The sequence below is a fragment of the Haliotis cracherodii genome, unplaced genomic scaffold (assembly GCF_022045235.1).
Source record: "Haliotis cracherodii isolate W230 unplaced genomic scaffold, xgHalCrac1.p SCAF_32, whole genome shotgun sequence".
NCBI classification, from domain to species: domain Eukaryota; kingdom Metazoa; phylum Mollusca; class Gastropoda; order Lepetellida; family Haliotidae; genus Haliotis; species Haliotis cracherodii.
Genome location: NW_027266289.1, coordinates 1,918,420 through 1,987,664, shown reverse-complemented (window position 1 = coordinate 1,987,664; position 69,245 = coordinate 1,918,420). Strand labels below are relative to the sequence as shown.

The 69,245-nt window shown below is 38.7% G+C and overlaps 2 protein-coding genes and 1 pseudogene across 2 annotated transcripts; all 3 read right to left on the bottom strand.

Annotated features, from left to right (window-relative positions):
- Nucleotides 1–14,926: 14,926 nt before the first annotated feature.
- LOC139477252 (multiple epidermal growth factor-like domains protein 10) lies at nucleotides 14,927–21,438 on the bottom strand. Its single transcript, XM_071259803.1, has 3 exons — nucleotides 21,387–21,438; nucleotides 18,510–19,543; nucleotides 14,927–15,238 (listed from the first exon to the last, which is right to left on the bottom strand). Exons 1-3 carry the CDS (start codon nucleotides 21,436–21,438, stop codon nucleotides 14,927–14,929), a joined length of 1,398 nt encoding a protein of 465 aa, XP_071115904.1.
- A 14,460-nt stretch (nucleotides 21,439–35,898) lies between these two features.
- Nucleotides 35,899–41,742, bottom strand: LOC139477251 (scavenger receptor class F member 2-like). Its single transcript, XM_071259802.1, has 4 exons — nucleotides 41,691–41,742; nucleotides 39,422–40,324; nucleotides 39,187–39,310; nucleotides 35,899–36,232 (listed from the first exon to the last, which is right to left on the bottom strand). Exons 1-4 carry the CDS (start codon nucleotides 41,740–41,742, stop codon nucleotides 35,899–35,901), a joined length of 1,413 nt encoding a protein of 470 aa, XP_071115903.1.
- Nucleotides 41,743–59,570: 17,828 nt separating this feature from the next.
- LOC139477250 (scavenger receptor class F member 2-like) lies at nucleotides 59,571–68,997 on the bottom strand (annotated as a pseudogene).
- Nucleotides 68,998–69,245: the final 248 nt, after the last annotated feature.

Sequence of the window (69,245 nt, the reverse complement as noted above, 5' to 3'; positions counted from 1 at the left end):
AAGAAGTTCATGATGAAAAATGTCATGTCCAGTCCAAAAATGACATCCATGACACAAATCACCAATAGTGGATAAACGTGCGACGTGCCTGGATCACAGCTACCAGCCTTCATACCATATCCCTCCAGTAAGTCGTCTGATCTGCATCAGTGTCGCCACAGCATTATTCTGGAGAAGAGCTGTTACTGTTCGAGAACGATGTGGCCTAGCATTGTCATTAATGTTCACAGGTCGGATGGCGAGTGTCAAAAAGCGCCACAACAACTGGTTGCAGGGATTTATAGATGTACCGATCAGCATTGAGGTTTCCTTGGATGGTGACAAGACCCAGCTAACAATCATGTGACAGGCAACCCAAAACCATTACCGAATCTCCAGCATATGGGCTGTAGGTCTTATTGGACTTATGGTTGCACATGGTTGATGACGTACAAGACGAAGCAGGGCCTTGTCCTTGACCGTGGCAGATCCTGTACAACATTGGTTTGCTCGTGTTTTCGTACTAGTCTGCTAGTTACCATATAATGGTACCCTAGTTGACGTCCTATACGTGTGTAGCTCATGCCTGTCGAATGCATACCCATAATTGTCGCGCCTCTGATTACGTTGAATACCCACAATTGCAGTGTACAGATACTGCATTTTAAAAGACAGACAGACAGACAGACAGACAGACAGACAGACAGACAGACAGACAGACAGACAGACAGACAGACAGGTTTTTTGGCATTTAAGGCCACGTAACCTAAACAAAACCATTTACATCATAATTTGAGTTACGACATGAAGATATACAGACTCAAATTAACAAAATTACTTATTAAGCGGAACCGTTCTTAAAAGATGTGACATTTTAAAAGAAATGCATGTGTGGCATATCATGCTACGTTGTGACGTCACAGTTGCCATTGTACTGTTCTATCATTTCGACGATACACCCTTCTTGACATATTTCATCACGTAATTTGCAGTTGTTGCGAACGGGGAGATTTCAGTATTACATATTTCCAGAAGTGCTTAACTGTTGTCTTTGTGTGTATGCTACGTGACTTCTGACTGGCCTTTTGGTCCTCTCTTTAAACTTCCTTTCTCACATGCCCTCAACATGCATACTGCATGAACTGTTTATGGCGAGAGGACTCTTCCCCACAGGGCAGATCTATTTCAATATTCTTATCTTTTTCCATCCCGTTAAATAAATAAATATACTTTTTATTTAAGTAAATATAATAGTTACATTATTATGTAATTTATTCTCTGGAATGCATTAAAGAAATAGGTCAATTGGGGTATATCCCCTACTTGCCGAATGTTATAGATCAGACGTAGACCTGCTATTGTATCATTTTACAGAAGAATTTGAATCTGGTACCTCCCTGGAAGGTAGTATCCCAATGTCTGTACTGATCATAATAATGTGACAGATGTAACTAGTGTACACATTTATTTAATTATTCTTCAGTGTCTACTTTTTGGTGTTCAACTTTTATGTATAATTAGTGGTTAGGATTTACCCAACGACTGCCTAACCCACCAATAACGTTGGGAAATACACAGGATATGGACTATCCAAGCCAGATGAACATATCGGGATCCCAGAGTCAGGTCCGTGTTGATTCGAATAATACTAGGCTAGACATTGTTTGATCAGATGCGTCACCTAACTGGAATGGTACACTATGTACCGCAGCAGGTGCAGCGAGTAGACAGCATTGATAAACAAACTCACAATGGTTGATGGTAAACTGACCCCGCTTGAAAAAAACCCTGAAGCAGACCATCACAAGGGTAGGTAAACTTGAGTCTTGTGTTCAGAATTGTGTCTCAGCATGCCTAGAACTTAAATCTGAAAGCACTAAAGAATGAAAGCGGCTGACAGAGCATATCGCATTTTCGTCGGAATGTGCTAGAAGATTGGTAGGGATGTGGATGATATATATTACGATATAGACTCCCTGTACCAACAACAGAGGGATATGAAAGAGGTTGTAGTGGATCTCAAAGTGAGATCAATGAGTGACAGCCTCCTGTTTCATGGCATACCGTAGATGATTGGCGAAGAGCCGAAAGGACTTCGTTAAGCGGGAGATGAAGTGTAACACAGAGATTAACCTTGTGAGAATTCATAGAATGGGATCACGAAATGAAAACAGACCCGTACGATAGTGGCTAAGTTCTCTACGTCTGATGAGTTATGGAACGTGTGGTCACTCAGACCTTCGTATGCCAATGTTCGTATGCCAACATTTCCAAGATAGACAACCACACAAAACACGACGAATCAAAGAGGATCGTGACATTACACATATCCAGGCATACAACGAACATAGGCCTAATACTGTCAATGCAAATGAAAATATAAATTTCTCGCTAAATGTTGTGCGTAGAGAACACTGTGATGTGTATGTTACACATAACAATAATGTGTCATCCAACAACAACAAAAGCATATGAATCTAATTGTGACGATATTCGTGTACATGCAGATATTGATATACCAACGGAGCAGCCTGCGTGTGAGCCCTCACCAACAGACGCTTCCATATCACGTAACAGTGATGGTTCTCATTTCAAACTGTGTGGTTGGAAATCTAGATTACTTTTATTCCTGAATTTACGAAGTTTATTACAAAGTATGAATTGTTTTGTGTGATTGTATTGACATTCCTGGATATGCAATGTTTTATAAACCCAGAATTACAAGGACTGGAAGAAAATCAGGCGGTATAGCATGCCATAAAGCATGAATACGTACAGCATTTCAATAGAATAGCCGAATCCTCGGAATATGCTGTATGGTTTCTAGGTACCCATGAAATGTTGAATGTATTTTGTAATGGAGATGTTTATATTGGATTCTCATATATCTCCCCAGAGGGGTTGCCATATTACTCTGACGAAATATTTCCAAAACTACACAATGAAATCATGTATAAGTTATCAGTGGATTGCTACAATAGTACTTTTATCGTTAGGAATTTCAATGCAAGTGTAGCCGGGTGGTGGTGCTAACTCTGAATGAGTTAGCTACATAAGTACCATCCACTTATAACCCCCTAGTATTCATTATATACATATATACATTTTCATCTATTATCACCACCACTTCATTCTGTGTTCATTATATGTTGTCCTTGTCTGCAGTTGAATGTCAGCAAACTAACATCATCCTTGATACTCTTTTGAAGCCTCTGTGGTTTCTCCAGCTTCACCTGGACTTCCCCCTATCTATTTTTAGATAGGTCCACCACGTCATGTCACTGTAAAGCATCTTGACTTCCTTTAATACCTGTCAGATGCTACCTTTCTTCTGATTGGCCCTTTGGTCAACTTCATTAAACTTCCTTTCTCACCTGCCCTCCTTATGCATTCTGCATGAACTCTTTATGCAGGGAGGACTCTTCTTTCCAGGTGAGAAACATTTCAATATTCTTATCTTTTTCCATCCTGCTTTGGAAACAAATATATTCATAGAAAAGGTATCACAGCTTTTCATTAAAGTAAAATATAATTAATTGCATTATTATTTAATTTGTTATATCTAAATATTTGCAAGTTCACACATTTTGTGCTTGTGCTTTGACCTTGTGCTTCCCCACTTATCCATATTGATTAATCTTTTTCCTTTTTAGCTTAAATTAAATTATAATATTCTGCATGAACTTTTTATGGAGGGAGGACTCTTCATTCCAGCTTTCCTCCAACCATCTGCTACACAGTTATAAACATCATCATCATCCAAGAACTGCCTCATGTTTTGACCAGCAGCCCAGTGGCTAGACAACAACATACCATGCTCGGCTACACAAGGACACACACTTTGTCAGATTGCATTACAAAAAAATCAATCTCTATTAACGACAATATCAATTTTGTTGATTATATGAATGATGTTGAAAGACTATCCAATCTCACATGGTTATAAGCTTGTTGATTTATGTAAAAACGATAATATATACATTGTCAATGGCTGAGTTTGACATGACAAAAGAGTTTGCAAAGTTTCATGTGAAGGAGTAAGGTTGGTTGACTATATCGAAGCGAACGCTAATGTTTAATTCGAAGTCCTTGATTTGAACCATGGTTCTCAGACATCCACTCACCTATCACTGTAACGCTAGCAAAAACATCGGTAAGCGTGTTTCACCCCAAGCGTTAAGGCCAGAGAACGACACAAGCCACCGCCTTAGACTATGGAATGGGACGCTTGCTTCCATTGACGAAGGGATTATACAATCCATTGAATCTGGGCTACTTTGTGCTGATTATTGTAATCAAATCGATGTTATAACAAACGTAAATGACAAAATAAGTGATGTGCTTCTTCTTGCTGCTGGCAAAGTGTTCGGATTTGTTAAAAAGAGTAAGAGAAAATCAACATCCAACAAGCGCTCTAAAATTTGGTTTGGTAAACACTGTAAAAATGCCCTTGGAATATACTTTGAGGCCAAGAGATATTTCAAAATTACTCAAATAATTTCAAAATTAACAACGATGAAGGTAAAAATTGTAAAAACTGCATCCATAAATTTTCAAATATGCATTTAAAAAGACTTCATGACAAATTATATAATGTTGAAAGAAATGATCTCACACGTTCATTTTGGAAATTTTGTAAGCAAAGGCAGTCTGGCGATGAAAACCTACGAGATAGTGAATCATTATTCAGCTTTTTAAACAACTTTAGATGAAGTTTCGGCAGATGACGACTTAGATATTGATTATCTACGTAAAATAAACATGGAAGAAAGCACAATACCTGATGCAGCAAAATCAAGAGGTGAAATTATAAACTGTGCGCAGAATTTAAACAATAACAAAGCTGCTTGTCTTGATAATATGATTGATGAATATATGTGCTATCAAACCCAGTTTTAAGGGAAAATTACAGACCTATGACACTGCTGAGCTGTTTTGTTAAACTGTTTAGAGTAGTTTTAAATAACTGTTTGCAAACATTCATCGAAACGAACTCCATACTGTCGGAAGCTCAGGCAGGTTTCAGAAAGGATTATTCTACCAGTGATCACATTTTTGCTCTATATGACATCAGAGAATTATTCAAAGCTGGGGAAAAGAAAATATTTTGTGCGTTTGTAGATTTAAAAAACAATTTGCTATAGTTTGGCGATCAGGACTTTGGCAAAAACTATTAACAAATAACATATCTGGAAACTGTTTTAACGTTATTTATAATATGTACAAGAATATCAAATCATGTGTGTCCTGCAATGATAATTTAACAAGTTTCTTTTCAAGTAAACCTGGATTTAGACAAGGAGAAAACCTGTCGCCTGTCATGCTTGCTATATATTTTTAAGTGACCTCGAAGCGGCACTTATACAGGATTTATGTAAGGGTGTCAAATTGAAACCAGATGAATTCTATAATCGAATCGAAAATATTATCACAATATTTGTATTACTGTACGCAGATGATCCAGGGTTATTGGTCACAAATACTAATGATCTGAAACATACTCTTCAAAAAAAGAAATGCACAGGTAGATTTTTAGTTAATTTATTGTACCTCATAAAGTCGATATATGTAATTCAATATCATAGATAGGATATGAAATTTTGGAGCTCGATAGTCACATGTGGTCGGTGTACAAAGACATTGAAAACTGTTCATTATCATTCATTGTCACATAAGGCCACAAGGTTACAACAAACTCAGTATCTCGTGTGACTGCCAGGGCGGCAATCATGGGTCTGCATCTCCTAGGAACTGACTGGATAAGTGTAGGAATTCTGTCCTGCGGAATTCTGCGCCATTCTGCTTGTAACGCATTGGCCAGTTGTTGGGTGTCTGAGGCGTGTTCTGACGTTGACCTACACGTCGATCGAGTTCATCCCAGAGGTGTTCGATTGGGTTGAGATCTGAAGATCTCGACAGTCAGGGCAGGATGTTGATGTTGGCATTATAAAGATGGTCTTCGGTGACACGAGCTGTGTGCAGTGGAGCGTTGTCCAGCTGAAACAGCTCCCTCTCGCGGTCAATGATGGGAAAAAGGTGACGTTGAAGAATTAGATTCATGTAGCGATTTGCTGTCAAATTTAACCACAACCAGGTCAAAAGGATATGGCCCCCCACACCATGACACTACAGCCACCGAAATTGTCGAATTCACGTACACAATGTGGGGCAAGACGCTCATTTCAACGACGATAAACACGTTGTCTTCCATCTCGCCGGTGAAGAAGAAATCGTGATTCATCTCTTAACCACACTCGTCTCCAGTCTCTCAAATTCCAATGCTGTAAGGTATGGCACCAACGCAAGTGTCGATGTCGATGGATCTGTTGCAAACAGGCACTATAACTGGTCTTCTAGGTCGGATTCCAGCCTCGCGAAGATTGTTTCTGACAGTCTGGTCCGATATCCTCCTCAAACCAGGGAAGCGTCCTGCAGTCTACGTAGCTGTGGCATTGCGATGACGTAGGTGGAACAGTCGAATGTAGCGATCCTGTGCAGGGGCGGTAACTCTTGGTCGGTCGGTTCTCGGACGGTCTGCAGTGAAATTGAACTGTGTGTATCAGCGGCGGCAAATGGTGCTGTAGTGGCCGTTTAAGTGGCGTGCAATAGAAGACTGCGATTCCCCTCTTTGGATACTTCCTATGGCGATGTTCCGATCGGCAGCGCTGAGTCTCTGCATTTTCGAACTTGAAAACTGTTGACAATTGAATGACAAATGGTTTATGCTTGCCTTATTATAGCTACTACCACGAGTTACGAATGCCATAACTTGCACGTGCATTTTGCTTTACTTTTTTCCTCCATGACATTTTTTGACAGATGGTAAATCAATGCCGTTTAAGACATTGCAAATCCACAATGGCTGCATTTTGTCGCACCGTTTGTCGAATATATAATACCACCAACATTATCCAATAACATACACTCAACAACAAAAGTTCCTGTGACACCAATATTTTACTGTATTTTTCAAACAAGTAAAGTTTGGTTTTCAATATTGTAGTTCATGTATGGAATGAAGTCACACAAACGCCACTGCTACAGAAAAGCATGCTGCTGACAACAACCATTCAGAAAAACAAAAAAACTACGCAATTATTCAACAATACGAAATGCCACGCCTGTCCGAAAATGAGCGTCTGCGAGCCATGGTATGCTTGAAGCAGGATTGAGTCAACGTGATGTTGCAAGACAATTTAACGTCAACAGAAACACCATTTGGTGTTTATGGCAACAGACGAATGCAGTCAAAGACCATCCTCGGAGTGGCAGGCCACGCATAATCAATAATCGACAAGACAAGTTTATGTAAAAGGGAAATTTCTGATAAAGTAAAAGTACGTTATCTTTTTTCAATGTATCGATAGCACCACCATGGTATTTTAGCACGCTTATTTCACGTTTTTTTACATGGACGTTTACCAAACTAGAACTTTTGCTAGAACTTTGTTCCAAACCCGACAATTTCAAACACAGATCTTACTTGGTATGTTCCAGGTACAAATCAAAATGTCTAAGAACAAGAGGGTGTGTTGTGAAATTCAGATTTGTAAATTTTCCTTCTTTGTATCACACTTCCTGGACGTTTTGCCTATTGATCATTATGACGTCATAATAGTGGCGGAAATGTTTGACTCACCGACACGAAACCCTGAATTATGGATGATCTAAAGGGCTATTCTTTCACATATTGCTATAAACATATATATTTCCCCAAAGCTCGCTGGTTATTTTCTAAATATTGAATACCCTGTATCGTTTGTCCAGTAAGGTTGGCGATTCTGTTTGAAATCTACATACGTTGCTACTTCATTCAACTCGTATTAAGATATTTCATATAAAATGCTGGTGATAGTCTCTATATAATTGCTACTGTATCTAACAAAGACAATAAATTCGTACTACAGTTAGCTACTGCTCTGTAATAAAAGAATATTTACGTTGCAATGTCCGATGTAATCATTAGCGAGGATACAGTGTTGTTATGCTGATTGAAATGAAATATTGTCCGCGATTTGCTATAAAGCCATACCATGTAACAAATTACCGTCTTGCTGGGTGTGTTATGGTTCACATTGCATTGATGGGTATCAAATAGAAATATAACACTCATAGTAAAAGCAATGCTTTATTAGAGAATGATGAAAATAAGCTCATTAAGAGGAACAGTAACATTTCATGGGGTGTAACAATACAACAATACAATTCACTACTCTGCATTAGGATGACATTCACTAGCCTGGAGTATGATGACATTCACTATCCTGTATTATGATGACATTCACTATCCTGGATTATGATAACAATCACTATCCCGGAGCATGATGACATTCACTAGCCTGGATTATGATAACATTCACCATCCTGTATTATGATAACATTCACTATCCCGAAACATGATGACATTCACTAACCTGCATTATGAGGACATTAGCAATCATGCATTATGATGACATTCACTAGGCTGTGATATGATGACATTCACTAGCCTGCATTATGATGACATTCACTAGCCTGAAGTATGATGACATCACTAGCTTTGAGAATAATGACATTCACTATCCTGGATTATGATGATATTCACTAGGCTGGAGTATGATGACATTCACTAGCCTCGATTATGATGACATTTTTTAGCCTGGAGTATGATAAAATCCAGTAGCCTGGAGTATGAGGACATTCAACAGCCTGGAGTATGATGACATTCACCAGCTTGGAGTATGATGACATTCACAATCCTGCATTTTGATGACATTCACTAGCCTGGAATATGATGATATTCTCTAGACTGGAGTATGATGACATTCACTACCCTGAATTTTGATGACATTCTTTAGCCTGGACTATGTGAAATCCAGTAGCCTGGAATATGATGACATTCACCAGCCTGGAGTCTGATGGCATTGACTAGGCTGGAGTATGATGACATTCACTAGACTGGAGTATAATGCCATGCGCTAGCCTTTATTATGATGACATTCATTAAACTGCATTATGATAACATTCACTATCCTGCATTATGATGACATTCACTAACCTGGATTATGATGACAGTCATAAGACTACGTTATCATGACACTCACCAGCCTGGACTATGATGACATTCACTAGGCTGGGGTATGATGACATTCACTAGACTTGAGTATAATGCCATTTGCTAGCCTTTATTATGATGACATTCACCAGACTGGAGTATAATGAAATTCACCATCCTGCATTTTGATGACATTCACTAATCTGGATTATGATTACAGTCATTAGACTACGTTATCATGACATTCACTAGGCTGGATTATGATGACATTCACTGGGCTGGATTATGATGACATTGACTAGTCTAGAGTATGATGACATTCAGTAGCCTGCATTAAGATGACATTATCTAGGCTGTAGTATGATGACATTCTCTATCCTGCATTATGATGGCATTCACTAGCCTGCATTATGATGACATGCTCCATCCTGCATTATGATGACATTCACTATCCTGGAGTATGATGACATTCACTATCCGGCATTATGATGACATTCTCTAGGCTGGAGTATGATGATTTTCACTATCCTGCATTAGGATGACATTCACTATCAGGCATTACGATGACATTCACTAACCTGGATTATGATGACAGTCATAAGACTACGTTATCATGACATTCACCAGCCTGGACTATGATGACATTCACTAGGCTGGGGTATGATGACATTCACTAGACTTGAGTATAATGCCATTCGCTAGCCTTTATTATGATGACATTCACCAGACTGGAGTATAATGAAATTCACCATCCTGCATTTTGATGACATTCACTAATCTGGATTATGATGACAGTCATTAGACTACGTTATCATGACATTCACTAGGCTGGATTATGATGACATTCACTGGGCTGGATTATGATGACATTGACTAGTCTAGAGTATGATGACATTCAGTAGCCTGCATTAAGATGACATTATCTAGGCTGGAGTATGATGACATTCTCTATCCTGCATTATGATGGCATTCACTAGCCTGCATTATGATGACATGCTCCATCCTGCATTATGATGACATTCACTATCCTGGAGTATGATGACATTCACTATCCGGCATCATGATGACATTCTCTAGGCTGGAGTATGATGATTTTCACTATCCTGCATTAGGATGACATTCACTATCCGGCATTACGATGACATTCACCAGCCTGGAGAATGATGACATTCACTAGCCTGGATTATGATGACATTCACCAGCCTGGATTATCATCACATTCACTAGCCTGGAGTATGATGAAATCCAGTAGCCTGGAGCATGATGACATTCACCAGCCTGGAGTATGAAGACATTCACTAAACTGGAGTAAAATGACATTCACTAGCCTTCCTTATGATGACATTCACTATCCTGCATTATGATGACATTCACTAGGCTGGAGTATGATGACATCCACTATCCTGGAGAATGATGATATTCACCTGCCTGGACTATGATGACATTCACTAGGCTGGGGTATGATGACATTCACTAGACTTGAGTATAATGCCATTCGCTAGCCTTTATTATGATGACATTCACCAGACCGGAGTATAATGAAATTCACCATCCTGCATTTTGATGACATTCACTAATCTGGATTATGATGACAGTCATTAGACTATGTTATCATGACATTCACTAGGCTGGATTATGATGACATTCACTGGGCTGGATTATGATGACATTGACTAGTCTAGAGTATGATGACATTCAGTAGCCTGCATTAAGATGACATTATCTAGGCTGGAGTATGATGACATTCAGTAGCCTGCATTATGATGGCATTCACTAGCCTGCATTATGATGACATGCTCCATCCTGCATTATGATGACATTCACTATCCTGGAGTATGATGACATTCTTTATCCGGCATTATGATGACATTCTCTATGCTGGAGTATGATGATTTTCACTATCCTGCATTAGGATGACATTCACTATCCGGCATTACGATGACATTCACCAGCCTGGAGAATGATGACATTCACTAGCCTGGATTATGATGACATTCACTAGCCTGGATTATCATCACATTCACTAGCCTGGAGTATGATGAAATCCAGTAGCCTGGAGTATGATGACATTCACCAGCCTGGAGTATGAAGACATTCACTAAACTGGAGTAAAATGACATTCACTAGCCTTCCTTATGATGACATTCACTATCCTGCATTATGATGACATTCACTAGGCTGGAGTATGATGACATCCACTATCCTGGAGAATGATGACATTCATCAGCCTGGAGAATGATGACATTCACTAGCCTTCATTATGATGACATTCACTAGGCTGGAGTATGATGAAATCCAGTAGCCTGGAGTATGATGACATTCAATAGGCTGGTGTATGATGATATTCACATCCTGCATTATGATGACATTCACTATTCTTGAGTATGATGACATTCACTAGACTGGAGTATGATGACATTCTCTATCCTGCATTATGATGGCATTCACTTGCCTGCATTATGATGACATGCTCCATCCTGCATTATGATGACATTCACTATCCTAGAGTATGATGACATTCACCAAGCTGGAGTATGATGACATTCGCTATCCTGGAGTATGATGGCATTCACTATCTTTCATTATGATGACATTCACCAGGCTGGAGTATGATGACATTCATTATCCTGACTTATGATGACATTCACTAGGCTGGAGTATGATGAAATGTACTATCCTGCATTATGAGGTCATTCACTAGCCTGCATTATAACGACATTCACTAACCTGCATTATGACGACATTCACTAAGCTGGAATATGATGACATTCACTATCTTGCATTATAATGACATTCGTTAGGTTGGAGTATGATGACAATTACTATCCTGGAGTATGATGACATTTATTAGGCTGGAGTATGATGACATACCTTAGTATGGATATGATAACATTAACTAGCCTGGAGTATGATGACATTCACTATCCTGCATTATGAAGACATTCAATATCCTGCATTATGAAGCCATTCTCTAACCTGCATTATGATGACATTCTCTATCCTGCATTATGAAGACATTCACTATCCTGTATTGTGAAGACATTCACTATCCTGCATTATGATGACATTCTCTATCCTGCATTATGAAGACATTCACTATCCTGGAGTATCATGACATTTATTAGGCTGGAATATGATGATATTCACTAGCCTGCATTATTATGACATTCACTATCCTGGAGTATGATGACATTTATTAGGCTGGAATTATGATGACATTCATTAGCCTGGAGTACGATGACATTCACTAGTCTGGAGTATGATGACATTCAATAGGCTTGAGTATGATGACATTCACTAGTCTGGAGTATGATGACATTCAATAGCCTTGAGTATGATGACATTCAATAGGCTTGAGTATGATGACATTCTCTAGCCTGCATTATGATGACATTCACTAGCCTGCATTATGATGACATTCACTAGCCTGCATTATGATGACATTCGCTATCCTGGAGTATGATGACATTTATTAAGCTGGAGTATGATGACATTCACTAGCCTGGAGTATGATGACATACCTTAGTATGGATATGATGACATTAACTAGGCTGGAGTATGATGACATTCACTAGGCTGGAGTATGATGACATTCTGTATCCTGCATTATGATGACATTCACTAGCCTGGAGTATGATGACATTCACTAGCCTGCATTATAATGACATTCACTAGCCTTGAGTATGTAGACATTCACCAAGCTGGAGTATGATGACATTCAATATCCTGACTGATGATGACATTCACTAGCCTGCATTATGACTACAGTCACTAGGCTGGAGTATAATGACATTCACTAACCTGCATTATAATCGCATTCACTATCCTGCATTATAATTACATTCACTAGCCTTGAGTATGATGACATTCACTATTCTTGAGCATTATGACATTCACTAGACTGGAGTATGATGACATTCTCTATCCTGCATTATGATGACATTTACTATCCTGGAGTATGATGACATTCACCAAGCTGGAGTATGATGACATTCGCTATCCTGGAGTATGATGACATTCACTATCTTTCATTATGATGACATTCACCAGGCTGGAGTATGATGACATTCATTATCCTGACTTATGATGACATTCACTAGGCTGGAGTATGATGACATTTACTATCCTGCAATATGATGTCATTCACTAGCCTGCATTATAACGACATTCACTAACCTGCATTATGACGATATTCACTAAGTTGGAATATGATGACATTCAGTATCTTGCATTATAATGACATTCATTAGGTTGGAGTATGATGACAATCAATAGCCTTGAGTATGATGACATTCAATAGGCTTAAGTATGATGACATTCACTAGCCTGGATTATGATGACATTCACTATCCTGGAGTATGATGACATTCACTAGCCTGGAGTATGATGGTATTCACTATCTTGCATTATGATGACATTCACTAGCCTGGAGTCCGATGATATTGACTATCTTTTATTATGATGGCTTTCACTATCTTGCATTATGATGACTTTTACTAGCCTGGAGTCCGATGATATTGACTATCCTTCATTATGATGACATTCACTAGCCTGGATTCCGATGATATTGACTATCCTTCATTATGATGACATACTCTAGGCTGGAGTATGATGACATTCACTAGCCTGGAGTATGATGATATTCACTATCCTGCATTATGATGACATTCAATAGGCTGGAGTATGATGACATTCACTATCCTGCATTATGATTATATTCCCTATCCTGCGTTAAGATGATATTTACTAGCCTCGATGATGATGATGATGATGATATTCACTAGATTATATCATGATGACATTCATTAGCATGGATAATGATGTTACTCGCTAGCTAACATCATGCTAACATTCACCACTATGGATTATGATGACATTCACCAGACTGCATTATGATTAAACTCACTAGCCATTAGTAGTCCATAGAAAAACAATAGTCACTCTTGTTGCTGTCTATGAATCGTCTGTTTAAAATAGAAAACTGTAAATCCTGTACAAGTCAAATGAGAGGTTAACTGTTGAGATGTTGTCATCCCTGGAACTTCAAAAATCAAAAAATCAAATCAAAGCACAAACACAAACACAGAAAGCAAAAACTAACAAACAAATGTAGCAATTAGAAAAATAAAACAAATAAATCCATTCTGTAACGTGTTTGGCACATCAGACGACAATCAGTGGTGTAAAAATGCAAAGGATAAAACATGTCACATAATTGTCGTGACAAATCATCAGTCAGCACCAGTAGACGAGGTACTCACGTGGTCATATCAATAGCGTTATACAACTACTCATACCCGGAAATAATTATTAATATCAACGGCGAGGCAAAGTATACACAAAAGGAAACTGTTTTTGAAAACGTTCATCCCGAGGCGGGGAGACTGTAGTCTATCAAGCAGGTTGCGACTGTAGCTATCACGTGACCTTTACAGTGTAAAGATCAATAGACAAAGTCATCTTTGTAGTCACAGGCCGGATTGACTCTTCTTGTCAGTGACAATCAGTAATTAGGACTACAGGGGCTTGTATAGGGCATAGGAGGGAGGGGTTTGATGAACAATACCCAAAACGTCTGTCTAATGTCAATATATATGTTGATAATTATTGCATTTTGCTCAAGAAATGAAACAGCAAAGTAAAATGAAAATCATGACACGTAATTTTTCAGATTTTTCAAAAGGATTGACAGTATGATAAAATCAAACATTTCTTACTTGAAACATGGAACGCCCTTCTATATTGAACTGCTTCAAATAATCATGAGGAATAAATTATGATTGAGAGTTGTTTCTATACATGTTTGTTTTTTTCTATGTTGGGTTTTGTCCAATTTTGATCAATTACTTCAGTTTTAAGTTGATACCAAAATGCAAATCCGTTGTAAACTGAGCATATAGTGGTTATATTGTATCACTCCTCGATTGGAGATACATAGTTCACTACTGTTTCCGGAACATCAACAACAACCGGTCGCACGAGATGAGTGTATGTGTTCTCGTCAACACCTGACTCCTCTGACGTAGCAGCATCACTGTCTGCACTATCGCAGTCTGGTGCAAAGCAATCAGCCAGAACAGGTATGGCAGGGGCAGTTCCAGCTACCGATTCGTCTCCTCTTATCCCTGGCAGCTCACACACGATGTCCATTTCTTCGTCTCTGATTTCACAGTAGTCGTGGGGTACCTGGACCTCATCACTTGGTGCTTCATGTGGAATTATTCCCTGTATTGTGTGCTGTCTGTGAAAGAGAACATATGCATAAGTTTGTTTGTTTGTTTGCTGTTTAACGCCATGGCCTTTCTCTGAAGAAATAAGGGATGATTTGAATTCACTGTGAACCTCAGTTATATCTACATTTGTATAAACTGTACAACATGTAAGTGCCCAAGATACGGAAACAGGAAGTATCACAACTATAAGAATTCTGTCTTCCTGGCTGTGGGTGGTGCTTGTTTGCAAGACATCCGGACAGTTAAGGGTATGGTGCTGACATATATAGTATAATAAACAGAAACAATCGGGGATTCGAACAAATTAATTCCGGATCCTGACTCAACAACTGTGATAGTCAGACTTATAACAATTTATGCAATGCAATATAGACTATATAATCAAAACGTAAATGCCAAAGATGATGCTGGTCATTAAGAAAACACCCAGATGATGCTGACAAACTAAGGCCAACCTGGGATTCGAACCCGAGTTGCGGCGCCTCGAACGACTTGGCTACACAATGTCATGCCTAGTGAGATGTTACCAGGAAGTTATAACGCCATGACCATAAGCAGTATCAATATCACTAAGAAATTATAACGTCATGAATATGTATAGTAGCTATAACACTAGAAAGAATTTATCCATCAATTTATACAGTTCCTACATCAACAGGAAGCTCTAACATCATGAATATTTACAGTAGCTACCATGATGCTATAACGTCGTGACCATATACAGTTCCTATATCACCAGGACGTAAATATATACAACAGCTATGACGCAATGACAATATACAGTACCTATATCACCAGGAAACGATAACGTCATGAATATATAATGTTATAAATATTTACAGCAGGTATATCATTAAGCAGCTATAACTTCGTAAATAAATACCGTAGCTATATCACCAGTAAGATTCTACATCATATATATATATACAGTTCCTATATCACCAGAAATCTATAACGTTATGAATATATACAGTAGCTATATCACTGAGAACATATAACGTCGTAAATATATACAGTTGCTATATCATCAGGAAGCTATTACGTCATGAATATTTACAGTAGCTATATCACAAGGAAGGTATAACGTCATGAATATATACAGTAGGTGTATCACCAGGAAGCTATAACGTCATGAATATATACAGTAGCTATATCACCAGGAAGCTATAACGTCATGAATATATACAGTAACTGTATTACCAGGAAGTTATAACGTCAAGAATATATGCAGTATGTATAGCACCAAGGAGCTATAACGTTATGAATATATACAGTAGCTATATCACCTGGAAGCTATTACGTCATGGATATTTACAGTAGCTATATCACCTGGAAGCTGTTACGCCATGAATATATACACTAACTGTATCACCAGGAAGCTATAACTTCATGAATATATACAGTAGCTATATCACCAGGAAGCTATTACGTCATGAATATTTACAGTAGCTATATCACAAGGAAGGTATAACGTCATGAATATATACAGTAGGTGTATCACCAGGAAGCTATAACGTCATGAATATATACAGTAGCTATATAACCAGGAAGCTATAACGTCATGAATATATACAGTAGGTGTATCACCAGGAAGCTATAACGTCATGAATATATACAGTAACTGTTTTACCAGGAAGCTATAACGTCATGAATATATGCAGTATGTATAGCACCAAGGAGCTATAACGTTATGAATATATACAGTAGCTATATCACCTGGAAGCTATTACGTCATGGATATTTACAGTAGCTATATCACCTGGAAGCTGTTACGCCATGAATATATACACTAACTGTATCACCAGGAAGCTATAACGTCATGAATATATACAGTAGCTATATCACCAGGAAGCTATTACGTCATGAATATTTACAGTAGCTATATCACAAGGAAGGTATAACGTCATGAATATATACAGAAGGTGTATCACCAGGAAGCTATAACGTCATGAAGATATACAGTAGCTATATCACCAGGAAGCTATAACGTCATGAATATATACAGTAGGTGTATCACCAGGAAGCTATAACGTCATGAATATATACAGTAACTGTTTTACCAGGAAGCTATAACGTCATGAATATATAGAGGGGCTGAATTGCCAGGTAGATACAACGTCGGCAATATGAAAAGTAGCTTTTTAATCGGGGGGCTATAACGTCATGAACATAGAACATAGCTATATCACCAGAAAAGGTATAACGTCTTGAAAATATTAAGTAAATGCATCACCAGGAACCTTTTACATTATGAATATATAGAGTAGCTCTGTCACCATGAAGATATAACGTCATGAATATAGTCAGAATATTTTGCATCGTGAAGATATAATGTCATGAATATAATCAGAAGATTTTGCATCGTGGAGATATAATGTCATGAATATATACAGTAGCTCTGTCACCATGAAGATATAACGTCATGAATATATACAGTAACCATTTCAAAAAGGATCTATAACGTCATGGATATATGCAGTAGCTGGTTCACCAGGAAACTATAACGTCATGAATATATACAGTACCTCTTTCACTAGAAAGCTATAACTCAAACAAAACATACAGTACATGTATCACTAAGAAGTCATAACGTCAGGAATATATAGCGTACCTGTATCACCAGGAAGCGTTAGCGTCATATATATTTACAGTAGCTGTATTACAAGGAATTTATAACGTCATGAATATATACAGTAGCAGTATCCCCAGGGAGCTCTAGCGTCTTGAACATATAAAGTAATTGCATCACCAAGAAACTAAAACGTCATAAATATATACAGCAGCTGTATCACAAGTAAGCTGTACCACCATTATTATACAGAAGCTCTATTACCATGAAGCAATATCATATTTGCTCATACAAAAGAAAACATCTAAGACGACTTTAGATGAATCCTTTAAAATCCATTCTCTTGTGTGGCCGTTACAAGGTGTGTTTACCGGCAACCATCATACAACTGTAACACTTACCCCTGTTGACGACCCATACATATCTACTAACACGACGTGTTACTGTCCCTGTGAGCTAGGATACAGAAAAGGTATACTGTGAATATCACTCACCTTGGCATCCTAACACGCCTGCGGCAACAAATCGTCACTGACACCACGCTGCCAACCACCAAAAACAACAGCGATGTCAGTAGGGTAGCTAGTTGTACGCCACTGTGTCTTCTACTGGTGTCCTCTGTAAGTTTTAAGAAAATGGTTGTATTTGAGTTTCATATAGCAAAATAACTGAACTGATTACAGATTTAGGCCACTGGTAAATCAGGAAGCATTGTAGTGTTATAGTTACCTTGGTTGCAATGTTCCACTCTCAGACATTCCGCTACAGAACAGTTGAACGTGCAGGTAGAATCACACTTCCGTCCAGTCAGGTGGCAGCCTTTGGTGCAGGAACCAGTCTTCTGATCACAGACACCATCAAGACACACTTCACACGTGTGCTGGCAGAGTCCACCATAGAAGCCACGTGTACATCCGTCTGTGCACTTTCCGCTGTCCGTGTGACACATGTTGTGAAGGCAGTTGACAGGGCAGGGTTTACAGTCTCTGCCGAAGTGTCCAGGGACACAACCATCTACACAGTCACCTGTAGACTTGCATCGTCTGTTTACACAGTTAAGGCTGCATGGGGAAGAGCACTGTGGACCAAACCATCCTTCTTGACATCCATGGATGCAATCTCCACTCGCCCTGAGACAGACACGTAAATCAGCCTTTGATGAAAGGAGATTGTTGTCAGTAGAACTGGCGGTGTTTGGTCCACACTTTTCACTGCACTTCTTGTCGCAGAAAGTGCCATACAATCCAGGAAGACAGCCCTCTGTGCATCCATGTGCACAGGATCGCAGGCAGTGATCACAGGAATGCACACAGTTGGGACCAAAATATTCAGGGCGGCACTCCTTGCACAATCCTGTCATCATGTTGCAAGACTTACATCTACTTGAACACGTCTTACAGTCAGTCCCGTAGTAGGAGTCTACACACCCAGACACACAGGATGAGCCCAGCTGACAATATCCTCCATCACACCCACCTGGACATGCTGTACAGTTACCTCCTGGACTGTCACATGGTATGATGCAGCTGGCGCCTTGATATCCGGGGACACAACCCTCAGTGCAAACACCAATGCCAGAGCCTGACAACTGACATGAGCGTTTTTTGCAGTTCTTGCTGCACAGTGAACTGCACATATCATCAAAATACCCAGTGTTACAGTCTGTGAGGCAACGTCCTGTACTTCTGTCACAGTCGGAACAGTGCTGGTTGTCCTTGCACTGGTCGCCTGGAAATGATCGTAAAATAATATTATTTCTATGTATTTGACATGTTAGCAAACATACTGTCATGTGAATCTTTAATGCACACATCATACATATTTTGAAGTGAAACATAACATACGACATGCCAACAGCTGAAATGATGCTTTAAGTTCTCATGTATCCTAGGTGGAGCATAAACATATAAAGAATACGGGTGTAGCAATACCATTCAAAGTGCGTAGGTGTAGAAATACCATTCACAGTGCACAGGTGTAGCAATACCATGCACTGTACACAGGTGTAACAATACCATTCACTGTTCACAGGTGTAGCAATGCAATTCACTGTACACAGGTGTAGAAATACCATTCACTGTACACAGGTGTAGCAATATCATTCACTGTACACAGGTATAGCAATACCATTCACTCTAAACAGGTGTAGCAATACCATTCACTGTACACAGGTGTAGAAATACCATTCACTGTACACAGGTGTAGCAATACCATTCACTGTAAACAGGTGTAGCAATACCATTCACTGTACACAGGTGTAACAATACCATTCACTGTTCACAGGTGTAGCAATACCATTCACTGTACACAGGTGTAGCAATACAATTCACTGTACACAGGTGTAGTAATACCATTCACTGTACACAGGTATAGCAATATCATTCACTGTACACAGGTATAGCAATACCATTCACTCTAAACAGGTGTAGCAATACCATTCACTGTACACAAGTGCAGAAATACCATTCACAGTACACAGGTGTAGCAATACCATTCACAGTACACAGGTGTAGCAATACCATTCACTGTACACAGGTGTAGCAATACCATTCACTCTAAACAGGTGTAGCAATACCATTCACTGTACACAGGTGTAGTAATACCATTCACTCTACATAGGTGTAGCAATACCATTCACTGTACACAGGTGTAGCAATACCATTCACTGTACACAGGTGTAGCAATACCATTCATTGTACACAGGTGTAGTAATACCATTCACTGTACACAGGTGTAGCAATACCATTCACTGTACACAGGTGTAGCAATACCATTCACTGTACACAGGTGTAGCAATACCATTCACTGTACACAGGTGTAGCAATACCATTCACTCTAAACAGGTGTAGCAATACAATTCACTGTACACAGGTGTAGCAATACCATTCACTGTACACAGGTGTAGCAATACCATTCACTGTACACAGGTGTAGCAATATCATTCATTGTACACAGGTGTAGTAATACCATTCACTGTACACAGGTGTAGCAATACCATTCACTGTACACATGTGTAGCAATACCATTCACTGTACACAGGTGTAGTTATACCATTCACTGTACACAGGTGTAGCAATACCATTCACTGTTCACAGGTGGTGCAATGCCATTCACTGAACATAGGTGTAACCATACCATTCACTGTACACATGTGTAGCAATACCATTCACTGTACACAGGTGTAGTTATACCATTCACTGTACATAGGTGCAGCAATACCATTCACTATACACAGGTGTAGCAATACCATTCACTGTTCACAGGTGGTGCAATACCATTCACTGAACATAGGTGTAACCATACCATTCACTGTACACAGGTGTATCAATACCATTCGCTGTACACAGGTGTAGCATTACCATTCACTGTATACAGGTGTAGCAATACCATTCACTGAACATAGATGTAACCATACCATTCACAGGATGTAGCGATACCATTCACTGTACACAAGTGTAGCAATACCATAAACTGTACACAGATGTAGCAATACCGTTCACTGTACATAGATGTTGCATATGGCATCAAGTGACACGTTGAAGGCAGAATACAAAATCTTTTCTTGTCTCACCTTGTGCAGAAATTATCAAAGAAGCAAGAGACAGAATCAGCCACACAGTCATCATTATCCTGAAATCAAATAGATAACAGTAAATGAGTGCCTCGTAAGTGTGTCACTTGTGCCCAATCCATTTGATTGTTTCACAGTATTTACTATCAATAGTGTATTGCAGAACTAGTACACAAGCTGTAAGGTCTAACTGCTAATTGCACTTAAGATGCCTAACTTGTAGTCTCTCGACAAGGAAAAAGACATCACATGGCTGCATGGGCATTGTTAAAATAACGAACAGTTATCCTGAAACAGATATAGCAAGACCTTACATGTAAAGATTTAAACAGTAGATGACACCCAAAATTATCTGGACCGCCTCAGTGGTCTGGTGGTAGAGAGTGGAAAGTCCGGGGTTCGATTCCCGGCTGCGTCATACTAAAATACTTTAAGAGATTGTACTTGTTGTTTCCCTGTCTGGCGCACGGGATTAAGGGGCTAAACAAGAGTCATAGCAACCTAGTGGCATCCAGCGTTGACTGTCGTCTGTCAATTGTTAAGTTTCAATACACTCCTCTGCAGTTGGCCTATGAAGTCGCACAGGAGCAGATAATGAGTTTCCTTAATTCTTGAAATTCCATTAACAATTCCTGTTGTTATTGAAAAGTCATAATGAGAGGTTGGTGCGATGTTTATGCCTCACCAGGAAACAACATAATTGTTTTGTGTTTGCCTGATCTTAAAGTACAAATCAGCCGATGTCATTTTATGTTGTCCGTCGCCATTTCATCCACCAATCGGAAAGTTTCATTTTCATAACCAAACACGCATTAGGCCTGTGATGGTGAAACTACATGGGTGGTTGGTTTCTTTGCAAATCCATCGACGAATTTCGATTTGACATTTTGAAATGTTATATATTGTAGGCCTTGGGTATGTGCAACATCATATAATGCGTTTTCGAGCGGGTGTTCTTTTATATCTCACGTTAATACCAGAGTTATTGCATTTGGGACAACAGCATGGTTCATGATACTGATACGCTCAATGCTCATCCCAGAAATGTCTGCTATACAATTTTGATTCATTTTGTAGAATGACCTTACGGTGGAGATATGGAAAATGCCATTTCTGACTAAATCTCTAAGAGTGATTATTAAAGCTGAATACTGAGATAAGCCCTCTAATTTAGGTTTGGGTTTGACAGACATGAAACCTAAATACATACCACTCGAGAAGAAATGTTCACACATTGCTGTGGAGGTCACGACGATGCGTTGCTGTTCATGTATCGCCAACAGATCAAACTGTTTGACTACAGACCACAGGGCAAGGGGCGAAACAGAAACCAGCCAACGAATTTCAAATATGTTTGAGGAAATCATTTTTTGTAAACATTGCCCTTAAAAGGCATTTTTGACTGGAGCAGGTTATGCTCTTACTGTTTTCATATTCCTGCTGATGTTGGTGAACTGTTAGAGTCATGCATGACACTGTGTCTATACATGGATCAGAAACTCCACCACACTGATCTGGCCATAATCCGCCATTGTGCGATTGTCATACACGAATCTGTGATGTGTATGTTAACCAACTGTTTTAATGTAAATATGAGGAATTTAAATAAATATGATAAATATAAAACTTGATGAGCAAAGTCTAATTTTTACAAGATAATACTCATAGTAGTAGAAGCAGTAGTAGTAGTAGTAGTAGTAGTAGTAGTAGTAGTAGTAGTAGTAGTAGTAGTAGTAGGAGTAGTAGTAACAGGAATAGAAGTAGTGACAGTATATTCGTGCATTAATCGCTGTCCATGCATGGAACAGAAAATCCACCACACTGATCTGGGCATAATCCGCCATTGTGCGATTGTCATACACGAATCAGTGACATGTATGTTAACCACTGTGTTAATGTAAATATGAGGAATTTAAATAAATACGATAATTATAAAACTTGAAGAGACTCATAGTAGTAGTAGTAGTAGTAGTAGTAGTAGAAGTAGTAGTAGTAGTAGCAGGGTGGTGGTAGTGACATTGGTAGCTGTGTGGTGTGTGTGTGTGATAGTGGTGTGTGTGTGTGTGTGTGTGTGTGTGTGTGTGTGTGTGTGTGTGTGTGTGTGTGTGTGTGTGTGTGTGTGTGTGTGTGTGGTGCAGTGGCCACAAAGGCATGTCCGCACACAGGAACGTAAGCATCCTCTTGTAGAAGCGATTGTAACACTCACTCACTCACAACTCTCTCCGCTAAGCTGCCCTACATAACATTGCCCTCGCCGTACTCTGCACCCGCACCTGGAGTGTTTGAATACAACTGGGTCACAGTGTTGGAGATTGTATTACGGGGGCATGTACGTGTTACACAAAACGCCTCCAACCCCGACGGTCTTGGTTCTGTTTTCTCGGCGTTGCTTGGATCAGAGACGGTTAAGGGAAGATGTGGGTGCCTGGTCGGCAAGCGGGGACAAACTAACGATCCGGTGATTTCCAATTTACAATCTGTAAATTTGATTGGTTATTTTAACACAGGGTGTCAAGACACGTCAATTGACAGTAAGGAAACTGTGTTCACCTGTCAACAGTTATATATCAGTAAACTATGTGTTTTACTAACTATGCCATTAAAATATGCAGGGTATTTCAGTTTAATATAGAACATAAAAGGACATAGGTGTATTCACGAGAAGACGTGAGCAGAGCCCTTCGTCTTGCAATACAAGGTATAAAGTATAGAGGTTGAACATGTAGAGGTCAAGAAGGCGGGGCACTGTTTACTGGAAGTGTTGTAAGGCTGGTTGTCCAACAACTATCAACACCTCATCAGCAGCTACAGAAACATCCATCATCTTCCTGCTGATAGTGATATCACCGTCGAAACATTCCTTGTCGCTATGAAGGCGCCAGTAAAAGTCAACCATCTCCTAATACCGACAATCTACCAAGGAGAACTAAACATTAAGTTCTTAAACTGAATGTATTCTATTTCACTATATAGCGCAAATGCGAATATATAGATAATACTTTTCTGTAATAAGTATATATTTTACTGTCCTTTGTACGCAGGTTGATAGTTACGATATGGCTGTGACTTTAAATTTTACCTCACTCACTCACTTACTTACTGTATGTCTAATGTATAATAATAATAATAATAATAATAATAATAATAAAGTTTTCAGTTTGACGATACAAAATGAGTGCATGTTATTGATTATCATCTTAATTGTAGAACTACATACCTCCAAGGCAGATGTCCAAACCGACCCTGTACAGCTTTCATGTCATTAAGAAACTGATTCAGAGCAAAGAATCTGCTACCAAGACCCCATCAAGGACATCTACAACAAAACAACAAACAGGAAAGACTTCCATCACCGTTTCGAAGACGAGAACAAACTGTTTATCTTTTCTGCTTTGATCTGGAGTGGTCGGGTACCTAGTGGTAAAAGTGTTCGCTCGTCATGCCAAATACCTGGGTTCGACTTACCTCGGGTACAATGTGTGAAGCTTATTTCTGGTGTTCCCTGTCGGGATATTGCTGGTATATTCCGAAAAAACGGCCTGAGACATTCTACTAAGATTTTGTTTTCACTGATTTTGAGACCGCAGCACAGAATTCTGTCAGAGCCGAGTTCCAGTGCCAGTTCAAGGGCTGTATGTTCCACTACAGACAGTCCATATAGAAAGGTGGCCACAGCAGGGGTCCCTCCACACTGCATTCCAAGACAACCCAAACATCAACCAGTCTATTGCCCATGTGCCTAATACAAGTCGGTAATATTGGAGACTTTTGGAGGAATGTGTGGGGATGTTAGCGGATCAGTGTGTACTTGATGGTGAGATGTTGAAAGGCCTTGAATGGAAGGTTGTCATTGATCCTTCAACTGGCCGCAGATGGTTTACTCCGACCCAAGAAGAAAAAGTACCGCAGCTGGACGAGCGACTGAAAGAGGGCATCCTACCGGGTCTTCAATACGTTGATGCTGTCCCCCAACTTGTTGCGTTAAAATGACAAACTAAAACCCTTTTCTGTGAACAGTTACTGTTATGTTTGTACCATTCATTCTGTTTATATTATGTGATGTTCTTTCTCTAACCTTATTGTACATATGCATTTGAATTAATGTGTCATTTCATAAAATGAATTAAGTGAATGTCAAAATATACCTTATTTGTGTTACAGTTACAGTTATTGTCACACGAGTGAGTTCAGAAATCTATTGTCTTGAATGAGGCACGTGTTCCATTCTTGAATCCAGGAAAAAGTTTTGGAAGCAGGCAGAAAAGTCGGTGAAAAGTATGAAAAATATACCGAATGCAAATATACAAATATTGCAAATCATGTAACTATTGAGGAACAGCAGAATCATTTTCTAAACTTGGCGACCCTGTTGATATAGATATTATGGATGAGTAATTGGATGACATTTCTAATTTGATGTTTCTTATTTCAGTAGAGGACATAATACTGGTTATGTCATCTCTGTGTGGTATACCGGGTGGTATTCTAACTCTGAGTGACTGAGTTAGCCACATAAGTGCCACCCTCTCATCAACCCTATAGTTTACATTTATACATAAAGAAAATAGTTAAGCACCCCTGTATATTTTACAATGACTGGTCCTACGAGCATTTGAATTGAAACCCTGATAACATAACACCAGAAACACGAATGAGTTTTGCAAGAAGGCACCTCTGACAATAAGAAAACGTATAAAGTTTATCCTGTTTGAGATTTTAATCATGATTCTAACAAAGCATCAGAGGCACGGTATTTGTGCAAAATCAGTCGCCAGAATAAGTAGGGAGGACCAGAGTCAGGAACACAATTCCACATCATGGTTCATGATAGAAATGTCATCGGGAACGATGTGGCCTAGCATTGTCATCCATTTTCACAGGTCGGGTGGCGAATGTCAAAAAGCGCCACAACAACTGGTTGCAGGGATTTATAGATGTGCCGATCAGCATTGAGGTTTCCTTGGATGGTGACAAGACCCAGCTAACAATCATGTGACAGGCAACCCAAAACCATTACCGAATCTCCAGCATATGGGTCTGTAGGTCTTATTGGACTTATTCGCCATGTCTTGGGCTAAACACCATGCTATACGAATTCTCCAATGATGATCGGCAAGGAAGGGACGTTTGGTTGTCCTTCTAGACTTCATTCCTGACAGTTGATTGTTGTGTTTCAGGACAGGAGATGTTGCAAATGGTTGATGACGTACAAGCCGAAGCAGTGCCTTGACTTTGACTGTGGCAGATCCTGTTTGCTCGTGTTTTCGTACTAGTCTGCTAGTTAGCATATAATGGTACCCTAGTTGACGTCCTATGCGAGTGTAGGTCATGCCTGTCGAATGCATGTCCATAATACCCAATTGTCGCGTCTCTGATTAGGTTAAATACCCACAATAACAGTGTACAGATACTGCATTTTAAAAGACAGACAGACAGACAGGCAGGTTTTGGGCATTAAAGGCCACGTGACATAAAGTACAAAACCTTTTACATCATAATTGGGGTTACCACATGAAGATATACAGACTCAAATTAACAAAATTACTTATTAAGCGGAACCGTTCGTAAAGATGTGACATTTTAACAGAAATGCATGTGTGGCATATCATGCTACACAGATGTCATTGTACTGTCCTATCATTTCGACGATACACCCTTCTTGACATATTTCATCACGTAATTTGCAGTTGTTGCGAACGGGGAGATTTCAGTATTACATATTTCCAGAAGTGCTTAACTGTTGTCTTTGTGTGCATGCTACATGTCTTCTGACTGGCCCTTTGGTCCTCTCTTTAAACTTCCTTTCTCACCTGCCCTCAACATGCATACTTCATGAACTGTTTATGGCGAGAGGACTCTTCCCCACAGGGCAGATCTATTTCAGTATTCTATTTTTCCATCCGGTTAAAGAAATAAATACACTTTTTTTTTAAGTAAATATAGTAGTTACATTATTATGTAATTTATTCTATGGAATGTATTAAAGAAATAGGTCAACTGGAGTATATCACCTACTTGCCGAATGTTATAGATCAGACGTAGACCGGTTATTGTATCATTTTACAGAAGAATTTGAATCTGGTACCTCCCTGGATATATGGTCTAAAGAAGGTAGTATCCCAGTGTCTGTACTGATCATAATAATGTGACAGATGTAACTAGTGTACACATTTATTTAATCATTCTTCAGTGTCTGCCTTTTAGTGTTCAACTTGTATGTATAATTAGTGGTTAGGATTTACCAAACAACTGCCTAACCCACCAATAACATTGGGAAATACACAGGATATGGACTATCCAAGCCAGATGAACATATCAGGATTTCAGAGTCATGGCAGTTTTGATTCCAATAATACTAGGCTAGACATTGTTTGATCAGATGCGTCACCTGACTGGCATGGTACACTATGTTCAGCAGAAGGTGCAGCGGGTAGACAACATTGATGAAAAACTCACAGTGATTGATGGTAAACTGACCTCGCTTGAAAATACCCTGAAGCAGACTTTCACAAGGGTAGGTAAACTTGAGTCTTGTGTCCAGAATTGTGACTCAGCATGCCTAGAACTTAAATCTGAAAGCACTAAAGAACGAAAGCGGCTGACAGCATACAGACTTCACTTCGTCAGAAGTGCTAGAATCAGTAGGGATGTGGATGATATATATTACGATGTAGACTTCCTGTACCAACAACAGAGGGATATGAAAGAGGTTGTAGTGGATTTCAAAGTGAGATCAATGAGAGACAATCTCCTGTTTCATGGCTCACCGTAGATGATTGGTGAAGAGCCGAAAGGACTTCGTTAAGCGGGAGATGAAGTCTAACACAGAGATTAACCTTGTGACAGTTCATAGAAGAGGCCACGAAATGAAAACCACCCCGTACGATAGTGGCTAAGTTCTCTACGTCTGATCAGAGATGGAACGTTTTAACCAGTGTGAAAAACCTCAAGGACACTAAGTTTGTTGTTAGTGAACAGTTCCCACGTGAAATTGTTGAACGGCGACGAGAGTTTCTCCCTATGCTGAAAGAGGCTAAACGCAGAGGACTTAAGGCAAGTCTAACTGTTGACAGACTGAATATTAACTATAGACGGTGTAACCCTGGTGATAATCCGTTTAAAGATTCGAGACAGTCGATGTGGTCACTCAGACCTTCGTATGCCAATGTTCTTGAACATTTCCTAAATAGACAACAACAAAAAACGCTACGAATCGAAGAGGATCATGACATTACACATCTCCAGGCATACAACGAACATAGGCCTAATACTGTCAATGCAAATGAAACTATAAATTTCTCGATAAATGTGCGTAGATAACACTGAGATGTGTATGTTCCACATAACAATAATGTGTCATCCAACAACAAAAAAGCAAACGAATCTAACTGTGACCATATTCGTGTACATGCAGATAATGATATACCAACAGAGCAACCTGCGTGTGAGCCCTCGCCAACAGACGCTTTCATATCACGTAACAGTGATGGTTCTCATTTTAAACTGTGTGGTTGGAAATCTAGATTACTTTTATTCCTGAATTTACGAATTTTATTACAAAGTATGAAATGTTTTGTTTTGTTGAAACAAAACTAGATAAATGTGATTGTATTGACATTCCTGGATATGCAATGTTTTATAAAACCCAGAATTACAAGGACTGGAAGAAAATCAGGCGGTATAGCTGGCCATAAAGCATGAATACATACAGCATTTCCATAGAATAGCCAAATCCTCGGAACGTGCTGTATGGTTTCTCGGTTCCCATGAAATGTTGAATGTATCTGGTAATGGAGATGTTTATATTGGAATCTCATATATCGCCCCAGAGGGGTTGCCATATTACTCTGGCGAAAAATTTCCAAAAATACACAATGAAATCGTGTGTAAGTTATCAGTAGATTGCTAAAATAGTATTTTTATCATTGGGAATTTCAATGCAAGCGTATGCGGGTGGTGGTGCTAACTCTGAATGAGTTAGCCACATAAGTACCATCCACTTATAACCCCCTGGTATTCATTATATACATATATACATGTTCATCTATTATCACCATCACTTCATTGTGTGTTCATTATATGTTGTCCTTGTCTGCAGTTGAATGTCAGCCAACTAACATCAACCTTGATACCCTTTTGCAGCCTCTGTGATTTCTCCAGCTTAACCTGGACTTCCTTCTATCTATTTTTAGATATGTCCACCACTTCATGTCACTGTGAAGCATCTTGACTGCCTTTAATACCTGTCAGATGCTACCTTTCTTCTGATTGGCCCTTTGGTCCACTTCTTTAAACTTCCCTTCTCACCTGCCCTCCTCCTGCATTCTGCATGAACTCTTTATGGAGGGAGGACTCTTCAGGTGAGAAACTTTTCAATACTCTTATCTCTTTCCATCCTGCTTTGGAAACAAATATATTCATAGAAAGGGTATCACAGCTTTTCATTAAAGTAAAATATAATTAATTGCACTACTATTTAATTTATAATTATATCTGAATATTTGCCAGTTCACACATTTTGTGTTACATTAATTGAGCACATGGTCTTCAACCATGTGCTTTAACCTTGTGCTTCCCCACTTATCCATATTAATTAATCTTTTTCCTTTTTGGCTTAAATTAAATTATAATATTCTTCATGAACTCTTTATGGAGGAAGGACTCTTCATTCCAGCTTCCCTCCCACCATCTGCTACACAGTAATAAACATCATCATCATCCAAGAACTGCCTCATACCAACATACCATGCCCGGCTACACAAGGACACGCACTTCATCAGATTTCATTACAACAAACTCATTCTCTGTCAACGAAAATATATTCCCTAACGATTTTGTTGATTATGTGAATGATGTTGAAAGACTATCCAACCTCACATGGTTATAAGCTAGTTGATTTATGTAAAAACGATAATATATACATTGTCAGTGGCCGAGTTGGACATGGCAAAGGAGTTGGCAAAGTTACATGTGAAGGAGTAAGGTTGGTTGACTATATTGAAGCGAGCGCTTATATTTAATTCGAAGTCCTTGATTTTGAGCCATTGTTCTCAGACATCCACTCACCTATCACTGTAACGCTAGCAAAAACATTGGTAAGCCTGTTTCACCCCAAGCGTTAAATCCAGAGAACGACACAAGCCACCGCCTTAGACTATGGAATGGGACGCTTGCTGCTGAATATGTCGATTCCATTGACGAAGAGGTTATACAATCCATTGAATCTGGGCTACTTTGTGCTGATTATTGTAATCAAATCGATGTTATAACAAACGTAAATGACAAAATAAGTGATGTGCTTCTTCTTGCTGCTGGCAAAGTGTTCGGATTTGTTAAAAAGAGTAAGAGAAAATCAACATCCAACAAGCGCTCTAAAATTTGGTTTGGTAAACACTGTAAAATCGCCCTTGGAAAAATACTTTGAGGCCAAGAGATATTTCAAAATTACTCAAACATTCATAAAAAAAACCCGACTAGTTAATCAAGGTAAAAATTATAAAAACTGCATTCATAAATTTTCAAATATGCATTTAAAAAGACTTCATGACAAATTTTGTAATGTTGAAAGAAATGATCACACACGTTCATTTTGGAAATTTCGTCAGCAAAGGCAGTCTGGCGATGAACACCTACCAGATAGTGAATCATTATTCAGCTTTTTTAAAACTTTAGATGAAGTTTCGGCAGATGACGACTTTGATATTGATTAACTACGTAAAGTAAACATGGAAGAAAGCACAATACTTGATGCAGCAAAAACAAGAGGTGAAATTATAAACTGTGTGCAGAATTTAACCAATAACAAAGCTGCTTGTCTTGATAATATGATTAATGAATATATTTGCTATCAAACCCAGTTTTAAGGGTTAAGTTAACCCACGAAACCCCGAAAATTACAGACCTAGGACCCTGCTGAGCTGTTTTGTTAAACTGTTTACAGTAGTTTTAAATAACTGTTTGCAAACATTCATCGAAACGAACTCCATACTATCGGAAGCTCAGGCAGGTTTCAGAAAGGATTATTCTACCAATGATCACATTTTTGCTCTATATGACCTCAGAGAATTATTAAAAGCTGGGGAAAAGAAAATATTTTGTGCGTTTGTAGATTTCAAAAACAATTTGCTATAGTTTGGCGATCAGGACTTTGGCAAAAACTATTACCAAATAACATATCTGGAAACTGTTTTAACGTTATTTATAATATGTACAAGAGTATCAAATCATGTGTTTCCTGCAATGATAATTCAACACGTTTCTTTTCATGTAAATCTGGAGTAAGACAAGGAGAAAACCTGTCGCCTGTCTTGTTTGCAATATTTTTAAATGACCTCGAAGCGGCACTTGTACAGTATTTATGTAAGGGTGTCAAATTGAAACCAGATGAATTCTATGATGAATCGAACATATTATCACACTATTTGTATTACTGTACGCAGATGATCCAGTGTTATTGTTCACAAATACTTATGATCTGAATCATACACTCTTCAAAAAAAGGAAACGCACAGGTAGATATTTAGTAAACTTATTGTACCTCATAAAGTCAATATATTTAATTCAATATCATAGATCGGATATGCAATTTGGGAGCTCGATAGTCACATGTGGTCGGTGTACAAACGCATTGAAAACTGTTCATTATCATGTCACATAAGGCCACAAGGTTGCAACAAAATCAGTATCTCGTGTGACCGCCAGGGCAGCAATCACGGCTCTGCATGTCTTCGGAACTGACTGGACAAGTATACGAATTCTGCGCCATTCAGCTTTTACTCAACTACTCCAGTGGAGATTTTGTCAGATATTGACTTAAAGCAAAAGTTTTAGTTTCGAATATTGAGGTGTAGAACTTTGGGGTTGGAAAATGTACTGCATTGGGCATGTGTATAACACACCGGAAGGGTTGTCATTAAGCTGGACTGAACGTGACTATGTGGTGATGTTAAATGTGAGGAGGTTGATCAAGAAACATTATATACACACAGAGAGAGAATCAATATGATATCAAACCTGGAAGCTAGTGAAATTCAGATTTGTAAAATGTCCTTCTTTGTATCACACTTCCTGGACGTTTTGCCTGTTGATCATTATGACGTCACAATAGCGGCGGAAATTTTTTACCCACCGACACGAAACCCTGAATTATAGATGATCTAAAGGGCCATTCTTTCACATATTGTTATAAACATATATATATTTCCCCAAAGCTCGCTGGTTATTTTTCTAAATATTGAATACCCTGTATCGTTTGTCCAGTAAAGTTGGCAATCGTGTTTGAAACCTACATATGTTGCTACTTCATTTAACTCGTATTAAGATATTTCATATAAAATGCTGGTGATAGTCTCTATATAATTGCTATCTGTATCTAACAAAGACAATAAATTCGTACTACAGTCAGCTACTGCTCTGTAATAAAAATAATATTTACGTTGCAATTTCCGATGTAATCATTAGCGAGGATCCAGTGTTGTTATGCTGATTGAAATGAAATATTGTCCGCGATTTGCTATAAAGCCATACCATGTAACAAATTAACGTCTTGCTGGTTGTGTTATGGTTTGACAGATTCACATTGCATTGATGGGTATCAAATAGAAATATAACACTCATAGTAAAAGCAATGCTTTATTAGGTAATGATGAAAATAAGCTCATTAAGAGGAACAGTAACATTTCATGGGGTGTAACAATACAACAATACAATTCAATACTCTGCATTAGGATGACATTCACTAGCCTGGAGTATGATGACATTTACTAGCCTGGAGTATGATGACATTCACTATCCTATATTATGATGACATTCACTAGCCTCCATTATCATAACAATCACTAGGCTGCAGTATGATGACATTCACTAGCCTGCATTGTGATGACGTTCACTAGCCTGGATTATGTTGACATTTACCATCCTCCATTATGATGACATTTACTATCCTGGAGTATGATGATATTCACTATCCTGGAGCATGATGACATTCACTAACCTGCATTATGAGGACTTTAGCAATCCTGCATTATGATGACATTCACTACGCTGGAGTATGATGATTTTCACTATCCTGCATTAGGATGACATTCACTAGCCTAGAGTATGATGACATTCATTATCCTGCATTATGATGACATTCACTATCCTGCATTATAATCGCATTCATTTTCCTGCATTATAATTACATTCACTAGCCTGGAGTATGATGACATTCACTATCCTGCATTATGATGACACTCAATAGACTGGATTATGATGACATTCACTATCCTGGAGTCTGATGACATTCATCAAGCTGGAGTATGATGACATTCGCTATCCCGGAGTATGATGACATTAACTAGCCTGGGGTATGGTGGCATTCACTATCTTGCATTATGATGACATTCACCAGGCAGGAGTATCATGACAATCATTATCCTGACTTATGATGACATTCACTAGGCTGGAGTATGATGACATTAACTATCCTGTATTTTGATGACATTCACTAGCCTGCATTATGACGACATTCACTAAGCTGGAGTATGATGACATTCACTATCTTGCATGATAATGGCATTCATTAGGTTGGAGTATGGTGGCATTCACTATCCTGTATTATGATAACATTAACTATCCTGGCGAATGATGACATTCACTAGCCTGGAGTATGATGACATTCAATAGGCTGGTGTATGATGACATTCACTATCCTGGAGTCTGATGACATTCATTTGCTTGAAGTATTTTTGACATTAACTATCCTGGCGAATGATGACATTCGCTATCCCGGAGTATGATGACATTAACTAGCCTGGGGTATGGTGGCATTCACTATCTTGCATTATGATGACATTTACCAGGCAGGAGTATCATTACATTCATTATCCCGACTTATGATGACATTCACTAGGCTGGAGTATGATGACATTAACTATCCTGTGTTTTGATGACATTCACTAGCCTGCATTATGACGACATGCACTAACCTGCATTATGACGACATTCACTAAGCTGGAGTATGATGACATTCACTATCTTGCATGATAATGACATTCATTAGGTTGGAGTATGGTGGCATTCACTATCCTGTATTATGATGACATTAACTATCCTGGCGAATGATGACATTCACTAGCCTGGATTATGATGACATTCATTTGCTTGAAGTATCATGACATTCACTATCCTGGAGTATGATGACATTCACTATCTTGCATTATGATGACATTCACTAGGCTGGCGTATGTTGACATTCACTAGGCTGGAGTATGATGATATTGACTATCCTTCATTATGATTACATTCACTATCCTGCATTATGATGACATACTCTAGGCTGGAGTATTATGGCATTTACTATCCTGCATTAAGATGATATTTACTAGCCTCGATGATGATGATGATATTCTCTAGATTAAATTATGTTGACATTCATTAGCATGTTTTATGATGTTATTCGCTAGCCAACATCATGCTGACATTCACCACTATGGATTATGATGACATTCACCAGACTGCATTATGAATAAACTCACTAGCCATTAGTAGTCCATAGAAAAACAATAGTCACTCTTGATGCTGTCTATAAATCGTCTGTTTAAAATAGAAAATTGTAAATCCTGTACAAGTCAAACGAGAGGTTAACTGTTGAGATGTTGTCATCCCTGGAACTTCAAAAACTAACAAACAAATGTAGCAATTAGAAAAATAAAACACATAAATCCATTCTGTAACGTGTTTGGCACATAGCGACGACAATCAGTGGTGTAAAAATGCAAAGGATAAAACATGTCACATAATTGTCGTGACAAATCATCAGTCCGCACCAGCAGACGAGGTACTCACGTGGTCATATCAATAGCGTTATACAACTACTCATACCCGGAAATATTTATTAATATCAACAGCGAGGCAAAGTATACACAAAAGGAAACTGTTTCGGAAAACGTTCATCCCGAGGTGTGGAGACTGTAGTATATCAAGCAGGTTGCGACTGTAGCTAGCACGTGACCTTTACAGTGTAAAGATCAATAGTCAGAAGCATCTTTGAAGCCACAGGCCGGATTGACTCTTCTTGTCAGTGACAATATGTAATTAGGACTACAGGGGCTTGTATAGGGTACAGGAAGGAGGGGTTTGATGAACAATACCCAAAACGTCTGTCTAATGTCGATATATATGTTGATAATTATTGCATTTTGCTCAAGAAATGAAATGTCAAATGACAGTTTTAACAAAGTAACTGAACCAGCAAAGTAAAATGAAAATCATGACACGTAATATTTCAGATTTTTCAAAAGGATTGACAGTATGATAAAATCAAACATTTCTTACTTGAAACATGGAACGCCCTTCTATATTGAACTGCTTCAAATAATCATGAGGAATAAATTATGATTGAGAGTTGTTTCTATACATGTTTTATTTTTTCTATGTTGGGTTTTGTTCAATTTTGATCAATTACTTCAGTTTTAACTTGATACCAAAATGCAAATCCGTTGTAAACTAAGCATGTAGTGGTTACATTGTATCACTCCTCGATTGGAGGTACAAAGTTCACTACTGTTTCCGGAACATCAACAACAACCGGTCGCACGAGGTGAGTGTACGTGTTCTCGTCAACACCTGACTCCTCGGAAGTAGCAGCATCACTGTCTGCACTATCGCAGTCTGCTACAAAGTTGTCTGCCAGAACAGGTATGGCAGGGGCAGCTCCAGCACCAGTTACCGATTCGTCTCCTCTTATACCTGGCAGCTCACACACGATGTCCACATCTTCGTCTCTGATTTCACAGTAGTCTGGGGGTACCTGGTCCTCATGACTTGGTGCTTCATGTGGAATGATTCCTTGTATTGTGTGCTGTCTGTGAAAAAGAACATATGTATAAGTTTGTTTGTTTGTTTCCTGTTTAACGCCATGGCCTTTCTCTGAAGAAACAACTGATGATTTGAGTTCACTATGCACCTCAGTTATATCTACATTTGTATAAACTGTACAACATGTAAGTGTCCAAGATACGGAAACAGGAAGTATCACAACTATAAGAATTCTGTCTTCCTGGCCGTGGGTGGTGCTTGTTTGCAAGACATCCGGACAGTTAAGGGTATGGTACTGACATATATAGGATCATAAACAGAAACAATCGGGGATTCGAACAAATTAATTCCCGATCCTGACTTATCAACTGTGATAGTCAGACTTATAACAATTTATGCATTGCAATATAGACTATATAATCAAAACGTAAATGCCAGTTTGTAATAGATACAAAGATGATGTTGGTCATTATGGAAACACCCAGATGCTGCTGACAAACTAAGGCCAACCTGGGATTCGAACCCGAGTTGCAGCGCCTCGAACGACTGGCGTACACAATGTCATGCCTAGTGAGATGTTACTAGGAAGTTATAACGCCATGACCATGAGCAGTATCAATATCACTAAGAAATTATAATGTTATGAATATGCACAGTAGCAATAACACTAGAAAGAATTTATCCATCAATATATACAGTTCCTATATCACCAGGAAGCTATAACATCATGAATATATACAGTACCTAAAATACCAGGATGCTTTAACGACGTGACCATATACGGTTCCTATATCACCAGGAAGCTATAACATCATGAATATGTACAGTAGCTATAATACCAGGATGCCATAACGTCGTGACCATATACGGTTCCTATATCACCAGGAAGATATAACATCATGAATATCTACAGTAGCTATAATACCAGGGTGCTATAACGTCGTGACCATATACGGTTCCTATATCACCAGGAAGCTCTAACATCGTGAATATGTACAGTAGCTATAATACCAGGGTGCTATAACATCATGAATATATACAGTAGCTGTATCACCAAGAAGCTATAACATCATGAATATATACAGTAACTGTATCACCAGGAAGCTATAACGTCATGGATATATACAGTAACTGTATCACCAAGAAGCTATAACGTCATGGATATATACAGTAACTGTATCACCAAGAAGCTATAACATCATGAATATATACAGTAACTGTATCAGCAGGAAGCTATAACGTCATGGATATATACAGTAACTGTATCAGCAGGAAGCTATAACATCATGAATATATACAGTAACTGTATCAGCAGGAAGCTATAACGTCATGAATATATACAGTAACTGTATTACCAGGAAGCTATAACATCATGAATATATACTGTAACTGTATCACCAAGAAGCTATAACATCATGAATATATACTGTAACTGTATCACCAGGAAGCTATAACTTCATGAATATATACAGTAACTGTATCACCAAGAAGATATAATATCATGAATATATATAGTAATTGTATAACCAAGAAGCTATAACATCATGAATATATACAGTAACTGTATCACCAGGAAGTTATAACGTCATGAATATATACAGTAACTGTATCACCAGGAAGCTATAACATCATGAATATATATAGTAACTGCATAACCAAGAAGCTATAACATCATGAATATATACAGTAACTGTATCACCAAGAAGCTATAACATCATGAATATATACAGTAACTGTATCACCAGGAAGTTGTAACTTTGTGAATAACAACAGTGACTGCATCACAAGAAAGCTATGACGTCATGAATATTTAACTGTAACTGTATCACAAGAAAGCTGTAACGTCATGAATATATACTGTAGCTATATCACCAGGAAGCTATGACGTCATGAATATATTCAGTAGCTATATCACCAGGAAGCTATGACGTCATGAATATATACAGTAATTGTATCACAATGAAAGCTATGACGTCATGAATATATAGAGCAGCCGTATCACCAGGACGTTGTTACGTCATGAATATATAGAGTAGAAGTATCACCAGGAAACTATAACGTCATGAATATATAGAGTAACTGTATCACCAGGAAGCTATAACTTCATGAATATATACAGTAACTGTATCACCAAGAAGCTATAACATCATGAATATATACAGTAAATGTATCACAAGGAAGCTATGACGTCATGAATATATACTATAGGTGTATCACCAGAAGCTATAACGTCATGAATATATACTGTAGCTATATCACAAGGAAGCTATAACGTCATGAATATATACTGTAGGTGTATCACCAGAAGCTATAACATCATGAATATATACAGTAACTGTATCACCAGGAAGCTATAACTTCATGAATATATACAGTAACTGTATCACCAAGAAGCTATAACATCATGAATATATACAGTAACTGTATCACAAGGAAGCTATGACATCATGAATATATATAATTTATGTATCACTAAGAAGCTATAACGTCATGCATATATACAATAGCTGTATCACCTGGAGGCTATAATGTCACGAATAAATACAGTAACTGTATCAGTAGGAAGCTCTGACGTTATGAATATATACAGAAACTGTATCACAAGGAAGCTATAACGTCATAAATATATGTAGCTGCTGTATCACCACGAAGCTATAACATCATGAATATAATCAGTAGCTTTTTCATCGCGGTGTATAACGTCATGAATATATATAATTTCTGTATCACGAAGACGCTATAACACCATTGTTATACAGTAGCTCTATTACAGGGAAGCTATATCATATTTGCTCATACAAAAGAAAACATCTAAGATAACATTAAATGAAATCATTCTTTTCAAAGGATCCCTTAACATCCAATCCGTTGTGTTTACCGGCAACAATTATATAACTGTAACGCTTACCCCTGTTGACGACCAATACATATATACTAACACCACGTGTTACTGTCCATGTGAGCTAGGATGCAGAAAAGGTATACTGTGAATATCACTCACCCTAGCATCCTAACACGCCTGCGGCAACAGATCGTCACTGACACCACGCTGCCAACCACCAAAAACAACAGCGATGTCAGTAGGGTAGCTAGTTGTATGCCACTGTGTCTTCTACTGGTGTCCTCTGTAAGTTTTAAGGAAATGGTTGTATTGGAGTTTGATATAGCTTAATAACTAAACTGATTACAGATTTAGGCCACGGGTAAATCAGGAAGCATTGTAGTACTATAGTTACCTTGGTTGCAATGTTCCACTCTCAGACATTCCACTATAGAACAGTTGAATGTACAAGTAGAATCACACGTTTTTCCAGTCAGGTGGCAGCCTTTGGTGCAGGTACCAGTCTTCTGATCACAGACACCATCAAGACACACTCCACACGTGTACTGGCAGAGTCCACCATAGAAGCCACGTGTACATCCGTCTGTACACTTCCCACGGTCCGAGTGGCACTTGTGTCCACAGTTAGGACTGCATGGAGAAGAGCACTGTGGACCAAACCATCCCTCCCGACATCGATGAATGCAGTCTCCACTCGTCCTGTCACAGGCACGAAAATCAGCCTTTGATAAAAGGAGAAGGTTGTCAGTTGAACTGGCGGGGTCTGGTCCACACTTTTCACTGCACCTCTGCTCACAGAAAGTGCCATAGAATCCAGGAAGACAGCCCTCTGCGCATCCATGTTCACACGATCCTAGGCAGTGATCACAGGAATGTGCACAGTTGGGACCAAAATATTCAGGGTGACATTCCTTGCATAATCCTTTCATCCTGTTGCAGGATTTACACCTACTTGAACAAGTCTTACAGTCAGTCCCGTAGTAGGAGTCCACACATCCAGACACACATGAGGAGGCCAGCTGACAATATCCTCCATCACACCCACCTGGACATGCTACACAGGTACCCCATGGACTGCCACAGCGTATGCTGCACCCAGGACCTTGATATCCAGGGACACAACCCTCAGTGCAAGCACCTGAGCCAGAGCCTGACAACTGACATAAGCGGTTTTTGCAGTTCTTGCTGCAAACAGAGCTGCAGGTCTCATCAAAATACCCAAGGTCACAATCTGTGAGGCAACGTCCTGTAATTCTGTCACAGCCTGAACAGTGCTGGTTGTCCTTGCACTGGTCACCTAGAATGATCGGAAAATAATATTATTTCAATGTATATGACATGTAGACAAACATACTGTCATGTGACGCTATTCTATATTCTATATAATATATAGAGGGTGTAGCAATACATTTCACTATAGAGGATGTATCATTACCATTCATTGTCGAGGGTGAAGATAAACCGTTCAGTGTCGAGAGTGTAACAATACCAATCACTATAAGGGTGTAGCAATACCATTCTCTGTGCCCATGTGTAACAACACTGCTCGCTGTACACAGGTGTAGCAATACCATTAAGTGTACACAGGTGTGGAAATACCATTCACTGTACAGAGGTGTGGAAATACCATTCACCGTACACAGGTGTAGCAATACCATTCACTGTACACAGGTGTGGAAATACCATTCACTGTACACAGGTGTGGAAATACCATTCACTGTACACAGGTGTAGCAATACCATTCACTGTACACAGGTGTAGCAATACCATTCAATGTACACAGGTGTAGCAATACCATTAAGTGTACACAGGTGTGGAAATACCATTCACTGTACACAGGTGTAGCAATACCATTCACTGTACACAGGTGTAGCAATACCATTCAATGTACGAGGATGTAGTGATACCGTTCACTGTACACAGGTGTAGCAAAACCATTCACTGTACACAGGTGTAGCAATACCATTCACTGTACACAGGTGTAGTAATACCATTCACTGTACACGGATGTAGTGATACCATTCACTGTACACAGGTGTAGTAATACCATTCACTGTACACAGGTGTAGCAATACCATTCACTGTAAACAGGTGTAGCAATACCATTCAGTGTACACAGGTGTAGTAATGCCATTCACTGTACACAGGTGTAGCAGAAACCATTCACTCTACACAGGTGTAGGGATACAATTCACTGTACACAGGTGTAGCAATACCATTCACTGTACACAGGTGTAGTATTACTGTTCACTGTACACAGGTGTAGTAATACCATTCAGTGTACACAGGTGTAGCAATACCACACACTGTACGAGGATGTAGTGATACCGTTCACTGTACACAGGTGTAGCAAAACCATTCACTGTACACAGGTGTAGCAATACCATTCACTTCAGGAGGGTGTAGTGTTTCCGTCCACTGTACACAGGTGTAGCAAAACCTTACACTGTACACAGGTGTAGCAATACCATTCACTGTACACAGGTGTAGCAAAAACCATTCACTATACGCAGGTGTAGTAATACCATTCACTGTAAACAGGTGTAGCAAGAACCATTCACTGTACACAGCTGTAGTAATACCGTTCACTGTATTGCTACACATATGCATATGGCATCGAGTGACAAGTTGAAGGCAGAATACAGAATCTTTTCTTGTCTCACCTTGTGCAGAAAATATCAAAGATGCAAGACACAGAATCAGCCACACTGTCATCGTTATCCTGAAATCAAATAGATAACAGTAGATGAGTGCCTCATAAGTGTTTCACAGTATTTAATGCTCGAACTATCAATAGTGTATTGCAGAACCAGTACACAAGCTGTATGGTCTAAATGCTAACTTCACTTAAGATGCCTAACTTGTAGTCTCTCGACAAGGAAGAAGACATCACGTGGCTGCATGGGCATTGTAAAATAACGAACAGTTATCCTGAAACAAATATAACAAGACCTTACATGTAAAGATTTAAATAGTAGATGACAATCTAATTATCTGGACCGCCTCTGTGGTCTGCTGGTAGAGAGTGGAAAGTCCGGGGTTCGATTCCCGGGTGCGTCATACCAAAAGACATAAAGAGATTGTACTTGTTGTTACCCTGTCTAGCGCACGAGATAATGGGGCTAAAGCAAGAGCCATAGCGGCATAGTGGCATTATGCGTTGTTCAGTTGTTATGGAAATGGCCTAAGAAGTCGTACAGGAGCGGATAATGAGTTTCATTAATTCTGGGGGGTGGTTGGGTAGCCTAGTGGTTAAAGTGTTCGCTCGTCACTTCAAAGACCCGGGTTCGATTCCCGACATGGGTACAATGTGTGAAGCCCATTTCTGGTGTCCCCCGCCGTGATATTGCTGGAATATTGCTAAAAGTGGCGTAAAACCATACTCACTCACTCATTCATTAATTCTGGAAATTCCATTAACAATTCCTGTTGTTATTGAAAATTCATAATGAGAGGTTGGTGCGATGTTTATGCCTCACCAGGAAACAACATAATTGTTTTGTGTTTGCCTGATCTTAAAGTTCAAATCACCTGATGTCGTTATACGTTGTCCGTCGCCATTTCATCCATCAATCGGAAAGTTTCATTTTCATAACCAAACACGCATTAGGCCTGTGATAGTGAAACTACATGGGTAATTGGTTTATTTGCAAATCCATCGACGAATTTCGATCTGACATTAAACAAAGCTGAGCTATTTCTGTTTCATCATTTTGAAATGTTATACGATGTAACATCATATACAGTAAACTACGGTTATAACGAACTCAAAGGGACTACTAATTTTAGTTTGTTATAACCGTAGTTCATTATAGGCATATATACAGCATAACTACAGCAAATAGTCGGGACCCCAAAAGTAAGTTCCTTTTATCCGTCAGTTCGTTATAAGCATGTTCGTTATAATCGTAGTTTACTGTTATGCGTTTTCGAAAGGGTTTTCTTTCTTTATATCTTACGCTTCTACAAGAGTTAATGCATTTGTGATAACAACATGGTTCATGATGCTGAAGCGCTCAATAATCAGAAATGTCTGCAATGCAATTATGATTCATTCTGTAGAATTTTGTCTAGAAGACGTATTGTAACACATCAGAAATATGTTCAAATATTTGTATTGATTATTATTCTTTTTGTGACACTAACAATTTTACTCTGATATCTTAAAATCTTCTATTCTGACAAGTCCATGATCTAATGATGACCCGATCGACATGAAAGGAAATATTTATTTGAATAAAGTGACAAAACGCTTTCGATATTCATAAGAAACCTCAGCCCAAAATAGAGTCGATTGTCAAAAGTTGTGAAATGTAAACAACAAAGACTGGCACTGCAGGAATATTGCTCGACATAAAGCGACAGATGATTATTGGACTACTTGATGGTCATTGAATGATATCAGATCATGCATGTACCCGAAGCTTTGTTAAACTTCTTGTTTTGATACCTTGTTTTGACAGAAATTCCGATTCATGTGAATAAAGAAACAGATCAGAAAAAGAGGAGCACAACTGGTGTCCTTGAGGATGCCTACTTCTTGTCCAAATGTTTCACCCCAAAATTTACATAGATGTTATGAATGAGGGAGTCATGTATTGTTTTCTCAGTAAACTGCCTTGAACCTCTGAAGATAGAAATTAACTGTGTCTATGACCACATTGGTTTGTAACAAAAGAACTATAGATCAAGGAATACATTCAACACACACTGTCAGATTCTAGGTATCTACAAAATCATATTATATTCTATCACGTGAAAGAAAAGAAAGATAAAGAGATTGGGAATCAAGAGCTTGAATATGTATGTGTTAAATTATATGTTAGTCTAAAGAGTCCACTAAACACTCAAACACCTCGCTTTTCATAATCTTAATAACATAAATATAGACCTTCAACTGTTTACTTTGTATTAATTTCGACATTAAAGCTGAATACTGAGGTAAGACCTCTAGTTTAGGTTTGGGTTTGACAGACATGAAACTTAAATACATACCACTCGAGAAGAAATGTTCACACAGTGCTGTGGAGGTCACGACGATGCGTTGCTGTTCATGCATCGCCAACAAATCAAACTGTTTGACTACAGACCACAGGGCAAGGGACGAAACAGAAACCAGCCAACGAATTTCAAATATGTTTGAGGAAATCATTTTTTGTAAACATTGCCCTTAAAAGGCATTTTTGACTGGAGCAGGTTATGCTCTTAACCTGTTTTCATTTTCCTGCTGATGTTGGTGAACTGTTAGAGTCATGCATTACACTGTGTCTATACATGGATCAGAAACTCCACCACACTGATCTGGCCACAATCCACCATTGTGCGATTGTCATACAAGAATCAGTGATGTGTATGTTAACCAGCTGTGTTAATGTAAATAAGATGAACATAAATAAATAGGATAAATATAAAACTTGAAGAGACTCATGGTAGTAAGTGTTAATGGTAGTAGTAGTAGCAGTAGTAGTAGTAGTAGTAGTAGTAGTAGTAGTAGTAGTGGTGGTGGTGGTGGTAGTAGTAGTAGTAGTAGTAGTAGGAGGAGGAGGGTGGTGGTAGTGACACTGGTAGCTGTGTGGTGTGGTGTGTGTGTGGTGTGTGTGTGATTGTGGTGTGTGTGTGTGTGTGTGTGTTGTGAGTGAGATTTGTCCTCAAATTAAAATGAATTCACTTATTGTCTGATGTGAAGCGCCACAGCTTTGTCGTTACCTTTAGTGTATAATTACTGACATACATCGATATAGACTGACTTACAGTCCCTAGAGTAGTGCAGTGTCCACAAAGGCATGTCCGCACACCGTAACGTAAGCATCCGGTTGTAGAAGTGATTGTAACACTCACTATCACTCTGTTCCACATTTGGTTGGTGATTTTAACACAGGGTGCGCGTAATGTTCCCGTCAAGTCACGTCAGTTGACATTAAGGAAACTGTGTTCACCCGCCAGCAGTTATATATAGACATGGGCGGATACAGCTTTTTTTAAAAAGTGGAGGGGGGTGCAAAAATAAGATCTGTTTATTGTCTTTGGTGGTAATTTATACAGAAACAAAGATTTTTTTCGAAATAAAAAGAGGTGGTGCGCAACGCCGCACACCCCCCCCACCCCCCACCCACCCCTATCCGCCCATGATATATATATATATATATATATATATATATATATATATATATATATATATATATATATATATATATATATATATCAGTAAACTATGAGCCTTTCAATCAGTTTATTATTGAACATAACAGGAGCATAACAGTTTATTCATAAGAAGAGACATAGAGGTATAGAGTATAGAGGTTGAACATCAAGAGGTCAAGAAGGCGGGACACTGTTTACTGGAAGTGCTGTAAGGTTGGTTGTCCTACAGCTATCAACACCGCCGGTAACCTCACCAGCAGCTACATAAACATCCATCATCTTCCTGCTAATAGTAACATCGCCGTTGACACATTCCTTGTCGCTATGAAGGAGCCAGTAAAATTCAACCATAGACAAATACTGACAATCTACAAAGGAGAACTAAACAGTAAGTTCTTAAACTGAATATATTATATTTCACAATATTGGGCATATGCGAAATATATAGAAAAATTATTTTCTGGGATGTCTTTATTTACTGTCCTCTGTTGACAGGTTTTCATAAAGTCTGAATGTATGTATTATGTTTAACCCTTGATAGTTACGATGTGGCTGAAATATTGCGGATATGACCTCACTCACACACTCACTCACTCATTGTAATTAATATAAATAAATTAACAAATTGTATGTCTAATGTATAATAATGATATTAAAGTTTTCAGTTAGACGAGTAAAAATGAGTGCATGTTATTGATTATTATCATCTTAATTGTAGAGTTACCACGTGTGGGCATGTTAGCGGATCAGTGTGCACTTGATGGTGAGATGTCGAAAGGCCTTGAATGGAAGGTTGTCATTGATCCTTCAACTGGTCGCAGATAGTTTACTCAGACCCAAGAAGAAAAAGTACCGCAGTTGGACGAGCGACTGAAAGAGGGCATCCTACCAGGTTTTCAATACGGGGATGCTGTCCCCCACCTTGTTGGGTTAAAATGACAAACTAAAACCCTTTTCTGTGAACAGTTACTGTGATGTTTGTACCATTCATTCTGTTTATATTATGTGACTGTTTATATTATCTAACCTTAGTGTACATATGCATCTGAAGTAATGTGTCATTTCATAAAATGAATTAAGTGAATGTCAAAATATACTTTATTTGTGTTACAGTTACAGTTATTGTCACACGATTGAGTTCAGAAGCTCATTGTCTTGAATGAGGCACGTGTTCCATTCTTGAATCCAGGAAGCAATTTTAGAAGCAGGAAGAAAAGTCGGTGAAAAGTATGAAAAATATACTGAATGCAAATATACAAATATTGCAAATCATGTAACTATTGAAGAACAGCTGCAGCAGAATCATTTTCTAAACTTGTCGACCCTGTTGATATAGATATTATGGATGAGTAATTGGATGACATTTCTAATTTGATGTTTCTTATTTCAGTAGAGGACATAATACTGGTTATGTCATCTCTATGGGGTATACCGGGTGTTATTCTAACTCTGACTGAGTTAGCCACATAAGTGCCACCCTCTCATCACCCCTATAGTTTACATTTATACATAAAGAAAAAAGCTAAGCACCCCATGTATATTTTACAATGACTGGTCCCACGAGAATTTGAATTGAAACCCTGATAACATAACACCAGAAACACGAATGAGGTTTGCAAGATGACACCTCTGACAACAAGAAAACATAAAAAGTTTATCCTGTTTGAGATTGTAATCATGATTCTAACAAAAAATCAGAGGCACTGTATTTGTGCAAAATCAGTCGCCAGAATAAGTATGGAGGACCAGAGTCAGGAACACAATTCTGCATCATGGTTCATCAAAAAATGTCCTTTTCAGTCCAAAAATGACATCCATGACACAAATCATCAATAGTGGATAAACGTGCGACGTGCCCGGATGATAGCTACCAGCCTTCATACCATATCCCTCCAGTAAGTCGTCTGATCTGCAGCAGTGTCGCCACAGCATTATTCTGGAGAAGAGCTGTTACTGTTCGGGAACAATGTGGCCTAGCATTGTCATCCATGTTCACAGGTCGGGTGGCGAGTGTCAAAAAGCGCCACAACAACTGGTTGCAGGGATTTATAGATGTACCGATGAGCATTGAGGTTTTCTTGGATGGTGACAAGACCCAGGTAACAATCATGTGACAGGCAACCCAAAACCATTAACGACTCTCCAGCATATGGGGCTGTAGGTCTTACTGGACTTATTCGCCATGTCTTGGGCTAAACACCATGTTATACGAATTCTCCAATGATGATCGGCAAGGAAGGGACGTTTGGTTGCCCTACTAGACTTCATTCCTGACAATGTCAGTTGATTGTTGTGTTTCAGGACAGGAGATGTTGCAAATGGTTGATGACGTAGAAGCCGAAGCAGGGCCTTGTCTTTGACCGTGGCAGATCCTGTACAACATTGGTTTGCTCGTGTTTTCGTACTAATCTGCTAGTTACCATATAATGGTACCCTAGTTGACGTCCTATACGTGTGTAGCTCATGCCTGTCGAATGCATACCCATAATACCCAATTGTCGCGTCTCTGATTACGTTAAATACCCACAACTGAAGTGTACAGATACTGCATTTTAAAAGACAGACAGACAGACAGGTTTTTTTGATCATCCAAGAACTGCCTCATACCAACATACCATGCCCGGCTACACAAGGACACGCACTTCATCAGATTTCATTACAACAAACTCATTCTCTATCAACGAAGATATATTCCCTAACGATTTTGTTGATTATGTGAATGATGTTGAAAGACTATCCAACCTCACATGGTTATAAGCTAGTTGATTTATGTAAAAACGATAATATTGTTATAGCGCAAACCATTTCAATACTTTTATGTTACATTTCATTTATCTATATACCTAACTGGTTCAATATGTTTCCAAGTGCACCGAATTCTATGCCCTTTGTCTGTTTAATATATTCAGCAAACATTCGACGTATCCCCTCTTATCATAAGCCCCTCTGGGCAGGACCCTTAATCTCCAGGGCTATCTATAAATTTCAATTAACACCTCCTAACGTCGCCGGATCTTACGTCTATACATACACGTGGGACAATGACCTTGCCACACGTTATGTAATACCTCGCTCTACAAAACCCGACTGACATGGTCAGTCAGGGAGACAGCCTAGAGACAGCCTAGAGAACAGCCAGAAGGTAAGTGACAGAACGGTTCTCCAACCCGGGAAGATTGGCCACTCGGTCCCGGTTTGCGTTCTGTCACGTTATTATCAACATGTACCTTTTCAACCATCAACAATAAATATGGCTGCTGTCGTCTAAACTTCACCCCTGAGTTTTGTCTTCCGTCATCACCCTGAGCTACCATCCGAGGGACGAAACGAACGCCCTTGGACAGATGATGGAGAATAATCCGGGTAGCGTGAGTTTGCTGTGACTCACGCACGATCCCCCTACCCTAACTCGCAGCAAAGCAAATGGTAGTTCAGAGGTGATGGGAGACAAAAGCAGCGTCAAGCCAGCCGCCATCTTGACGGGAAAGCGAAGAAGAAGACAGACAGCAGCCCAGCCAACCCGATTATCAGCAACGAACAGCAGCCTAGCCTACCCGAACGTCAGCAACAACGACATCCAGACAATATTCATGTAACCATGCTACAAACACTCAAGATCAAGTCGACCAACGTCAAGATTCCTTTGCAAGTACCAACCGATATATGTGCGTGTGACAATATATTTGAACTTTCGTTCCAAATCTCAACGTGTACTGTGCCTATACGTATTCCTACGGACATTCTTGTTCATATAAGGTATGTTATGTAATCGGGTATTATTGTTTCGTTGTCTTAAAATTTTTGTCATGTTTTTCTATAATGAGTATGTATTGTTATCAGAGGTACACCCTTATCAGATTAAGTTTTTGAAATCGGCTAGGCTCTTACTTTATTCATGTCCTACACCCTACGCTTATACGCATTTAGTGCAGATCCACGATATCTGCGGGTTCCGAGTCGTCCCATACAAATCAGACTCCTGGTTTCAAAGATTTTTCTTTTAATTTGTGGCCCTATAACCATTACTATAGACAATAGCTTTCAAAAAGTTATCCAATACACTACAATTTCCTGCTTATATCTTCATTTATTCCTTTTTGAGTATGTAAGCACTGAAATTATTTGTACTCTTTGTGAAAACTGATAAAATCGATGTAGTAGCAGCGATTGTAGAAGTATAATAAGTTAGGAAGCCTCGTTGCTTACCAAGCTTATTCAGTGGAGATTGTATATACAGTCTATATCCTACTTCTTCGTTTTGCCAACGTGATTTTGTGCTTAATTATGATACCGGCGAAAATTATGTATATTCGTGCGATCAACCGTAAATGGTCTCTGGCACACAAAATACGATTCGTTCAAATATCTTCGAGACAATTTCACATGATTGAATTTTTCATTACAATCCAGTTTAGACTTTTGATGTTGGTTAGGTTTTGCATTACACATTCTACTTTATAGCGCAGATCACACTTCACATCTGCTAGCCTTGTCGAGTCTAGGCTCACAATATAAGACTCCCAATTTCAAAGATCTTACTGTTATCATGAAAATATTACTTTCATATGCAAACGACAACGCTTTACGCACATTATGTTTTTGTCCCTACGTCATCAGTCTACTTTACTTCAACAATGTTTATTGTGTGTTTCAATGTGATACCTTTGATCTAGCAGTCTGGTATTCCGACTGCAAGGGCGACCGCGAGCAGGATGTGCTGCTCGGTGGAAACTCGTCCAATGTTCTTTGTGTATGAGCCGGAATCTCCACTCACCTGTATTTTGTGTGTACGAGCCGGCACCTCCGCTCAACTTGTTAATGTTATGTATAATTGTTTCACCGATATTGACAATGTTGTTATTCACTTATTTACTTTTACACGCCTGTACATCTTATCTACTGTCATTTCATTCATCTCAGTCAAGTGTAGTGCATGAAGCAACCACTTGTCAACCTGTCGATGTCATTTGCATTGATCTTTACTTGTACTTGTACTCCATATTGTCACTATTTTTAAGTGACAAAAGGAGGACAAAAGCTCCACGACGTTCAGGGGTATTGTTATAGTGCAAACCATTTCAATACTTTTATGTTACATTTCATTTATCTATATACCTAACTGGTTCAATATGTTTCCAAGTGCACCGAATTCTTTAATATATTCAGCAAACATTCGACGTATCCCCTCTTATCATAAGCCCCTCTGGGCAGGACCCTTAATCTCCAGGGCTATCTATAAATTTCAGTTAACACCTCCTAACGTCGCCGGATCTTACGTCTATACATACACGTGGGACAATGACCTTGCCACACGTTATGTAATACCTCGCTCTACAAAACCCGACTGACATGGTCAGTCAGGGAGACAGCCTAGAGACAGCCTAGAGAACAGCCAGAAGGTAAGTGACAGAACGGTTCTCCAACCCGGGAAGATTGGCCACTCGGTCCCGGTTTGCGTTCTGTCACGTTATTATCAACATGTACCTTTTCAACCATCAACAATAAATATGGCTGCTGTCGTCTAAACTTCACCCCTGAGTTTTGTCTTCCGTCATCACCCTGAGCTACCATCCGAGGGACGAAACGAACGCCCTTGGACAATATATACATTGTCAGTGGCCGAGTTGGACATGGCAAAGGAGTTGGCAAAGTTACATGTGAAGGAGTAAGGTTGGTTGACTATATTGAAGCGAGCGCTTATATTTAATTCGAGGTCCTTGATTTTGAACCATTATTCTCAGACATTCCACTCACCTATCACTGTAACGCTAGCAAAAACATCAGTAAACGTGTTTCACCCCAAGCGTTAAGACCAGAGAACGACACAAGCCACCGCCTTAGACTATGGAATTGGACGCTAGGTGCTGAAGATGTCGATTCCATTGACGAAGAGGTTATACAATCCATTGAATCTGGGCTACTTTGTGCTGATAATTGTAATCAAATCGATGTTATAACAAACGTAAATGACAAAATAAGTGATGTGCTTCTTCAAAGTGTTCGGATTTGTTAAAAAGAGTAAGAGAAAATCAACATCCAACAAGCACTCTAAAATTTGGTTTGGTGAATACTTTGAGGCCTTGTCGATTATTGGTAACGCGTGGCCTGCCACTCCGAGGATGGTCTCTGACTGCATTCGTCTGTTGCAAACGTTGCCATAAACACCAAATGGTGTTTCTGTGGACGTTAAATTGTCTTGAACATCACGTTGATTCGATCCTGCTTCAAGCATACCAATGTCTAGCAGACGCTCATTTTCGGACAGGCGTGGCATTTTGTAATGTTGAATAATTGCATAATTTTGTTGTTTTTCTGAATGGTTGTTGTCAGCACGATGCTTAACAGTGCATATATTCTTCGGTAGTGAAATGCATGGGGCTTGCATAAAAGTCAACTTTTGCATGGAATGCATGCTTTTCTGTAGCAGTTGCGTTTTTGTGACTTCATTCCATACATGAACTACAATATTGAAAACAAACTTTACTTGTTTGAAAAATACACTAAAATATTGGTGTCACAGGAATTTTTGATGTTGAGTATACTTTCATTTCATAGCTGATGGGACTTTACGCGAGATAAATTATATTTCCCTTACTGCTTTTGGAATCATCCATTATGGCAGTGGTATCACCTTCTCTCCAAATTGTAACATGTTATCTTTGTCTTTAGTAATCTGATTACACAAATTACAGTTGCAGTAAACATTATTATGTATGCAGGTGATACAGTACAACTTGACACAACAACCGGTCCCTGTGTCTGCTGTATTTAGCGTCTGCCACTGAATTAGTTTATGGAAAATATTCTTAAAAGTTTCCCTATTCTCTTCAGTAAAAGTGTAATCGTATTTTTATGTGTTTAGTAACTAAACAGTGTAGAGAATCAGTGTAAGATATATCTTGAGATATGAGCATTATTCGTTGTATCAGCTTTTACTCAACAACTCAACCAAGACATTGGTTTGTTTTTGTGCTGTTTTGATATGAGCCAAGACTTCACACAGTAGTTTTATGTACAAGGGAAATTTCTGATAAAGTAAAAGTATGCTTTCTTTTTTCAATATATCGATAGCACCAACAAGGTATTTTAGCACGCTTATTTCACGTGTTTTGACATGAACGTTAACCAAACTTTAACATAAAATAGTTGTTTGCTGGAACATTTTCAAAACCCGACAGTATGTGGAAATTTTGACAAATCAAAATGGCTAAGAACAAGAGGGTGTGTTGTGAAATTCAGATTTGTAAATTTTCCTTCTTTGTCATAATAGTGGCGGAAATGTTTGACTCACCGACACGAAACCCTGAATTATGGATGATCATAAGGGCATTATACTATTCATTCACATATTGTTGTAAAATTATATATTCCCCAAAGCTCGCTGGTTATTTTCTAAATAGTGACTATCCTGTCTCGTTTGTCCATCGTGTTTGTTGCTACTTCATTCAACACGTATTAAGATATTTCATATAAAATGCTGGTGATAGTCTCTATATAATTGCTATCTGTATCTAACACAGAAAATAAATTCGTACTACAGTCAGCTACTGCTCTGTAATAAAATAATATTTACGTTGCAATTTCCGATGTAATCATTAGCGAGGATCCAGTGTTGTTATGCTGATTGAGATGAAATATTGTCCATACATGTTAACAAATTAACGTCTTAACAAATTGCTGGTTGTGTTATGGTTTGACAGATTCACATTGCATTGATGGGTATCAAATAGAAATATAACACTCATAGTAAAAGCAATGCTTTATTAGGTAATGATGTAAATAAGCTAATTAACAGGAACAGTAACATGTCATGGGGTGTAACGCTACAACAATAAAATTCACTAACCTGCATTATGATGACATTCACTACCATGCATTATGATCACATTCACTAGCCAGGAGTATGATGACATTCACTAGGCTGGAGTATCGTTACACTGAATTATGATAACATTCACTATCCTACATTATGATGGCATTCACAATCCGACATTATGATGACATTCACTAGCATGGAGTAAGATGACATTCACTAGCCTGGAGTATGATGACATTCACTAGCCTGAAGTATGATGACATTCACTAGCCTGCATTATGATTACATTCACTAGCCTTGAGTATGATGACATTCAATAGGCTGGAGTATAATGTCATTCACTAGCCTGGATTATGATGACATTCACTAGCCTAGAGTATGATGACATTCACTAGCCTGGATTATGATTACATTCACTAGCCTGCATTATGATTACATTCACTAACCTTGAGTATGATGACATTCAATAGGCTGGAGTATGATGACATTCACTAGCCTCCATTATGATTACATTCACTAGCCTTGAGTCTGATGTCATTCACAACGCTGGAGTATGATGACATCACTAGCCTGGAGTCTGATGAAATTCACTAGCCTGTATTATAATGACATTCACTATCCTGCATTATGATGACATTCACTATCTTGGAGAATAATGACATTCACTATCCTGCATTATGATGACATTCACTAGCCTGGAGTATGACAATCACTTGCCTGGAGTATGATGAAATCCAGTAGCCTACATCATGATAACATTCACTAGCCTGCATTGTGATCACATTCTCTAGGCTGGAGTATGATGACATTCACTAGGCTGGATTATGATGACATTCACTAGGCTGGAGTATGATGACATTCACTAGCCTGCATTGTGATCACATTCTCTAGGCTGGAGTATGATGACATTCTCTAGGCTGGAGTATGGTGACATTCTCTAGGCTGGAGTATTATGACATTTACTAGTCTGCATTATAATGACATTCTCTAGGCTGGAGTATGATGACATTCTCTAGGCTGGAGTATGGTGACATTCACTAGGCTGGAGTATGTTGACATTCACTAGTCTCGATTATGATGACATTCTCTAGGCTGGAGTATGATGACATTAACTAGCTTGCATTATGATAACATTCACTAACCTGGATTATGATGACATTCACCTGCCTTGAGTATGATGACATTAACTAGCCTGCATTATGATAACACTCAAACGCCTTGAGTATGATGACATTCACAACGCTGGAGTATGATGACATCACTAGCCTGGAGTATGATGATATTCACTATCCTTCATTATGATGACATTCACTAGCCAGGATATTGATGACATTCACTAGCCTGGAGTATGATGACATTCACAACGCTGGAGTATGATGACATCACTAGCCTGGAGTATGATGATATTCACTATCCTTCATTATGATGACATTCACTAGCCAGGATATTGATGACATTCACTAGCCTGGAGTATGATGACATTCACTAGGCTGGATAATGATCACATTCACAAGCCTGGAGTATGATGACATTCACTAGCCTGGATATTCATGACATTCACTAGCCTGGAGTATGATGACATTCACTAGGCTGGAGTATGATGACATTCACTAGTCTGGAGTATGACATTCACTAGGCTGAATTATGATGACATTCACTAGGCTGGAGAAAGATGACATTCACTTGGGTGAATTATGATGACATTCACTAGCCTGGATCATGATGACATTCACAAGCCTCGAGTATGATGACTTTCACTAGCCTGGATATTGATGACATTCACTAGCCTGGAATATGTTGACATTCACTAGGCTGGAGAATGATGACATTCACTAATCTGGAGGACGATGACATTCACTAGCCTGGAGTATGATGACATTCACTAGCTTGGAGTATGATGACATTCACCTGCTTGGATTATGATGACATTCACTAGTCTGGAGTATGATAACATTCACTTTCCTGGATAATGATGACATTCACTAGCCTGGAGTATGATGACATTCACTAGCCTGGATAATGTTGATATTCACTAGCCTGGATTATGATGATATTCACTAACCTACATTATGATGATATTCATTAGACGGCGTAATGATGACATTCACTATCCTGTATTATGATGACATTCACTAGCCTGGAAAATGATGACATGCATTTTCCTGCATTATGATGACATTCACTAGTCTGCGTTAATATGACATTCACTAGCCTGGAGTATAATGACATTCACTAGGCTGGACAATGATGACATTCACTAGGCTGGAGTATGATGACATTCACTAGGCTCGAGTAAGATGATTTTCACTAGCCTGGAGTATGATGACATTCACTAGGCTGGAGTATGATGACATTCACTAGTCTGGAGTATGACATTCACTAGGCTGAATTATGATGACATTCACTAGGCTGGAGAAAGATGACATTCACTTGGGTGAATTATGATGACATTCACTAGCCTGGATCATGATGACATTCACAAGCCTCGAGTATGATGACTTTCACTAGCCTGGATATTGATGACATTCACTAGCCTGGAATATGTTGACATTCACTAGGCTGGAGAATGATGACATTCACTAATCTGGAGGACGATGACATTCACTAGCCTGGAGTATGATGACATTCACTAGCTTGGAGTATGATGACATTCACCTGCTTGGATTATGATGACATTCACTAGTCTGGAGTATGATAACATTCACTTTCCTGGATAATGATGACATTCACTAGCCTGGAGTATGATGACATTCACTAGCCTGGATAATGTTGATATTCACTAGCCTGGATTATGATGATATTCACTAACCTACATTATGATGATATTCATTAGACGGCGTAATGATGACATTCACTATCCTGTATTATGATGACATTCACTAGCCTGGAAAATGATGACATGCATTTTCCTGCATTATGATGACATTCACTAGTCTGCGTTAATATGACATTCACTAGCCTGGAGTATAATGACATTCACTAGGCTGGACAATGATGACATTCACTAGGCTGGAGTATGATGACATTCACTAGGCTCGAGTAAGATGATTTTCACTAGGCTGGAGTATGATGAAATTCACTAGCCTGCATTATGATAACGTTCACTAGTCTTGAATGTGATGCTATTCATTATATTTCATTTTGATGACAATCACTAGCCTAGACAATGACAACATTCTCTATCCTGCATTATGATGACATTCACTAGGTTGGAGTATAATAACATTCACTTGTCTGGGGTATAATGACATTCACTTTCCTAGGTTATGATGACATTCACTAGGCTGGATTATGATGACATTCAGTAGCCTGGGGTATGATGACATTCACTAGCCTGGATATTGATGACATTCACTAGGCTGGAGTATGATAACATTCACTTGGCTAAATTATGATGACATCCACTAGTCTGGAGTATGATGACATTCACTAGCCTGGATAATGACATTCACTAGTCTGGAGTATGATGACATTCACTAAGCTGGAGTATGATAACATTCACTTTCCTGGGGTATGATGACATTCACTAGCCTGGAGTATGATAACATTCACTTGGCTGAATTATGATGATATCCACTAGTCTGGAGTATGATGACATTCACTAGCTTGGATAATGATGACTTTCACTAGCCTGGAGTATGATGACATTCACGAGCCAGGAGTATGATGATATTCACCTGCCTGGATTATGATGATATTCACTAGTCTGGAGTATGATGACATTCACTAGCCTGGACTGGATGACAGTCACTAGCCTAGAGTATGATGACATTCACTAGCCTGGATAATGATGACATTCAATAGCCCGGAGTATGATGACATTCAATAGGCTGGAGAATGATGACATTCACTAGGCTGGAGTATGATGACATTCACTTGGCTGAATTATGATGACACCCACTGGCCTGCATTATGATGACATCCACTAACCTGGAGTATGATGACATTCACATCATTATGATTTTCATTAGCCTGGAGTATGATGATATTCACTGACCTACATTATGATGTTATTCATTAGACGGCTTAATGATGACATTCACTATCCTGTATTATGATAACATTCACTAGCCTGCGTTAATATGATATGCATTATCCTTCATTATGACGACATTAACTATGCTGGAGTATGATGACATTCACTATCCTGCATTATAATGACATTCACTAGGCTTGAGTATGAGGACATTCACTATCCTGCATTATAATGACATTCACTAGCCTGGAGTATGATGACAGTCACTATCCTGCATTATAAAGACATTCACGAGGCTGGAGTATGATGACATTCACTATCCTGCATTATAATGACATTCACTAGGCTGGAATATGATGACTTTCACTATCCTGCATTATAATGACATTCATTAGGTCGGAGTATGATGACATTCACTATCCTGCATTATAATGACATTCACTAGGCTGGAGTATGATGACATTCACTATCCTGCATTATAATGACATTCACTAGACTGGGGTATGATGACATTCACTATCCTGCATTATGACGATATTAACTATCTTTCATTATGATGACATTCACTATCCTGCATTATTATGACATACTCTAGGCTTGAGTATGATGACATTCACTAGCCTGGAGTATGATGACATTCACTATCCTGCATTATGATAACATTAACTAGGCTGGAGTATGATAACTTTCACTAGCCTGGAGTATGATGACATCCACTAGCCTGGATTATGATAATATTCACTAGGCTGGAGTATGATGACATTCACTAGCCTGGAGTATGATGACATTCACTAGCCTGGAGTATGATGACATTCACTATCCTGCATTATGATGACATTCACTAGGCTGGAGTATGATGACATTCACTAGCCTGGAGTATGATGATATTCACTATCCTTCATTATGATGACATTCACTATCCTGCATTATGATGACGATGATGATGATGATGATTAAATTGTAAATCCTGTACAAGTCAAACGAGAGGTAAACTGTTTAGATGTTGTCATCCCTGGAACATCAAAAATCAAAAAATCAAATCAAAGCATGATGTATGATGACATTCACTATCCTGCATTATAATGACATTCACTAGGCTGGAGTATGATGACATTCACTATCCTGCATTATGACGATATTAACTATCTTTCATTATGATGACATTCACTATCCTGCATTATTATGACATACTCTAGGCTTGAGTATGATGATATTCACTAGCCTGGAGTATGATGACATTCACTATCCTGCATTATGATAACATTCACTAGGCTGGAGTATGATGACATTCACTTTCCTGGATTATGATGACATTCACTAGCCTGGAGTATGATGACATTCACTATCCTGCATTATGATAACATTCACTAGGCTGGAGTATGATGACATTCACTAGCCTGCATTATGACGATATTAACCATCTTTCATTATGATGACATTCACAATCCTGCATTATTATGACATACTCTGGGCTTGAGTATGATGACATTCACTAGCCTGGAGTATGATGACATTCACTAGCCTGCATTATGATAACATTCACTAGGCTGGAGTATGATGACATTCACTAGCCTGGAGTATGATGACATTCACTAGCCTGGAGTATGATGACATTCACTAGCCTGGAGTATGATGACATTCACTATCCTTCATTATGATAACATTCACTAGGCTGGAGTATGATGACATTCACTAGCCTGGAGTATGATGATATTCACTATCCTTCATTATGATGACATTCACTATCCTGCATTATGATGACGATGATGATGATGATGATTAAATTGTAAATCCTGTACAAGTCAAACGAGAGGTAAACTGTTTAGATGTTGTCATCCCTGGAACTTCAAAAATAAAAAAATCAAATCAAAGCACAAACACAAACACAGAAAGCAAAAACAAACAAACAAATATAGCAATTAGAAAAATAAAACAAATAAATGCATTCTGTAACGTAACTGCTCATACCCGGAAATAATTTCATCAATGTCAACAGCGAGGCAAAGCATACACAAAAGAAAACTTTCGCGGAAAACGTTTATCTCGAGGCAGGGAGACCGTAGTCTATCAAGCAGGTTGCGACTGTAGCTAGCACGTGACCTTTACAGTGTAAAGTTCAATAGACAGAGTCATCTTTGAAGCCACAGGCCGGATTGACTCTACTTGTCAGTGACAATCAGTAATTAGGACTACAGGGGCTTGTATAGGGTATGGGAGGGGTTTGATGAACAATACCCAAAACGTCTGTCTAATGTCGATATATATGTTGATAATTATTGCATTTTGCTCAAGAAATGAAATGTCAAATGACAGTTTTAACAAAGTAACTGAACCAGCAAAGTAAAATGAAAATCATGACACGTAATTTTTCAGATTTTTCAAAAGGATTGACAGTATGATAAAATCAAACATTTCTTACTTGAAACATGGAACTAATAATCATGATAATCAAATAATCATGAGGAAGAAATTGTGTTTGAGGGTTGTTTCTATACATTGTTTTATTTTTTCTATGTTGGGTTTTGTCCAGTTTTGATCAATTACTTTAGTTTTAACTTGACACCAAAATGCAAATCCGTTGTAAACTAAGCATGTAGTGGTTACATTGTATCACTCCTCGATTGGAGATACATAGTTCACTACTGTTTCCGGAACATCAACAAGAACCGGTCGCACGAGGTGAGTGTACGTGTTCTCGTCACTGGCTGACTCCTCTGACGTAGCAGCATCACTGTCTGCACTATCGCAGTCTGGTGCAAAGCAATCTGCCAGAACAGGCATGACAGGGGCAGCTCCAGTTACCGAGTCGTCTCCTCTTATCCCTGGCAGCTCACACACGATGTCCACATCTTAGTCTCTGATTTCACAGTAGTCTGGGGGTACCTGGTCCTCATGACGTGGTGCTTCACGTGGAATAATTCCCTGTATTGTGTGCTGTCTGTGAAAGAGAACATATGCATAAGTTTGTTTGTTTGTTTGTTTGCTGTTTAACGCCTTGGCCTTTCTCTGAAGAAACAAGGGACGCTTTGAGTTCACTATTCACCTCAGTTATATCTACATTTGTATAAACTGTACAACATGTACGTGTCCAAGATACGGAAACAGGTAGTATCGTGGGTGGTGCTTGTTTTACCAACGTCGATGTTGTAAGACATCCGGACTGTTAAGGGTATGGTACTGACATATATAGGATCATAAACAGGAACAATCGGGGATTCGAACAAATTAATTCCGGATCCTGATTCAACAACTGTGATAGTCAGACTTTATGCATTGCAATATAGACTATATAATCAAAACGTAAATGTCTGTTTGCAATAGATACAAAGATGATGCTGGTCATTAAGGAAACACCCAGATGCTGCTGACAAACTAAGGCCAACCTGGGATTCGAACCCGAGTTACAGCGCCTCGAACGACTGGGGTACACAATGTCATGCCTAGCGAGATGTTACCAGGAAGTTATAACGCCATGACCATAAGCAGTATCAATATCACTAAGAAATTATAATGCTATGAATATGCACAGTAGCTATAACACTAGAAAGAATGTTTCCATCAATATATACAGTTCCTGCATTACCAGGAAGCTATAACATCATGAATATGTACAGTAGCTTTAATACCAGGATGCTATAACGTCGTGACGATATACAGTTCCTATATCACCAGGACGTAAATATATATAATAGCTATATCACCAGGAAGCTATAACATCATGAATATGTACAGTAGCTATAATACCAGGATGCTATAACGTCGTGACCATATACAGTTCATATATCACCAGGACGTAAATATATACACTACAATATATACAATAGCTACAGCACCAGGAAGCTATGATGCAATGACAATATACAGTACCTATATCACCAGGAAACTGTAACGTCATGAATATATAATGTGATAAATATATACAGTAGCTATGTCACTAAGAAGTTATCACATTGTACATATATAAATAAGCTATAACACCGGGAAGATTTTACATTATAAATATATACAGTTCCTGTAAGCTATAACGTCATGAGTGTGTCAGTCGCTACACCACCATGTATACAATAGCTATATCAACGGGAAATAATAACGTTCCTATATCACCAGCAAACTATAACGTCATCAATATATACCTTACCGATATGGCCAGAATGTTATAACGTCGTGAATACATACAGTAGCTATAACACTATGAAGAATTTCTCCATCAATATATACAGTTCCTATATCACCAGGAAGCTATGTAATATTACATCAGGAGGCTATAACATCGTAAATATATACACTTACTATATCATGATCACCAGGAATGTTAAACGTAGTCACTTTATAAACTATATATATCACTAAGAAGGTATCACGTCATGAATATATACAGAAGGTATATCACCAGAAACCTAGAATGCTGTGAATATATACAGCAGCTATAACACCAGGAAGTTATAACGTCAAGAATATATGCAGTATGTATAGCACCAGGGAGCTATAACGTTATGAATATATACAGTAGGTGTATCACCAGGAAGCTATAACGTCATGAATATTTACAGTAGCTATATCACAAGGAAGCTATAAAGTCATGAATAAATACAGTAGCTATATCACCTGGAAGCTATTACGTCATGAATATTTACAGTAGCTATATCACAAGGAAGCTATAACGTCATGAATATATACAGTAACTGTATCACCAGGAAGCTATAACGTCATGAATATATACAGTAACTGTATCACCAGGAAGCTTTAACGTCATGAATATATACAGTAACTGTATCACCAGGAAGCTATAACGTCATGAACATATACAGTAGCTATATCACCAGGAACCTATTACATCATGAATATTTACATTAGCTACATCACCAGGAAGCTATAACGTTTATGAATATATACCGTAACTGTATCACTTGGAAGCTTTTACGTCAAGAATATTTACAGTAGCTAAATCACAAGGAAGCTATAACTTCATGAATATATACTGTAGGTGTATCACCAGGAAGCTATAACGTCATGAATATATACAGTAACTGTATCACCAGGAAGCTATAACGTCATGAACATATACAGTAGCTATATCACCAGGAACCTATTACGTCATGAATATTTGCAGTAGCTATATCACCTGGAAGCTATTACGTCATGAATATTTACAGTAGCTATATCACAAGGAAGCTATAACGTCATGAATATATACAGTAACTGTATCACCAGGAAGCTATAACGTCATGAATATATACAGTAACTGTATCACCAGGAAGCTTTAACGTCATGAATATATACAGTAACTGTATCACCAGGAAGCTATTACATCATGAATATTTACATTAGCTACATCACCAGGAAGCTATAACGTTTATGAATATATACCGTAACTGTATCACTTGGAAGCTATTACGTCAAGAATATTTACAGTAGCTAAATCACAAGGAAGCTATAACTTCATGAATATATACAGTAGCTATATCACAAGGAAGCTATAACGTCATGAATGTATACAGTAGGTGTATCACCAGGAAGCTATTACGTCATGAATATTTACATTAGCTATATCACAAGGAAGCTATAACGTCATGAATATATACAGTAGCTATATCACCAGAAGCTATAATGTCATGAATATATACAGTAACTGTATCACTTGGAAGCTATTACGCCATGAATATTTACATTAGCTATATCACAAGGAAGCTATAACGTCATGAATATATACTGTAGGTGTATCACCAGGAAGCTATAACGTCATGAATATATACAGTAACTGTATCACCAGGAAGCTATAACGTCATGAATATATACAGTAGCTATATCACCAGGAACCTATTACGTCATGAATATTTGCAGTAGCTATATCACAAGGAAGCTATAATGTCATGAATATATACAGTAGGTTTATCACCAGGAAGCTGTAACGTCATGAATATATACAGTAACTGTATCACCTGGAAGCTATTACGTCATGAATATTTACAGTAGCTAAATCACAAGGAAGCTATAACTTCATGAATATATACAGTAGCTATATCACAAGGAAGCTATAACGTCATGAATGTATACAGTAGGTGTATCACCAGGAAGCTATAACGTCATGAATATATACAGTAGCTATATCACCTGGAAGCTATTACGTCATGAATATTTACAGTAGCTATATCACAAGGAAGCTATAACTTCATGAATATATACAGTAGGTGTATCACCAGGAAGCTATAACGTCATGAATATATACAGTGGCTGAATTGCCAGGTGGATACAACGTCGGGAATATGAAAAGTAGCTTTTGAATCAGGGGGCTATAACGTCATGAACATAGAACATAGCTATATCACCAGAAAAGGTATAACGTCTTGAAAATATTAAGTAAATGCATCCCAAGGAACCTTTTACATTATGAATATATAGAGTAGCTATATCACCATGAAGATATAACGTCATGAATATAGTCAGAATATTTTGCATCGTGAAGATATAATGTCATGAATATATACAGTAGCTCTGTCACCATGAAGATATAACGTCATGACTATAATCAGAAGATTTTGCATCGTGGAGATATAATGTCATGAATATATACAGTAGCTCTGTCACCATGAAGATATAACGTCATGAAATATACAGTAACTATTTCAAAAAGGATCTATAACGTCATGGATATATACAGTAGCTGTATCACCAGGAAGCTATGACGTCATGAATATATACAGTGGCTGTATCACCAGGAAGCCATAACGTCATAAATAAATACACTTTCTGTATCACCAGGAAGCGTTAGCGTCATATATATTTACAGTAGCTGTATCACAAGGAATTTATAACGTCATGAATATATACTGTAGCAGTATCCCCAGGGAGCTATAGCGTCTTGAACATATAAAGTAATTGCATCACCGGGAAGCTATAAAGTCATGAATATATACAGTACGTATATTACCAGGAAGCTAAAACGTCATAAATCTATACATCAGCTGTATCACAAGTAAGCTGTAACACATTATTATACAGTAGCTCTATTACCAGGAAGCAAAATCATATTTGCTCATACAAAAGAAAACATCTAAGACGACTTTAGATGAAGCCCTTAAAATCCATTCCCTTGTGTGGCCATTATATCACTGTAACACTTACCCCTGTTGACGACCCATACATATCTACTAACACCGCGTGTTACTGTCCGTGTGAGCAAGGATACAGAAAAGGTATACAGTGAATATCACTCACCTTAGCATCCTAACACGCCCGCGGCAACAGATCGTCACTGACACCACGCTGCCAACCACCAAAAACAATAGCGATGTCTGTAGGGTAGCTAGTTGTATGCCACTGTGTCTTCTACTGGTGTCCTCTGTAAGTTTTAAGAAAATGGTTTTATTGGAGTTTGATATAGCTTAATAACTAAACTGATTACAGATTTAAGGCACTCGTAAATCAGGAAGCATTATAGTACTATAGTTACCTTGGTTGCAATGTTCCACTCTCAGACATTCCGCTATAGAACAGTTGAACGTACAGGTAGAATCACACTTCGGTTCAGTCAGGTGGCAGCCTTTGGTGCAGGAACCAGTCTTCTGATCACAGACACCATCAAGACAAACTTCATACATGTGCTGGCAGAGTTCACCATAGAAGCCACGTGTACATCCGTCTGTACACTTCCCGCTGTCCGAGTGGCACTTGTGTCCACAGTTAGGACTGCATGGAGAAGAGCACTGTGGACCAAACCAGCCCTCTCGACATCCATGAATGCAGTCTCCACTCGTCCTGAAACAGACACGTAAATCATTGTCAGTTGAAATGTTGGGGTCTGGTCCACACTTTTCACTGCACCTCTCGTCACAGAAAGTGACATAAGATCCAGGAAGACAGCCATCTTCGCATCCATGTTCACAGAATCCTAGGCAGTGATTACAGGAAGACGCACAGTTGGGACCAAAGTATTCAGGGCGGCACTCCTCGCACAATCCTGTCATCACGTTACAGTTCTTACATCTACTTGAACAAGTCTTACAGCCAGTCCCGTAGTAGGAGTCTACACATCCAGACACACAGGAGGAGCCCAGCTGACAATATCCTCCATCACAACCACCTGGGCATTCTGCACAGGAACCTCCTGGACTGCCACAGTGTACGTTGCACCCAGAGCCTTGATATCCAGGGACACAACCCTCAGTGCAAGCACCAGTGCCGGAGAGTGACAACTGACAAGTGTGATTTCTGCAGTTCTTGCTGCATACTGATCTGCACATGTGATCAAAATACCCAGGGTCACAGTCTGTGAGGCAACGTCCTGTTCTTCTGTCACAGTCGGAACAGTGCTGGTTGTCCTTACACTGGTCGCCTGGAAATGATCGAAAAAAAAAATTATTTATATGTATATGACATGTAAACAAACATACTATCATGTGACGCTATTCTTGAATGTACATGAACTCAATATTCACTGTAGAGGGCTTACCAATATCATTCATTGTCGAGGGTGTAGCAATACCATTCAGTATAGAGGGTGTAGCAATACCGTTCACTATAGACGATGTAGCAATACCGTTCACTGTCGAGGGTGTAGCAATACCATTCACTGTAAACAGTTGTAGTTATACCATTCACTGTAAACAGGTGTAGCAATACCGTTCACTATCGAGGGTGTAGAAATGCCATTCACTGTACACAGGTGTAGCAATGCCATTCACTGTACACAGGTGTAGCAATACCGTTCACTGTACACAGGTGTAGCAATACCGTTCACTGTACAGAGGTGTAGCAATACCATTCATTGTACACAGGTGTAGCAATACCATTCACTGTACACAGGTGTAGCAATACCATTCACTGTACACATGTGTAGCAATACCAATCACTGTTCACAGATATAGCAATACAATTCATTGTACACAGGTGTAGCAATACCTTTCATTGTACGAAGGTGTAGCAATACCATTCACTGTACACAGGTATAGCAATACCATTCACTATATAAAGTTTTAGCAATACGATTTACTGTACACAGACGTAGCAATACCAATCATTGTACACAGGTGTAGCAATACCATTCACTGTACACAGGTATAGCAATACCGTTCACTATACAAAGTTTTAGGAATACGATTTACTGTACACAGATGTAGCAATACCAATCATTGTACACAGGTGTAGCAATACCATTCACTGTACACAGGTATAGCAATACCATTCACTATACAAAGTTTTAGCAATACCATTTCCTGTACACAGGTGTAGCAATACCATTCACTTGTCACAGGTGTAGCAATACCATTTACTGTACACAGGTATAGCAATACCATTCACTATACAACGTTTTAGCAAACTGTACATGGATGTAGCAATACTATTCACTGTACACAGGTGTAGCAGTACCATTCACTGTACACAGGTGTAGTAATACTATTCATTGCACACATGTGTATCAATACCATTCACTGCACACAGGTGTAGCAGTACCATTCACTCTACACAGGTGTAGTATTACCATTCATTGTACACAGGTGTATCAATACCATTCACTTTACACAGGTGTAACAATACCATTCACTGTACACTAGTGTAGCAATACCATTCATTGTACACCGGACTATCAATACCATTCATTGTACACATGTGTATCAATAACATTCACTGTACACATATGTAGCAATACCATTCACCGTTTAGAGATGTAGGGATACAATTCACTGCAAACATGTGTAGCAATACCATTCACTGTACACAGGCGCAGCAATACCATCCAATGTACTTAGGTGTAGCAATAAAATTAAATTGTAAATAGGTGTAGCCATACCATTCACTGTGCACTTGTGTAGCAATACCATTCACTGTACACAGGTGTAGCAATACCATTCAGTGTACACAGGTGTAGCAATACCAATTACTGTACACAGGTGTAACAATATCATTCACTGTACACGGGTTTAGCAATACCATTCACTGTACATAGGTGTAGCAATACCATTCACCCTACATTGGTTTAGCAATACCAATCACTCTACATAGGTGTAGCAATGACGTTCATTGTACACAGGTGTAACAATACCATTCACTGTACACAGGTGTAGCAATACCAGTCACTGTACACAGGTGTAGCAATACCATTCATTGTACACAGGTGTAGCAATAACGTTCATTGTACATAAATGTAACAATGCCGTTTATTGTACACATGTGTAGCAATTTTGTTCATTGTACACAGATGTAGGAGTACCATTCACTGTACACAGTTGCAGCAATACTGTTCACTGTACATAGGTGTAGCAAAACCGTTCACTGTACACATGTGTAACAATACCATTCACTGTTTATATGTTTAGCATTACTTTTCACTGTATGCAGATGAAGCAATACCATTCACTGTACACAGGTGTAACGATACCATTCACTGTACACAGGTGCAGCAATACCATTCACAGTACACATATGAAGCAATACTATTTCATGTACATAGGTGTAGCAATACCATTCAATGTACATAGGTGTAGCAATACCATTCACTGTACACAGCTGTAGTCATAAAATGAACTGTACATAGGTGTAATAATACTTTTCACTGTACACACGTTTGGCTATACCATTCACTGTACACAGGTGCAGCAATACCATTCACTGAACACAGGTGTAGCAATACCATTCAATGTACACATGTGTAGCAATACCATTCAATGTACACAGGTGTAACTATACCATTCACTGTACACAAGTGTAGTCATACCATTCACTGTACATAGGTGTAATAATACTTTTCAGTGTACACAAGTGTATCAATGCCTATCAATGTACACAGGTGTAGCAATACCATTCACTCTTCACAGGTGTAGCAATACAATTCACTGTACACATATGTAGCAATATCATTCACTATACACTGATGTAGCAATACCATTCACTGTATACAGGTGTAGAAATACTATTAACTGTACACAGGTGTAGAATTAGTGTTCATTGTAAACAGATGTTGCAAAACCGATTACTGTACACAGGTGTAGAAATACTATTCACTGTACACAGGTGTAGCAATACCGATCACTGTCTAGGGTTTAGCAATATCATTCACTAAAGAGAATGTGGCAATACCGTTCACTATCGAGGGTGTAGCAATACCATTCACTCTACACAGGTATAGCAATATCATTCACTGTACATAGGTGTAGCAATACCATTCACTGTACATAAGTGTAGCAAAACCATTCACAATGCAAAGGTGTAGCAATACCATTCACTCTTCACAGGTGTAACAATACCATTCACTCTACACATGTGTAGTAAAACCATTCACTGTACACAGCTGTAGAAATACAATTCAATGTACACAGATGTAGCAATTCAATGCACACGTTTGTAGTAAACCCATTCATTTTAAACAGGTGTAGCAATACCATTCACTGTACATAGGTATAATTATACCATTCACTACAAAATGTTTGAGCAATACGATTTACTGTACACAGATGTAGCAATACCATTCATTATACACAGGTGTAGCAATACCATTCACTGTATAAGGTTTTAGCAATACGATTTAGTGTACACAGGTGTAGCAATACCATTCACTTGGCACAGGTGTACCAATATTACTTTCTCTACATAAGTGTAGCAATACCATTTACAGTACACAGGTTCAGCAATACCATTCACCTCGCACAGGTATAGCAATACCATTCATTGTACACTGTTGTACCAATACCATTCACTGTACACAGGTGTAGCAATAACATTCACTGTACACAGGTGTAGCAATACCATTCACTGTACACAGGTGTAGCAATACCATTCACTGTACACAGGTGTAGCAATGCCATTCACTGTACACAGGTGTAGAAATACCATTCACTGTACACATGTGTAGCAATACCATTCACTGTACACAGGTATAGCAATACCATTCACTGTACACAGGTGTAGCAATACCGTTCACTGTACATAGATGTTACATATGGCTTCGAGTGACAAGTCGGAGGCAGAATACAGAATCTATTCTTGTCTTACCTTGTGCAGAAATTATAAAATATGCAAGACACAGAATCAGCCACACTGTCATCGTTATCCTGAAATGAAATAGATAACAGTAAATGAGTGCCTGGAAAGTGTGTCACTTGTGCCCAATCCATTGGATTGTTTCGCAGTATTTAATGCTCGAACTATCAATAGTGTATTGCAGAACCAGAACACAAGCTGTATGGTCTAAATGCTAACTTCACTTAATATGCCTAACTTGTATTCTCTCAACAATGAAGAAGACATCACATGGCTGCATGGGCATTGTTAAAATAACGAACAGTTATCCTG

Excerpts from the sequence above, each read along its gene's own strand:
- LOC139477251 (XM_071259802.1), bottom strand. The coding sequence starts at position 41,742 with ATGACAGTGTGGCTGATTCTGTGTCTTGCATCTTTGATATTTTCTGCA. Across the intron at positions 40,325-41,690 it reads TTTGATATTTTCTGCACAAG|GTGACCAGTGCAAGGACAAC; the intron begins GTGAGACAAGAA and ends CGATCATTCTAG. Across the intron at positions 39,311-39,421 it reads AGTGGAACATTGCAACCAAG|AGGACACCAGTAGAAGACAC; the intron begins GTAACTATAGTA and ends TAAAACTTACAG.
- LOC139477252 (XM_071259803.1), bottom strand. The coding sequence starts at position 21,438 with ATGACTGTGTGGCTGATTCTGTCTCTTGCTTCTTTGATAATTTCTGCA. Across the intron at positions 19,544-21,386 it reads TTTGATAATTTCTGCACAAG|GCGACCAGTGCAAGGACAAC; the intron begins GTGAGACAAGAA and ends GATCATTTCCAG. Across the intron at positions 15,239-18,509 it reads CAATGCTTCCTGATTTACCA|GGAATAATTCCACATGAAGC; the intron begins GTGGCCTAAATC and ends CACACAATACAG.